At 32.5% G+C, this 72,089-nt stretch overlaps 5 protein-coding genes across 5 annotated transcripts; 3 read left to right on the top strand and 2 right to left on the bottom strand.

Annotated features, from left to right (window-relative positions):
• Window positions 1-14,389: 14,389 nt before the first annotated feature.
• Window positions 14,390-15,712, bottom strand: LOC133183788 (F-box only protein 48-like). Its single transcript, XM_061318695.1, has 2 exons — window positions 15,243-15,712; window positions 14,390-14,845 (listed from the first exon to the last, which is right to left on the bottom strand). Exons 1-2 carry the CDS (start codon window positions 15,498-15,500, stop codon window positions 14,681-14,683), a joined length of 423 nt encoding a protein of 140 aa, XP_061174679.1. The 5' UTR covers window positions 15,501-15,712; the 3' UTR covers window positions 14,390-14,680.
• Window positions 15,713-15,756: 44 nt separating this feature from the next.
• Window positions 15,757-19,747, top strand: LOC133183787 (phosphatidylinositol-glycan biosynthesis class F protein-like). Its single transcript, XM_061318694.1, has 5 exons — window positions 15,757-16,029; window positions 17,173-17,264; window positions 17,454-17,570; window positions 18,988-19,096; window positions 19,353-19,747. Exons 1-5 carry the CDS (start codon window positions 15,775-15,777, stop codon window positions 19,467-19,469), a joined length of 690 nt encoding a protein of 229 aa, XP_061174678.1. The 5' UTR covers window positions 15,757-15,774; the 3' UTR covers window positions 19,470-19,747.
• A 739-nt stretch (window positions 19,748-20,486) lies between these two features.
• On the top strand, window positions 20,487-37,642 carry LOC133182661 (kinesin-like protein KIF16B). The gene is made up of 34 exons (XM_061317515.1): window positions 20,487-20,580; window positions 20,717-20,786; window positions 21,484-21,606; window positions 21,850-21,966; window positions 22,180-22,265; window positions 22,583-22,698; window positions 22,847-22,916; window positions 23,055-23,127; window positions 23,563-23,630; window positions 23,880-23,980; window positions 24,201-24,317; window positions 24,417-24,514; window positions 24,671-24,745; window positions 25,133-25,246; window positions 25,603-25,722; window positions 26,344-26,395; window positions 26,867-27,004; window positions 27,137-27,222; window positions 27,412-27,503; window positions 28,460-28,513; window positions 28,636-28,768; window positions 28,924-28,959; window positions 29,087-29,179; window positions 29,500-29,661; window positions 29,882-30,687; window positions 30,919-30,991; window positions 31,496-31,641; window positions 32,312-32,506; window positions 32,915-32,969; window positions 33,172-33,231; window positions 33,447-33,563; window positions 33,729-33,818; window positions 34,080-34,163; window positions 37,194-37,642. Exons 1-34 carry the CDS (start codon window positions 20,534-20,536, stop codon window positions 37,347-37,349), a joined length of 4,023 nt encoding a protein of 1,340 aa, XP_061173499.1. The 5' UTR covers window positions 20,487-20,533; the 3' UTR covers window positions 37,350-37,642.
• Window positions 37,643-39,736: 2,094 nt separating this feature from the next.
• Window positions 39,737-46,855, bottom strand: LOC133182658 (translin-associated protein X-like). Its single transcript, XM_061317513.1, has 4 exons — window positions 46,765-46,855; window positions 44,456-44,615; window positions 42,034-42,167; window positions 39,737-40,567 (listed from the first exon to the last, which is right to left on the bottom strand). The coding sequence occupies exons 1-4, from the start codon at window positions 46,805-46,807 to the stop codon at window positions 40,080-40,082; spliced, it is 825 nt and encodes a 274-aa protein (XP_061173497.1). The 5' UTR covers window positions 46,808-46,855; the 3' UTR covers window positions 39,737-40,079.
• A 4,093-nt stretch (window positions 46,856-50,948) lies between these two features.
• LOC133182793 (endoribonuclease Dicer-like) lies at window positions 50,949-66,919 on the top strand. The gene is made up of 17 exons (XM_061317636.1): window positions 50,949-51,065; window positions 55,359-55,454; window positions 55,627-55,789; window positions 56,066-57,507; window positions 58,049-58,150; window positions 58,372-58,523; window positions 58,777-58,918; window positions 59,064-59,139; window positions 59,249-59,397; window positions 59,611-59,787; window positions 60,023-60,236; window positions 60,774-62,821; window positions 62,918-63,120; window positions 63,337-63,595; window positions 63,937-64,090; window positions 64,259-64,334; window positions 64,779-66,919. The coding sequence occupies exons 1-17, from the start codon at window positions 50,949-50,951 to the stop codon at window positions 64,939-64,941; spliced, it is 5,733 nt and encodes a 1,910-aa protein (XP_061173620.1). The 3' UTR covers window positions 64,942-66,919.
• The last annotated feature ends 5,170 nt before the right edge of the window (window positions 66,920-72,089 follow it).

The following is a 72,089-nucleotide window of genomic DNA, read 5'->3' as shown; positions in this document are numbered from 1 at the left end:
ATATTCTATCTTTCTTCTCTCTTTCCCTTATTTCTTTTTTTTTATCTATAGGAATAGAAAAGAATTCTTTTTTCCTTCTGTCTTTCTTTTTTTAAAGCTAATTTTAGGTTTCTTTATGTTGTTTTTTTTTAAATGTTAGATAGTCTATCCTTCTTCTGTCTTTCTCTTTTTTGTAAAGTTCACCTAAGTATTTTTTCCTTCTGTCTTTCCTTTTTTTGAAAAGTAAATTCAAGTACTGTCTTTTTTTAATTAATTGTTTTATTTTTGATTTCAAGGGTGATTTGTTAGAGTACTGATCAGTCTCATTCCTCCCTCTATAAAAATGAGAGGAACAAGATGAAAGGAGATATATCCAAGACTATATCTCAGTTTATGCATCTTATTTTTTTTAACATTCAAATTGATTTTAACATCTCTTAGAACTTAAAGAGAAGTTACCCTCATAGAAATATATAGGTCTTATTTTTTTATATATATATAAGTAACATTATTTATCTGTCATTCAAATTGATTTTAACATCAAGATGTTTGAATTTCTTAGAACTTAAAGAGAAGTTACCCTCATAGAAATATATAGGTCTTATTTTTTTTTAAGTTACATTATTTATCAGTTTTATCTCTTTCTCTCTTTTTTTTAAATCTTTTTTTTTTTGGTTCAAGTGAATTGAAGCATTAACTTTTCTTCTTTCTTTATTGATTTTTAAGTGTAGTTTTGAAGTCTACTTTTTTTAAGTGAGTTGCTTTATTCCTTTAAGGATGTTTAGTAAAGAGGACTGATCAGTCCCATTCCTCTCTTTTTACACAGAGGAATAAGATGGCAGGAGATATCTCCCAAGCTATAGCTTGTATCTATATATGGCATTTATATTTTCATATTGATTTATAACTATAAACACTGAAAAGTTTGAATTCCTTGTGAATGAATAGAAAGTCACCCTCATATAATTTTTTTTTAGGAAAAACTCTTCACATGAATTGTATTTTCTTAGGGTATGTCTTTTAGTATAGTCATATAATGGATAATTTCTGTGCCTCCAATTGTTTGCTATGTAATATGAAGATAACGAACAGTAATCAAGCTGATAGGTCCATTAAAAACAATAGCAATTTGAAGCAGTGCAAACATGGACCTCTTAAAACACCAGAAGTGGTATCAGGTGCCAAGGAGTAGTAAGCATCCCTGGTCGACCAGTCACACCCAATGTGTGCTCCTTATCATGAACTTTTCTGCATTTTCAGCAATATTTAAACAGCAATATTTTTTGCTATTTGAAATTTTTGAAATTTTTCCAAAACAGCAAAATTATGCAAACATTGAATGAACACAGAAATTATCCATTATACTTTTTTTTCAAATGTTAGATATTCTATCTTTCTTCTCTCTTTCCCTTATTTCTTTTTTTTATCTATAGGAATAGAAAAGAATTCTTTTTTCCTTCTGTCTTTCTTTTTTTAAAGCTAATTTTAGGTTTCTTTATGTTGTTTTTTTTTAAATGTTAGATAGTCTATCCTTCTTCTGTCTTTCTCTTTTTTGTAAAGTTCACCTAAGTATTTTTTCCTTCTGTCTTTCCTTTTTTTGAAAAGTAAATTCAAGTACTGTCTTTTTTTAATTAATTGTTTTATTTTTGATTTCAAGGGTGATTTGTTAGAGTACTGATCAGTCTCATTCCTCCCTGTATAAAAATGAGAGGAACAAGATGAAAGGAGATATATCCAAGACTATATCTCAGTTTATGCATCTTATTTTTATTAACATTCCAATTGATTTTAACATCTCTTAGAACTTAAAGAGAAGTTACCCTCATACAAATATATAGGTCTTATTTTTTTTATATATATATATAAGTAACATTATTTATCTGTCATTCAAATTGATTTTAACATCAAGATGTTTGAATTTCTTAGAACTTAAAGAGAAGTTACCCTCATAGAAATATATAGGTCTTATTTTTTTAAGTTACATTATTTATCAGTTTTATCTCTTTCTCTCTTTTTTTTAAATCTTTTTTTTTTGGTTCAAGTGAATTGAAGCATTAACTTTTCTTCTTTCTTTATTGATTTTTAAGTGTAGTTTTGAAGTCTACTTTTTTTAAGTGAGTTGCTTTATTCCTTTAAGGATGTTTAGTAAAGAGGACTGATCAGTCCCATTCCTCTCTTTTTACACAGAGGAATAAGATGGCAGGAGATATCTCCCAAGCTATAGCTTGTATCTATATATGGCATTTATATTTTCATATTGATTTATAGCTATAAACACTGAAAAGTTTGAATTCCTTGTGAATGAATAGAAAGTCACCCTCATATAATTTTTTTTTAGGAAAAACACTTCACATGAATTGTATTTTCTTAGGGTATGTTTTTAAGTATAGCCATATAATGGAAAATTTCTGTGCCTCCAATTGTTTGCTATGAAATATGAAGATAATGAACAGTAATCAAGCTCAAAGGTCCATTAAAAACAATACCAATTTGAAGCAGTGCAAACATGGACCTCTTAAAACACCAGAAGTGGTATCAGGTGCCAAGGAGTAGCAAGCATCCCTGGTTGACCAGTCACACCCAATGTGTGCTCCTTATCATGAACGTTTCTGCATTTTCAACAATATTTAAACAGCAATATTTTTTGCTATTTGAAATTTTTGAAATTTTTCCAAAACAGCAAAATTATGCAAACATTGAATGAACACAGAAATTATCCATTATACTTTTTTTTCAAATGTTAGATAATCTATCTTTCTTCTCTCTTTCCTTTATTTCTTTTTTTTATCTGTAGGAATAGGAAAGAATTCTTTTTTCCTTCTGTCTTTCTTTTTTTAAAGCTAATTTTAGGTTTCTTTATGTTGTTTTTTTAAAATGTTAGATAGTCTATCCTTCTTCTGTCTTTCTCTTTTTTGTAAAGTTCACATAATTATTTTTCCTTCTGTCTTACCTCTTTTTTTGAAAAGTAAATTCAAGTACTGTCTTTTTTTAATTAATTGTTTTATTTTTGATTTCAAGGGTGATTTGTTAGAGTACTGATCAGTCTCATTCCTCTCTGTATAAAAATGAGAGGAACAAGATGAAAGGAGATATATCCAAGACTATATCTCAGTGTATGCATCTTATTTTTTTTTAACATTCAAATTGAATTTAACATCTCTTAGAACTTAAAGAGAAGTTACCCTCATAGAAATATATAGGTCTTATTTTTTTATATATATAAGTTACATTATTTATCTGTCATTCAAATTGATTTTGACATCAAGATGTTTGAATTTCTTAGAACTTAAAGAGAAGTTACCCTCATAGAAATATATAGGTCTTATTTTTTTTAAGTTACATTATTTATTAGTTTTATCTCTTTCTCTCTTTTTTTTAAATCTTTTTTTTTTTGGTTCAAGTGAATTGAAGCATTAACTTTTCTTCTTTCTTTATTGATTTTTAAGTGTAGTTTTGAAGTCTACTTTTTTTAAGTGAGTTGCTTTATTCCTTTAAGGATGTTTAGTAAAGAGGACTGATCAGTCCCATTCCTCTCTTTTTACACAGAGGAATAAGATGGCAGGAGATATCTCCCAAGCTATAGCTTGTATCTATATATGGCATTTATATTTTCATATTGATTTATAACTATAAACACTGAAAAGTTTGAATTCCTTGTGAATGAATAGAAAGTCACCCTCATATAATTTTTTTTTAGGAAAAACTCTTCACATGAATTGTATTTTCTTAGGGTATGTTTTTTTAGTATAGTCATATAATGGATAATTTCTGTGCCTCCAATTGTTTGCTATGTAATATGAAGAAAACGAACAGTAATCAAGCTGATAGGTCCATTAAAAACAATAGCAATTTGAAGCAGTGCAAACATGGACCTCTTAAAACACCAGAAGTGGTATCAGGTGCCAAGGAGTAGTAAGCATCCCTGGTCGACCAGTCACACCCAATGTGTGCTCCTTATCATGAACTTTTCTGCATTTTCAACAATATTTAAACAGCAATATTTTTTGCTATTTGAAATTTTTGAAATTTTTCCAAAACAGCAAAATTATGCAAACATTGAATGAACACAGAAATTATCCATTATACTTTTTTTTCAAATGTTAGATATTCTATCTTTCTTCTCTCTTTCCCTTATTTCTTTTTTTTATCTATAGGAATAGGAAAGAATTCTTTTTTCCTTCTGTCTTTCTTTTTTTAAAGCTAATTTTAGGTTTCTTTATGTTGTTTTTTTTAAATGTTAGATAGTCTATCCTTCTTCTGTCTTTCTCTTTTTTGTAAAGTTCACCTAAGTATTTTTTCCTTCTGTCTTTCCTTTTTTTGAAAAGTAAATTCAAGTACTGTCTTTTTTTAATTAATTGTTTTATTTTTGATTTCAAGGGTGATTTGTTAGAGTACTGATCAGTCTCATTCCTCCCTGTATAAAAATGAGAGGAACAAGATGAAAGGAGATATATCCAAGACTATATCTCAGTGTATGCATCTTATTTTTTTTAACATTCAAATTGATTTTAACATCTCTTAGAACTTAAAGAGAAGTTACCCTCATACAAATATATAGGTCTTATTTTTTTTTTATATATATAAGTAACATTATTTATCTGTCATTCAAATTGATTTTAACATCAAGATGTTTGAATTTCTTAGAACTTAAAGAGAAGTTACCCTCATAGAAATATATAGGTCTTATTTTTTTTAAGTTACATTATTTATCAGTTTTATCTCTTTCTCTCTTTTTTTTAAATCTTTCTTTTTTTTTGGTTCAAGTGAATTGAAGCATTAACTTTTCTTCTTTCTTTATTGATTTTTAAGTGTAGTTTTGAAGTCTACTTTTTTTAAGTGAGTTGCTTTATTCCTTTAAGGATGTTTAGTAAAGAGGACTGATCAGTCCCATTCCTCTCTTTTTACACAGAGGAATAAGATGGCAGGAGATATCTCCCAAGCTATAGCTTGTATCTATATATGGCATTTATATTTTCATATTGATTTATAACTATAAACACTGAAAAGTTTGAATTCCTTGTGAATGAATAGAAAGTCACCCTCATATAATTTTTTTTTAGGAAAAACTCTTCACATGAATTGTATTTTCTTAGGGTATGTTTTTTTAGTATAGTCATATAATGGATAATTTCTGTGCCTCCAATTGTTTGCTATGTAATATGAAGATAACGAACAGTAATCAAGCTGATAGGTCCATTAAAAACAATAGCAATTTGAAGCAGTGCAAACATGGACCTCTTAAAACACCAGAAGTGGTATCAGGTGCCAAGGAGTAGTAAGCATCCCTGGTCGACCAGTCACACCCAATGTGTGCTCCTTATCATGAACTTTTCTGCATTTTCAACAATATTTAAACAGCAATATTTTTTGCTATTTGAAATTTTTGAAATTTTTCCAAAACAGCAAAATTATGCAAACATTGAATGAACACAGAAATTATCCATTATACTTTTTTTTCAAATGTTAGATATTCTATCTTTCTTCTCTCTTTCCCTTATTTCTTTTTTTTATCTATAGGAATAGGAAAGAATTCTTTTTTCCTTCTGTCTTTCTTTTTTTAAAGCTAATTTTAGGTTTCTTTATGTTGTTTTTTTTAAATGTTAGATAGTCTATCCTTCTTCTGTCTTTCTCTTTTTTGTAAAGTTCACCTAAGTATTTTTTCCTTCTGTCTTTCCTTTTTTTGAAAAGTAAATTCAAGTACTGTCTTTTTTTAATTAATTGTTTTATTTTTGATTTCAAGGGTGATTTGTTAGAGTACTGATCAGTCTCATTCCTCCCTCTATAAAAATGAGAGGAACAAGATGAAAGGAGATATATCCAAGACTATATCTCAGTGTATGCATCTTATTTTTTTTAACATTCAAATTGATTTTAACATCTCTTAGAACTTAAAGAGAAGTTACCCTCATACAAATATATAGGTCTTATTTTTTTTTTATATATATAAGTAACATTATTTATCTGTCATTCAAATTGATTTTAACATCAAGATGTTTGAATTTCTTAGAACTTAAAGAGAAGTTACCCTCATAGAAATATATAGGTCTTATTTTTTTTAAGTTACATTATTTATCAGTTTTATCTCTTTCTCTCTTTTTTTTAAATCTTTCTTTTTTTTTGGTTCAAGTGAATTGAAGCATTAACTTTTCTTCTTTCTTTATTGATTTTTAAGTGTAGTTTTGAAGTCTACTTTTTTTAAGTGAGTTGCTTTATTCCTTTAAGGATGTTTAGTAAAGAGGACTGATCAGTCCCATTCCTCTCTTTTTACACAGAGGAATAAGATGGCAGGAGATATCTCCCAAGCTATAGCTTGTATCTATATATGGCATTTATATTTTCATATTGATTTATAACTATAAACACTGAAAAGTTTGAATTCCTTGTGAATGAATAGAAAGTCACCCTCATATAATTTTTTTTTAGGAAAAACACTTCACATGAATTGTATTTTCTTAGGGTATGTTTTTTTAGTATAGTCATATAATGGATAATTTCTGTGCCTCCAATTGTTTGCTATGTAATATGAAGAAAACGAACAGTAATCAAGCTGATAGGTCCATTAAAAACAATAGCAATTTGAAGCAGTGCAAACATGGACCTCTTAAAACACCAGAAGTGGTATCAGGTGCCAAGGAGTAGTAAGCATCCCTGGTCGACCAGTCACACCCAATGTGTGCTCCTTATCATGAACTTTTCTGCATTTTCAGCAATATTTAAACAGCAATATTTTTTGCTATTTGAAATTTTTGAAATTTTTCCAAAACAGCAAAATTATGCAAACATTGAATGAACACAGAAATTATCCATTATACTTTTTTTTTTCAAATGTTAGATATTCTATCTTTCTTCTCTCTTTCCCTTATTTCTTTTTTTTATCTATAGGAATAGGAAAGAATTCTTTTTTCCTTCTGTCTTTCTTTTTTTAAAGCTAATTTTAGGTTTCTTTATGTTGTTTTTTTTAAATGTTAGATAGTCTATCCTTCTTCTGTCTTTCTCTTTTTTGTAAAGTTCACCTAAGTATTTTTTCCTTCTGTCTTTCCTTTTTTTGAAAAGTAAATTCAAGTACTGTCTTTTTTTAATTAATTGTTTTATTTTTGATTTCAAGGGTGATTTGTTAGAGTACTGATCAGTCTCATTCCTCCCTGTATAAAAATGAGAGGAACAAGATGAAAGGAGATATATCCAAGACTATATCTCAGTGTATGCATCTTATTTTTTTTAACATTCAAATTGATTTTAACATCTCTTAGAACTTAAAGAGAAGTTACCCTCATACAAATATATAGGTCTTATTTTTTTTTTATATATATAAGTAACATTATTTATCTGTCATTCAAATTGATTTTAACATCAAGATGTTTGAATTTCTTAGAACTTAAAGAGAAGTTACCCTCATAGAAATATATAGGTCTTATTTTTTTTAAGTTACATTATTTATCAGTTTTATCTCTTTCTCTCTTTTTTTTAAATCTTTCTTTTTTTTTGGTTCAAGTGAATTGAAGCATTAACTTTTCTTCTTTCTTTATTGATTTTTAAGTGTAGTTTTGAAGTCTACTTTTTTTAAGTGAGTTGCTTTATTCCTTTAAGGATGTTTAGTAAAGAGGACTGATCAGTCCCATTCCTCTCTTTTTACACAGAGGAATAAGATGGCAGGAGATATCTCCCAAGCTATAGCTTGTATCTATATATGGCATTTATATTTTCATATTGATTTATAACTATAAACACTGAAAAGTTTGAATTCCTTGTGAATGAATAGAAAGTCACCCTCATATAATTTTTTTTTAGGGAAAACACTTCACATGAATTGTATTTTCTTAGGGTATGTTTTTTTAGTATAGTCATATAATGGATAATTTCTGTGCCTCCAATTGTTTGCTATGTAATATGAAGAAAACGAACAGTAATCAAGCTGATAGGTCCATTAAAAACAATAGCAATTTGAAGCAGTGCAAACATGGACCTCTTAAAACACCAGAAGTGGTATCAGGTGCCAAGGAGTAGTAAGCATCCCTGGTCGACCAGTCACACCCAATGTGTGCTCCTTATCATGAACTTTTCTGCATTTTCAACAATATTTAAACAGCAATATTTTTTGCTATTTGAAATTTTTGAAATTTTTCCAAAACAGCAAAATTATGCAAACATTGAATGAACACAGAAATTATCCATTATACTTTTTTTTCAAATGTTAGATATTCTATCTTTCTTCTCTCTTTCCTTTATTTCTTTTTTTTATCTGTAGGAATAGGAAAGAATTCTTTTTTCCTTCTGTCTTTCTTTTTTTAAAGCTAATTTTAGGTTTCTTTATGTTGTTTTTTTTAAATGTCAGATAGTCTATCCTTCTTCTGTCTTTCTCTTTTTTTGTAAAGTTCACATAATTATTTTTCCTTCTGTCTTTCCTTTTTTTTTGAAAAGTAAATTCAAGTACTGTCTTTTTTTAATTAATTGTTTTATTTTTGATTTCAAGGGTGATTTGTTAGAGTACTGATCAGTCTCATTCCTCCCTGTATAAAAATGAGAGGAACAAGATGAAAGGAGATATCTCCAAGACTATATCTCAGTGTATGCATCTTTAATTTTTTAACATTCAAATTGAATTTAACATCTCTTAGAACTTAAAGAGAAGTTATCCTCATAGAAATATATAGGTCTTATTTTTTTATATATATAAGTTACATTATTTATCTGTCATTCAAATTGATTTTGACATCAAGATGTTTGAATTTCTTAGAACTTAAAGAGAAGTTACCCTCATACAAATATATAGGTGTTATTTTTTTTTTTATATATATAAGTTACATTATTTATCTGTCATTCAAATTGATTTTGACATCAAGATGTTTGAATTTGTTAGAACTTAAAGAGAAGTTACTCTCATACAAATATATAGGTCTTATTTTTTTTTTAAGTTACATTATTTATCAGTTTTATCTCTTTCTCTCTTTTTTTAAATCTTTTTTTTTTTTTTGGTTCAAGTGAATTGAAGCATTAACTTTTCTTCTTTCTTTATTGATTTTTAAGTGTAGTTTTGAAGTCTACTTTTTTTAAGTGAGTTGCTTTATTTCTTTAAGGAAGTTTAGTAAAGAGGACTGATCAGTCCCATTCCTCTCTTTTTACACAGAGGAATAAGATGGCAGGAGATATCTCCCAAGTTATAGCCTCTATCTATATGGAATTTATAATTTCATATTGATTTATATATATAAGCTATAAACACTGAAAAGTTGAATTCCTTATGAAAGAAAAGAAAGTTGCCCTCATATTAAATCAGAGGTACAAGATGGCAGGAGATGTCTTTCGTATGATAACCTCTTTCCATGCCTTTTTTTCATTTTCAAATTGATTTAAACAGAGAAATGTTTGACATCTTTATAATTAAGAAGAAAGTCACCCTCATACAATATTATAGGTCTCCTTGTTTTAAGTGTAAGATTTTCTATCTTTCTTCCCTCTCTTATTTTTAATTCATTTATTTATTTGTAAAATAGAAGCATTTTCCTCTTTTTTTCTTTCTTTTAAAATTTTTTTTCTTCATTTTATTCATCCTCTTTTATATATTTTTTTCTTTCTATTAATTTAGGTGTTAAATAAAAAGGACTGATCACCATCTCATTCCTCTCTGTTAATATTCAGAGGAACTAGATAGTAGGAGATATCTACCAGACTATGTTATTTTCATAATAATATTGATTTAAAGGTATAAACAATGAAAGTTTGACTTTTTTTCTGAATGATAAGGAGGCAGCCTTCCTCTCTAACTCTCCTTTTTCTGAACTTGTAAAGAGGTAAATCATTCCATCAATCAGTTGCTTATTCTCTTAGAATTATACTTAAGAAATACAAGTATATAATTGTACAAATATACATAAAATACCTCCCTCGATATGCTTATGTATTTGTATACATATTTTAAAATACAAGTAAAAACTTTTTCATATGATGAGTAATAATCTAGATGATAAAATTGAATCTTCATAAATTTTACAGGTATTATTCCTCAGCGAATAAGAAATTGTGTTAGCAATTTAACGTTAATGATTTTAAGATGATATCACAATCTTCGACCATTATAATTAAAATGATTAACAAAAGACTTGTTTCATGTTATCCATTATATTTTAATTTGCCATTTTTGTCAATTTCAAATATAGACAAGTTATATACTGTATTCCTCATTAATGTAAAGTATTGAAGATATTATGTTTTACATTAAAGGAGTAAAACATTTAAATATATATCATAATTATCCTGAAGATTTTTCTTGCTTTCCTTATTTTGTAGTTTAAAATATGTGCATTTTTTCAATGTATGCATGTACTTGTTGAAAATATATGATCATTATATGAGTTACTTTTTATAGGAAGAAACAGGCAAATATGTGCATAAAACATATGATTATAATACTTTAGGTCTTGTTATTTGAATGGGGGTAGAAGCACTCTTAGCGTGCATGTACGTGCATTTTAAAATACTCATATTTTTTAAAAAGCATATTAATCACTGGAAAAATATGATCATTATATATGCCTCACTCTGTGAGTAGGCAGAGTTTTTAAAGCAATTGAGGGATTTTTAAATGTAGAATTGGTGGAAAAATTATCCTGTACTATCTCTTTGTTTTCTTTCTTGAGAAACATGTCAATACAATTTTCATTCTTTTTCTTTTTGATAAATTTAATGCATTAATTTACATTTGAACTTTGGTATCTTGAACATCGATTTCTCAAAGAAGCAAATATGCGAGTTAATTGGAAGCCCCCACCACTTTTTTCTATGCATTTTAATCTCAATACCTTGAATTCTTGGATCATTTTGAGTTTTTTTTTTTCTCTGAGAGATAATTATATTTTACTGTAATCACTATATGTATCTCCTTCTTCTAATTATTTGACTAGTATTGTTATTGAAAATCAGGTGCATGCCAATACAAACATTTTTCTGAAACTGAAAAACTCGGAAGTATTTGGGTTTGGAAAATATGTAAGCAAATATGTCATCTTATTCTGTATTCTGTCTTTTTATCTTTTAAATTAACTTAACAGGGCTTAATACGATGTTCAAGATACTGTACATGTACTACCTTTTATGCAACTTATTCTAATTTTTTTTAAGTTTAAAAGTCTTGGATACTCTGAAAACATTGTAAACTACATATAGTTATTTTAATCTTACGTAATTTGTGCAACTAAATACACTTTGTAGTAGAAATAGGTTTTCTAGAGTTTATTATTTTTTTTCTCTAGTTTTCCTTTCTAAAAAGTATGAAAAGTGATGTAATTGTAATGTCTAATTTGTAGTAGAGATAGGTTTTCCAGTTTCCTTTTTTCTCTAGATTTTCCTTTCTGAAAAGCATAAGTGAAATGTCTACTTTGCAGTAGAAAATAGATTTTTTAAGAGTTTTTTTTTTTTCTAGTTTTTTTTTCCTGAAAATTATGAAAAGTGATGTAATCATAAAATGTCCACTTTGCAGTAGTAAATAGGTTTTCTAGAGTTTTTTTTTTCTCTAGTTTTTCTTTCCTGCAGAGTATAAAAAGTGATGTAATCGTAAAATGCCTACTTTGTAGTAGAAATTGATTTTCTTGAATTTCCTTTTTTTCTCTAGTTTTTTTTTTTTTTTTTTTTTTGGAAAGCATAAGATGTGATGTTCAAGGTCGTCTAGCTTTGCAGAAGAAACAGGTTTTCTAGACTCTCTTTTTCTTTTCTCTAGTTTTTCTTTTCTTAAAAAGACAAGATGTGATGTTAATGTCCACTTTATAGTAGAGTAGATTTTCTAGAGTTTCTTTTTTTCTCTAGTTTTTGTGAAAAGTATGAAATTGATGTAACTGTGGAATGTCCACTTTGTAGTAGAAATGAACTTTCTAGTGTTTTTCTCTAGTTTTTACTCTCTGGAAGCATAAGAAGTGATATTGAATGTCCACTTCACAGTTGAAATAGGTTTTCTAGAGTTCCTTTTTTTTCTCTTAGTTTTTCCTTTCCAAAAAATATAAAAGTGATGTTAAATGTCCACTTTGAAGTAAAGACGTAGGTCTTCTAGAGTTTTTTTTTCTGAATTTTTGCTTTCTGAAAAGAATGATGTAAAATGTCCACTTTCTAGTAAAGATGTAGGTTTTCTACAGTTTCCTTATTTTTTTCTGGTTTTTCCTTTCTGAAAAACATGAAAAGTGATATAAAATGTCTATTTTTGTAGTGAGGACATAGGTTTTCTACTTTTTTCCCCCTAGTTTTTCATTTTTGAAAAAAAAACATGAAAAGTGATATAATTGTAAAATATCTACTTTGTAGTAGAGACATAAGTTTTCTAGTTTTTCTTTCTTTTTTTCTTGCTTTTCTCTTTTAAAAAAACATGAACGATTTTGCATTTGTAATTCTTTTTCATTATGATACAATAACATGAAGATGCGACTATGTCTATCTTGGTCTGATACAATTGATTTTAATCTTTTATATGAAACTATGTATTTTCATTTTTTGTGTTAAAAGTACTGGATGTTTTTAATGATATGGTTTGTACATTCTAACATTGATGCATCTTATGCACCTGAATACACTGTGTAGTAGACATGGGTTTCCTAGAGGTTCTCTTTTTTTTCCTCTCATTTTTCCTTTCTGATAACCATGAAAAGTGATAATATTGATTGTGAAATGTTTTTTTTCATTATGATACATGATGATTAGTTCTCAGTTAAAATTTATGATACATATCAAAATAAACTTTGTCATGCAAAAACTTGAGTTTTTATTATGTGAGTTAACACTGTCTTAAGGTAACTAATGTTAAAGGAGATAACGAACAGTATTCAAGCTCAAAAGTCCATTAAACAGTACAAATTTTGCAGAGCAAACACGGACCTCTGAAACATCAGAGGTGGGATTAGGTGTCATGGAGGACTTTTGAGCTTGAATATTGTTTATCTCCATACATTTAATGCAGCTTGAAATTAATTTATAATTTAGTCCTTCAATTCATCCACTTTGAATTTTTGCCATTTTCTTTAATTATTTATGTGTAATTGTAAAGGAAATTCTACTATTTCTCAGTTATGTATTTTTTTTCTTAATCTTTAATTGATATATCAACCGCAAATTTCACAAATGGACTAAACTGCACAAACTATGTTATTCAGATATGAATTATAGACCCATACTGAAAATCAAAACAAATATGACACCAGAAATATTTATTATGTAAAGGCAGATTATTGGGTCTAAGCTCTTGCAAAAAGGGTGATTACAATAAAAGTAGAATAAAGCACTAATATAAAGAGTGCACAAATATGGAGCAACAAATTAACAAACTCCAATAATTGAGAAGATACCTTGAATTATTTGAAGATATCACTAATTCTATAACTGCACCTTGATGCAGTTGATAGGCATATAAAAATCAATCGTTCTCTCAAAAAATTAATTGCGATGCACGTCTTAATTAATTTTTTGAGAGTAATAATTGATTTGATGATTTTCATATAGTACTGTTGCAATGTTCGGCAATAAGCGACCAGAATTTTATTGGTTTGCAGGGACATAATTTTAAGCATAACTCGTATATTCACAGGATTTAATGAATCAATACTTCGAAGTTTGTGAGGGCAATTTAAGGGTGACCCAAGAAATCCAGGAACAATGATGATTCCATAGTAAATCAGTAAATCTCAGACTGTACATGTGTACTTTAAGGAAGATTGTGATTACAATCATGACATTACTTCTTGATAGGTTAGCAACTGAATTCATGATTCATTATTAAAGAGCAGATAACTCAGTCTGGTATTAACCAGTCTTCATCAGGATGTCCTTTTGACTCCTTTTTCCCCAGCTGTGCAATGATTCAGAATTCAAGATTTCTAAACAGTTGAAGATAACACCAATTCATTTGATATCTTTTCGTTGATTAACTGTGATAACTAAAATATTGGATCATGATCACATTTTTCTATGTTTTCTTAATTAATATGTGCTGATGATTCTATTATTTTTTTGGGGGGGGGGGTCTTTGCTCTGAAACACATTGTAACAGTATAAAAATAAGCATGAAAAGGGACGTCTAATAGAGGCTTTCTAGTTCATTGATGAGTCGTTTCAGTTATTCAATTAAAAAAAATATATTAACAACAATAAATACATCCATAGGACAGTAATGCAGCATGAAAATTTGTATGAAGTTTGATGAAAATATCTTGAATAGTTCCTTTAAAACCAAGTTTTATATACAATAAATAGTAAATTCAAAGGTCATTTGGAAGGTCAAGGTTAAAAGATTTGGAGACAGTTGATTAATTCTCACCAATTATGTTTCAGTGCTGCCACTGCATAAGCTTAGATAAAAATGCATGAAAAAGGATTGTAATAGGGGCTTTCTAAATAGTTTACACATAATTTGTTATTCAAATAAAAAAGAAATATCAACTAAATGTTTGAAAGGATTTATCTAGCTTAAACAATCCAAACAAAGATAAAATAACACATATAAAATTTCCATTATCTCTAGATAAAAAGAAATGGCCTTATTGCTGCAGTACATGTATATATCAAAAACCATGTTGATATGATCTAAATGTCCCAGCACTATTCAAAGTCATAATTCACTTTAAAATCAGAACTTATTAGAAACAAATGCTCTAAAACCACAACAGATATTCATTCTTTAAAAGTAATCTATATTATAAAATCATTTTTATATGCCAATGAGAAATAGTTGTTATGATCTTTCCAATTCTAGCTGGAAAATATCAGCCCATGAATCCACGTCCATGTTGCTGAACATCCCTTGAGGCAGATCATCATAGGATGCGGGGTTGCTGAAGTATCCAAGCTGCCACATCCTCTTAACTCCATTCCTCCCATAATTCATTTTAAAGGTTTCCTGTAATGGAATGCATGTTAAAGATAAATCAAGATAGAGAATAAAAAAAACAATTTAAAAATGTATCAAAGGTACATTTGTTAGTAATCTCCTGTAGACATACATTTTGCATGTGGCATTAATTTACACTTTGTACACAGTCACAAAATTTTTCATGGTATTTGTCACACTTAAAATGCATTTAATTAAGAAAACAATGGCAATCCAAGAAATCTGCACAATTTTCTACCCACAGATATTGCGATTCAGAGTATTGATGACCCTGTGGAAAAAAAGTATATATACAGTATTTGAAGCTATAAGTATGTGTTATAAATATTTAATACTCTGGAACATCATTGCCTGAATGGTAAAAATGTCCATAAGGCAATCATTTGAGTACAGTGCATGATCATACCTTCCAGCTATGGCCCTTTGCTTTGTCATCTATAACTCTTAGTTGTAACTCTTGAAGTGTATTGCATTTGGTCTTCCATATGAATTCTGTATCCATGATTACAGAATTCCACTGCTTGCAGACTAGACATGCAGAGAAAATATCTTTCATTGGTAAATAAGAGAAAACTAATGCCTGTAATTCATGCGGTAGGTTAAGAAAATTTGCTGAGTTTTTCTCTGCACGCGTACTCATTACAACTGTTTTCTGTAGTGACATTTCCTTATTGAAGCTCCCGTTTCATGTCATGGGCGCCTATCTGTCAATAGGGGCGTGTCCAATATTAAGACAACGTTGTTCACACCGTCACCACAAATATCATGTATTCAAAGTCGAGGATAGTTGCTTTCAACTTAAAATCACAAAGATCGCTGTTAATTTAAAAACAGATGCTGTCTTTCTCATGTCCTAACATGATGCAGTACAGAGGAAATGACACTATGTTTATAAACATTAAAGCTCTTCTATTGGGGAGGTAGAAATATTGTACAGTATGTCTGCGCCCATGAACACACGTCTCCCGTCTAAAGACGTTTATTATTTTACGATACGATCAAATATATATCAGGTCGTATTACTTTCATTGCTTATTTTTCTTCCATGGAATACAAAGACTGTTTTAGATATTGTATCATACACTTTGCTGTCATCTGAAATTCTGATTGGTGTCATTTTGTGCTCTAACTTTTTGATAGGATTGTATATTTCACAAAAAAGTAACTTTGTCAAGAAGTCAGTGTCGTATAGAGTAAGTATATTGGATATTTATGTAATAAGTTTATTTGTTTCTGTACTGTTATTTTTGTTATTCGATTTAATCGTCTTTAATATTCAATACAAAAGATAAGGGAATTCTTCTTATTTGAGATTTTTTCTGAGCCAAAGAAAATGAACAAATTCAGAAATTACACAGTAAATGTTTAGCAGCCAGGAGGTCAGAGAGCACATTTAGTAGAGCACTTTTCTAGAATTCTGGGAGGTCCTGAGTTTGAATCTTAATCCATTGTGCACAGTTCAGTGACTCTTGGTTAAAATGATAAACTAGCAAATTCAGGGAATTGTGATCCCCCGCTTTCAGAGTCTTAGACCTGTGCCATATTGTAACTGTATTGTCTGTACATCATGCTAGAAGTTATATATTTTGAAGAAATATGTTCTTGTGGAAAAGTTTCGGGTCTAAAATAAAGTTTTAGAAAGTCAAACTTGGAGGTCTAGGTCATGAGCTCAAGAATCATTGTACATTTGGAAAGGTCTTATCACAGGTAATCCACATTTGAAAAAAATATGAAAGCCTTGTCTCTTAAGTTCTGATGCAAATATTACAGCTTAAGTTAAAATTTTTTATCAGTAGATCAAACTTCAAGATCAGGAGGTCAAGGTCAAGCCCCAACTTCTCAATGAAAAGTAATAACATTTTTGAAAAGTTGGTCAAAGGTCAAGGTCATGAGGTCAAAAAATATATTTTGTTCAGAAAAGACCTGTTATGGGTAATGCACATATGAAATATGAAAGCTATATTTTCTCTCATTCAGAAGATATTACCAAGTAAAATTTTTGAAATGTAGGTAAAGCATATAGGTCAAGGTCATGAGGTCAAAAATCATAGTATGTTATAAAAGGTCTAGTCATGGGTAATGAACATGTGAAATATGAAAACCCTCTCTTCTTTCATTCAGAAGTTATAACCATGGTTAAAAATTTTTTTATGAATGAAAGACAGATCACAGACAGATGAATAAGATTTAATGTCTCCATGCTTTGCAAAAGTAGGGAACAAAAATGAACTTTTATAGCAAAGAGTCACATGCACTGAATGCTTGTTTGTTATTAAATTTTTTTACTATCGTATGTACACCCATTACTCATGAGTAAATGATCATTGTTATTTCAGGTTCGTGCAGCTTTAAAAGGAGCATGCTTTTATGTGCTAGCAGCTTGCTTCTTCCATGTGATAGCTGTTCTCTATGGAGCACCATTTTTTGAGTAAGGCTCTGAGTATTTACTTTAAACTTTTCAGCCTATAAAATCTTCAGTTTTACATTTTGGTGACTCTGAAAATTACGAAGCATAAGTACTACATCTGCTTTATGAATTTCCATTTATGGCATAATTTAAAAAAAAAAGACTTTATTTATTATTTTGTGTAACTTGTGCACACATTTTTTTTTTCAGGTCCATTTCCCAGACCTTTCACTTTGGAGCTCTGCTAGCTAGCATGGCAGTCTTCCCAGGCCTTTGTTTACTGGGGCTTAATGTGTCCAGCTGGATTAAAGTCTTCTCACTAAATAGGCAAGGAAAGATTGATTGCATAAATACTTTTCAATTTTTGTATTATTACACTACACAGTATCACACAGAATGGAAGTGCCTACAAAAAATATGGATTTTTAATGACACATCTAATTAATTTTTATGCCCCTAGATCGAAAGATCCCATGGGTATAATGTTTTTGTCCTGTCTGTTTGTCTGTCTGTCTGTTGTCAAATTTAACCTTGCCCATAACTTTTGATTGGTTGGAGCTATGACTTTCAATTTTCACATGTGTATTCCTTGTGACAAGACCTTTCTTTGGGTACCATCATATTTGACCTTTTGACCTTGACCTTGGAGTTTGACCCACTTTTGCAAAATTTTATGAGACTTTAACCTTGGCCATAACTCCTGATCAATTGGAGATTGGGGTTTCAAACTTCACATGTGTATTCTTTGTGACAAGGCCTTCCTTTGGATACCAAAAACTTTGACCTTTTGACCTTGACCTTGGAGTTTGACCTACTTTTGAAAAAATTTAACCTTGGCCATAACTTTTGTACAGTTGGTGCTTGGGGTTTCAAACTTCACATGTGTATTCCTTGTGACAAAACCTTCCTCTGGATATCACCTTCTTTGACCCTTTCACCTTGACCTAGGAGTTTGACATACTTTTGAAAAACTTTAACCTTGGCCATAACTTTTGAACAGTTGGAGCTAGGGCTTTCATACTTCACATATGTAATCCTTGTGACAAGACCTTCCTTTGGATACCAACCATTTTGACCTTGACCTTGACATTTTACTTACTTTTAAAAAACTTTAACCTTCACCATAACTTTTGAACAGTTGCAGCTAGGGCTTTCAAATTTCACAGGTATATTCCTCGAGACAAGACCTTTCTTTGGGTACCAACATTTTTTATCTTTTGGCCTGGATTTTGACTTGCATTTGAGAAACTTTAACCTTTGCCATAAGATGCCATACGGGGGCATCAGTGTTTCACAAACACATCTTGTTTAACTTATATTACTAGTAACTGAAGTAAAATAAGGTGCTGCAATTTTAAATTGCAATTTTTGTCACCTTTAAATTTGAACAAGGTCATGAAAATACTTATGGCAAAAAAAAAAATAAACCATGTAAACCTTTTTAATCATGTACAACAAAATCACTGAGTTTTCCTGATTGATTACTTTATTTTTCAGTGTAAATGCTACAAAGTTAATGACATGAGTTAGTGGAAACAACATTTGTAATGAACCATGATACTTTATGTTATTTATAAAAGATCAAGGGGGAGGGGGTTTAATTTTAAGAGCTCACACATACCTGTCATTTATCACTAGTTTTCTTTTAAACATTGTTAAGTCTCATGCAAAAAGTTGATTTAAATTTTGTGGTGAAGTTTTAGTATTTAAACATTCAACCGTTGCACTCTTCCTGTCTTTCCAGTGCAGACCTAGGACCAGAGTCGGTTGTACAAATCACAGCTGTGTCTTCTATTATTGGAGCTTGGCTTGGAGCATTTCCTATACCTCTAGACTGGGACAGAGATTGGCAGGTACATTTAATTATAAGATATGTCTTATATACAAAGAATTTACATTGTATATTGCAAAAGCTTTAATTTTTAATGATTGCCACTGTCCATCTTAGTCCCAAAGTTTAATTTTAATAATGTTAGTAAGAGTGATATACTAATGTCATCATTAATATCAGACAAAAGTTTGGAAATAATACAAAACTACAAAATAGTTACAAGTACCACCATAAATGACAGGTGTAGGGTTGAACCCTTTCATCTTCATATTTTACAGGAGTGGCCAATAACATGCATGGTGGGAACCTTGCTTGGTTACATGACAGGATTAATAATTGCTGCTCTTCACCTGTGTATTCGTTATAACCAGTTAAGGAAGCACAAAGTCACATGACACTATAAGGACAACCAATGGCTCTGTATCGTATTGACTAATGATATGCATTAATGTCACGTCAAAGAAAGGAAGTATTTTCAATGTTTTGGGAAATGGTCTCTATCTGCCAAATCAAAATGCATGTTTATATATATTGAACAAAGATTTTCTTTAACATACTACTGTAAAGTACCGGTATGCATAATTGGGATATGGTACATGTACATATCTATCCTTTTGAGTTCATTGTTTATATTTATATTTCATATTTTTGTATGTTCCTTTTTTTGAGCTAGTCTATTGAATAAAATTTTTCAGATTGTTACAGTTTTTTTTAATATACTTTTAGTAGTGTCATTGAAATCTTTTGTTTTGTTTTGTTTTTGTTTTCAAATAAAATAGCCCCGAGGTTTAAAATATTTTAATTATTATTGACTGTATAGACAAGGAGTTCCATCACTGAAAGGGCATTATTTTTTTTAATTCCTTGAAAAACTGCCTATTATTTTTGTTTTTGACTCTAACTTACATACGAAAGTTTATAATATAGTTTATTGTGATTCCATATGGTTTTGCTAGTTGTGTCATGTCTCCTAAAACGTTTAAGGACCCTCAATACACTGATGAAAAATGTTTTTTGGACTTTGAGAAAATTGTATGACTTAGAATTATTTAGCTCAATTTTAACATAGGGTGAGTATTTTTTTTACATGGGAAAAATCTTCAAAGACAACAAAGTACTGATGAAGAAAATCACGCTTGCTTACTCAAATACAAAAAATACATGCAAATAAAGTTTTCAATTACTTTACTCTATCTTGGACAAATATAATGTTTAAAATACTTGAATTAATTACAAATTACATAATCCAGAGCATATTTCAACTTATTCTATTTTGTGTCAAGTAGTGGATCAGAGGTTAGAGAGAATTTATGTCGGGATCGAAATACGACGAAAAGGGAAGTAACCTTAAAATCAATAATGATTTCATCCACCAAACTGCAAACACAGAAATCGGTCGAAAATGTTGTGGAAATGTAAAATATATTGATGACAAACATGTTGAAAGGAAATTAACAAGATGACATCAGTAAAAGTTGCTGTTAGAGTTCGCCCAATAAACCAAAGGTAAGGAAATTATTGTTCCTGATGTATGCTACATTTTCCCCCAAGATTAACTCTGTGAGGATTATGTTGTAAACTCTGAAAAAAATGGATGAATTGCAAGTTTTATAAGCTAAATTCATTTTCACTCTTGTTAAAGGGAACATGATCTCGACAGCAAATTCATCATCCAAATGGATGGGAGGAAAACCACCATCACTAATCTTAAGGTAAACACATCATTTTTTAAATGACAACATGCAACATCAAAGAACGGTTTGATTATCAAACATTAAATTAATAAATCGTCATCGTTATTTTAAATGGATTAAATTCACAGAAAAACATTGCAGAAAAGGGGTTAAACTTTAATCAGTGTTAATTGAAAACTAACTGATGACCACCTTCACTAATACAAAAGACTTTTAATATTTTTGAAACTGTAACATTGAATTGATAAAGTTTAATTTGAGTCAAACTAAAATACTTGTTTTTTATTGTGAAGATAAAGTAATGTCAGTAAGCATAGTAAGACCATCTAAAAAATGTTAAGGTAATCATCTTAATCTCTCAGAGATATTCAATGGACGCAAGGAAGTTAAATGTGTTAAGGGAACTATTTTTCCTTATTTGTTACCTCATTATAAGGAATTTTTGCTGTTAACTGTGTTAATCCATATACCACAGCCATGACAGCAAAACTTTTCTATTTAAGTTTTATCGTTCACTTCTTGTTGGTTTCATTTTCCGTGTTTATTTATATCATGTTAGAAGGTAAGAATTATGAATCTAGCATAGAGGATTACAAATGGCAGATACCTAATTCCTATATTTATGCTGTGTTTATATATCACATTGTATAGATCTGAATATCTCTTGTATTCTATAGCTGAATAAGTTTACAATTCCATTTTTTATATCCTCCAGATCCCAGAACACTTACAGGAGGGTGACTCTGGTAGAGAGCTCATGAGACACAAGGAATTTACTTTTGACTTTTCCTTTTGGTCCGTCCTTCGAACCGATCCACATTTTGCTTCACAGGAACAGGTAATATTTATACTACACATGAAGCCATCCATGAAACTATTCTGTGTTCAAAATGATTCCAAGCAGCACATGACTTAAAGCCATTACCATATCCCAAAAAGAACCATATACACTTATATTAATACCAAAACTTGTCAGTGTTTTTTTTCCCCTAGAATGACTGAAATTTTAAAGCAGTATATTTTGCTTTCATTTAATTTACCTGCCTTAAGTGAAGTAACTTTTATAAATTCTAACAAACAGGTGTTCAAATGCCTTGGCGTTGATGTTGTAACCTCTGCTTATGATGGTTACAATGCTTGCGTGTTTGCCTATGGACAGACTGGCTCTGGAAAAAGCTATACAATGATGGGAAATCCCGTAAGTTTTAAAAGATTCAACCTGAGATGCAGGAGTGGACATATTTTTTTTTACAATATGTAATGAAGTCAACTTTAAAATTTGTAATTTTATCATACTTCCATTTCATGATGAGGTGTATAAACTTTGTAAAGTTGTTGTATATGTGCAAAAATTACCTTAAAAAGTTCTAGTGTATATACAAGATGTATATTATAAATCTGTGTATTGCAGGGAGACCAGGGATTAATTCCTAGGATTTGTGAGAATCTGTTTTCAAAAATGACAGATGAAGATACGAATTACAGAACAGAGGTCAGGTAGGTGCTAACATGTGCTGTTAGAAAGGTGCTAACATGTATTGTCAAGTAGACACTATACATATCACGCTGATGAAAAGGTCACTTGGATACAAGGTTATAGGTTTAGGTTTATTATTTTGCAATAACTTGAAATGAATTAATATTTACAACATGAATGAGTCATCACTGTTTACATGTACTGAATTCTGTAGAAGGTTGATGTGATCATGGCAAAACTTGCAGTAAATTTCATTCATATTCACCTGTATATATATTGTTGAAGAAGTCTTTTTTGTAAATAGTTGACCAGATGTTTTCGTTGTTATATACACTAGTTACCTTGAAATCTACAATGAGAAAGTGAGAGACCTGTTAAAGCAGCAGTCCCCAAATAAAGCAATGCACAACCTTAGAGTACGAGAGCACCCAATAGAAGGACCATATGTTCAAGGTCAGGGTTGACACATAATTGGTGTACTATAGAACACATAAATGTAAAGCTGATTTCAACTTAATTAAAATTGACTGATTTCCTATTAATCTTTGTCACACTGAACATAAAAATCATATAAATTTCAAAAATTGTCCTGTACATGTAGATTTGTCCAAGCATGTGGTCAGTGACTTCTCTGATATAAAGGACTTAATGGACAGGGGAAATTCTATAAGGTTTGTATTCAGATATATCAAAGTTATTGTCAGGAAAAGTAATAAAATATGTAGTTAATTTTTAAAAACAATCGGTGTTCAATTTTTTAGTGTACCATTAAAGAAATTGATTTTTTCTTTCATTATCATTTTTGACAGGACAACAGCCTCTACCAACATGAATGATGTTAGCAGTCGATCACATGCTATCTTTACCATCGTCTTCACTCAGGTGAATTGTTAAGTGGTTATGAAGTCAGAAAAAAAGCAGATATAAAGTAACAATAATTATTTCTTTGCTGTAGAAAATTTGTATATTTGCATGCTAATTGCACTATCTAATATATAAGAACAATTGAGATTTTTCCTTGTATTAATCATCTTTAGGTTGCTGTAGATTCCCATTGATATGGAAGACATTTATTATTCACTTACTGTTCACGATTCTGAAAAGAATCATCTCTAGGTGTCTTCACAAAACATTTTCTCAATTTGATACATGAACATTCTATTGAAATAAGGACGTATTAGTCTTGAATATTAACATATTAGGAATCTACAGTATATACCGGTAGGACCTGTTTACCTTAACATTCTGTATACTGGTACATGTATTAGTATTTTCTCACCACTGAACTTTATGAGCATGCCTTCTGTTGGTCTGTAGGCCAAGTTTAGTGATGACATGCCCTGCGAGATGAGCAGTAAGATACACTTGGTGGATCTGGCTGGCAGGTGTGTGTTTGGAGTGTCTTGTCTTCATTCCCTCCTTTTTCACATGACTCTTCTTGCACAAATCTTAAATAGTTTTCACTTTCCAAAACCAGCAAATTTGTAAAAATTTCATTATGAATGCAGGGTAATAAAGATTAAAATTCCATAAATGATAAATTTCCTGATGTGGTATGGGATTTACAGTTGAATTTTTACTTTGTTCACTATGATGATTAAATGAGGAATAAGTCATTGTTGACACATTTTCAGTGAGAGAGCAGATGCATCAGGGGCGACAGGCCAGAGACTGAAGGAAGGAGCGAGCATCAACAAGTCTCTAGTAACGCTGGGATCTGTTATCTCAGTATTAGGTAGCGTTTTTAGAGACTCTATTCTTTTCTATCAGACTCTTTGTAGATTTCTCTTCTGGAGTAAGCATGAAACTATTAAATCATGTATTAGAGGTTAAGGATTTCTCTTAAAGAGTAACTTATTTCTTCACACAGGAAGTTGCATGTATATAAAAAAAAATGGGTATATACACTGTGCATATACATTTTGAGTAATTAGTGGATGTTACAATTGTTTCAGCTGACATCTCAACACACAAGCATGAGAAGAAAACCTTCATCCCTTACAGGGACTCTGTTCTTACATGGCTCTTAAAGGACAGTTTGGGAGGTAACTCCAGAACTATCATGATCGCAAGTAAGTACATGTTGTAGATTACATCTTTAGGGAAGCTATGGAGATTGAATGGCATTTTTGAAGATGTACCTTATACTAAAATGGCAGTATGTGTTCCAGCAATATCACCAGCAGATGTCAATTATGCCGAGACTTTAAGCACATTAAGATACGCCAACAGAGCAAAGAACATTATTAACAGACCCACAGTGAATGAAGTGAGGGAAAATAAAGTCTTTGTTGAATCCAATTTTTTTGTCTCATTTCATTCATTTCAAACATTTTTTGAAATGGAATTAAACACAGATTTTATTATTGATATTATTTTGCAATTCAGACTGTTTTGTAGCTTGTATTCATTCACTATTTTGTAGGATCCCAATGTTCGTCTTATCAGGGAGCTGAGGGAAGAGATAGCCAGACTGAAGGCTATGATGGGCGGAAATATTGTACGTACTGTAGAGTTTACATTTGTATTTTCTCTTTAATTTATGTTTCCAATATACTGCAATACTTAAAATCTTTCAAGTTTTGTACACTATGCAGAAAACACTTTAAGAGTGTTTTCTGAAATACAATTAGTACAGATACAATTGACAATTTTATTATGAAAAGTGAGTGGAAACAGTAAAAATCTTCTAGAGTTTCTTTCAAATAAGAAAATATGGAAACACTGACATGATGAGATATGCATCAATGTTTCTAAATCGTCAGTTTTTCCTGTGATATGATTTGAGACAAGCATCTGTACAAAATACTAAAATATTTGAAATGTTGCGTTTTGAAACAGAGTCATTCAGTTTTGAAAATCCATGAATAATTTATTGTTGCTACAGGATAGCATTTCCACTCCTAAAGTGCAAGAAAAATTACATGAGAATGAGGCTCGGGTCAAAGTCTTAACAGAGGAATGGGCAGGAAAATGGAATGAAGCAGCCAAAATACTCAAGGTCAGGACCTAATTTTAATCCAGGAGTTTCTGCAATTAACAGTTTATCCAAATGATAATTGTTAGAAACACACTAGAGTATCGTCTCTTTCTTACTATAGATGAAAGAATTCATTGTGTACACATATGTTGAGATGTATATGTAACAATTAATCATGTTAATTGGTAGTAAATATACTCTTGTAACAGATGTTTAGTTTAGCTGTAGTAAATTGACTCACTTAGTTTCAATTTTATTTACATGTATATCCTACTTATACACTGATACTTTTTATCTTGATTGATAACATTACATTCCATGCAACATTTTTCATGATGAGAAACCAAATATATGAAGGAGTTGGTTTATTTCTACAGGATCAGAATGTAGCAGTTAGAAGAGAGGGGATGGGTGTAGTCCTGGACTCTAAATTGCCTCACCTGATTGGAATAGATGATGATATACTTAGCACAGGGATCATGTTGTACCATCTGAAAGTAGGTCAGATTGAAATGTACAAACTTATATCATTGTCATTAAGTAAGGACCTGAAAGTGTAAAATTTCTGTAATTTTAAATACATGTATCTTTTAAAACTGTTTATATACAATGGATAAAGAATTTAAGATTTGGAGAATTTCAGTTTATTTGAATCTATGTCATAGATACAATATGTTTGAATGATTTGTAGGACAAAAATTCAATTTTGTAAGTAATTTTTCCAGGAAAATTTACACTGTTATGTTTTTTAGCAATTCATTTTTTAAAAGATTTAAATTTAAAGGATTTTTTTTTTCAAATTTCATTTTTATTTCTGAATCTAAAAGAAGTTCAAGTATTCAAGTTTTTAATTTCATTTTTCTTGCATGGAAAGTACATGTACATGTATAATTCATATGACTGATTTATTTTGATGTTTTATTTATTGTATTTTTGAGTAAGTTATATTTTATATACCATGTAGTTCCCTCACTATAGGTTTGCAACTTTCAGGACCTATGATAGAATGTTTTGCCTTTTTCAAAAAAAAAAATTGTACAAATATACTGTACATGTCTAAATGGATTGAAAAACTATTGAACAATTTACATACATGTAGTTCCATACTTTGATTGCAGGAGGGTAGAACTTCAGTAGGAAGAGGGGACGCTGAGGATTCCCAAGATATAGGTGAGAAAAACTGGTCAAAATATACCCATCTGATTCCTAAGCTCAATTTGGTCATTTTCACAAGGGACAATGATGATGCTTTCAACAAAAAACTTAAACATTAATCTAATGTGCAGTTGAACTTCAATATCTCAAACACCAATATCTCGAATACCATGGATATGCCAAAATGATTTGGAAGTCCCAACTACTTTTTCTTTTATATATTTTAACCTTGAATCCTCAGATATCTCAAAGTAATTTTCCTCAGTCACATTGAGTTCGAGATAATGAAGTTTGACTGTACATATATACATTTCTTTGTTTCTATTCATCCTGAAGAACTGACACATTTTCATTTTGATGTTGTTTTTTTTAATATCCATATTCACAGTTACAATGATTTCTGTAAAGTGAGTATCTTAACAATGTTTCAGTGATAGTATCAATGATTTCTGTACAGTGATTACATGTATGTTAACAATGTTTCAGTGATAGCTGGGGTGGATGTGGAGAGATATCACTGCTGGATTGAGAACACTGATGGGGAGGTAACTCTCTATCCTGTGGATGATGCTCTCTGTGCTGTTAATGGGAATGTGATTAATGAACCCACAAAATTAACACAAGGTAGGCAGAAAATTATGTGTTTATGTTTTCTTGATTTTATGCCTACTACAATTCCTACAATTCCTCTGAATGATTAGAGATTGCATGATCAAAATTAAATTTATACTAAATGTAGACTGCCTTTATTAACAGGTGCTGTGATTTTACTGGGAAAAACAAACATGTTCCGATACAACAACCCTGCAGAGGCTGAAAAACTCAAATCAGAGCTGAAAAATGTAAGTTATTAAATCTTAGATATTTAAACAGGAGATCACTGATTCTCTCCATGAGGAATAAATATTTATATTTTAATTGAATAAATTTTATATTTTAAAGAATTTTGAATGGAAATTTTTATAAAAAATAAACATGTTTTACATATGCATGATGATGTACGTGTATTTATAATATAAATTATGTTTCAGTGTGGTTTAAGCCTTTCCAGGACTTCTCTGTTGAGTAAATCTATGTCTGATTTATACAGATCCACAGAAAACCTATCTCTCATGTCTGTTGGGTAAGTGGTTTCATGTAACATATCTGATCATAATCCTTCCCAAAAAATAAAACTTTACTCTGACTTTTCATAAGGTCCCTGCACTGAGATGTTGATGCCCTTAAACAATTACTATGTCAGTTTGTCTGCCTGTCTATTGATCCTTCAACACTTTTTATTTGACACAAAGGTCTTATGGTCACTATATCAAGAACAAGGTCAAAGGCAAGATGATAGATAAACCATTACCAGTACATGTATTGTACTTGTATTAATGTTATACAAGTAGTCATATTTTTTATGCTTCAGACTGTGTATTTACTCTATAGTTGGAGGGAGATAGAAGACAAACATAGATTTGTAAGGTTAATGGTTGTGATTATTGATATGAACTTTGTAATTCAGTAACTTTGATTACATATTACACTCCTTAACTTACAAGCATTGTACATGTACTACATAAAATGGTTAGAAGACATCCATTGATTTTGGGGTCTCTTGATCAAAGATCAAGGTTAAAACAAAACTATTGATTTGGCTGTTACATACATACACCATATTAAAGTGATGCAGAAACACATACATACACCATATAAAGGTGATGCAGAAACTCTGGTTTTCTGACCTAAAAAAATAAATTTTCATTATATAGATAAATAATGGTGAGAGAAAAACACATGAAGATTTTCATAAAAAATTGATAAAACATGAAATCAACATTTATATTTCCATAAACATTTTTCCTTGCATATATCTTGAGATATAGATAAATAATCATGTCAACTAAAAGAGAGCACACAGTTAAGAGGCTTCTAGAATTTGAGGTTGTTTTGTTAAAGGTCAAGATCAGTAGTTGAAGATTATTGATAAAAGCACACCATAGCTCCCTGTGTAATTCTCACTTCTCCTACATGTCACATTAATTTAATGAGATACTTACTACTAAACAATTATTTGTTGATTTGTTTTATGAACAGATTTGAACTTGAACAAGCCCGTAATGAAGATCTGCAGAAAATAGAGGAGAAAAGGTTAGATATGTATTATGTAGCTTGCCCCTCAAAATTGAGTATCATAGCTAATGTTATGGAATGCAATCTAAACATTGAAAATGTTGTATCTGCTCCTGATATTTTGTTGATGTATAATACAGGTTACAGATTAATTTACTGGAGAAAAAGTACAGTAAGGCTGAGGAAGAACGCCAGTCCAAACAATCGCAGCTAGAGAGAGATCTGGAAGAGAAGCAGTATGAGTTACAGCGACTAGAAATCAGCCTTCAGAAGGTACAATTACAAAGTTATTAATAGCGCTGTTGTAACAAGTGCATTGATTCTTTTATTTCATGACCATGTTCTTGATATACATTTACTAGTACATGTGAATATATGTATACACTAGGTGGACTTATTCATGTTTCTTGCATTTTTCTATTTTGCAGAAAAAGCAACAACTACTGGATAGTCAAAAACACAAAGTTAGTATTTTGAAAAGGAGGATTCTACAAAGTTATGTTGAAATAAAATAAATTTATGCTGTTTATTATTTAAAAAAAAATCTTTTTGTAATGTATGAAGTTACAATATGTAATCAAAATTCTTTAGACTGTCCATATTGATGAAATGCTGAAGGAATTGGATGAGAAGGAGAAAAAGCTGAGAGAAGAAGCTCAGGAATCTATTAAAAAGCTTAAAAAGGTATAATTAGCCATAAGATCATTGGTGTGTACATTTGAAATATTTGCTACCATCAATTAATTTTACTGTAAACCAACTTCTATTCGCGTGTGAGAAATATCCGCGAGTTTCGCAAATAATAATCACTGTGAACGATTTATTTTGCTTTGTATTTGTAGAGAATGTTTCCTCAATCGCTTTAATTAAGTGTTGCGGATTGATTTCAAACTGACGAATCATGAATAAAAGATGACGTGAATAATAGGTGGTTTACAGTATGTTAAAATTCATGCTTAATTTAAAACTGTTGGAAAGATTTAACCTGAAGATTTTTTTTATAGGAGATAAAGGTGTTACAGGAGTCGGGCAGACAAAAGACAGCTTCTCAACAAGAACAGATAGATCAGCTGGTGTGTGAAGAGTCTGCTGTAGAAGAGGAATTCCAGACAGCCTCCCAGGATTTACAGACACAAATCACAGCACAACAAAACTCGTTGTCAAAGGTAAGTCAAATCTACTTAGATTAGTTATCCTTCTAGTTTATTTGGAAATTTTGTTATCCATTTTGTTGTTGAGAATCATGTTAAGTACCTCAGGAGTGAAATCCAGATGGACAAGTTTTCACCTTTTTTTGCTCTATGAAGCCTAGGAAAGGAAAAACAAACAAACAAAACTGATTTTGTGTTAGTAAGTGAAATGATTTTTTTTTGGTCCCTCTTCTAGAGTGAAAAACTGGCAGAAGAAAATCAGGCTGAATTATCCAGAGTACAAGAGGAATTTAACTCAAAGAGGGATACAATGTTAGAGCAAAATGGTGAATTGAAAAACCTTTATCAAAAGGAGCATGAATCATATTTGGAAGCAAATAAACAATTCAGGAAAGAAGAAGAAGAGATGAAATCTAGGTGGCAGCGCCCTCTGGAAGATATAGCAGGATCCAATCAAACAATAGAGGAGGCGTGGCATGATCTCAGGGAGCATGAGGAGGAGTTGAGGAAGAAATTGAATCAGTGCCAAGATAATGAGGAACGAGACCAATTGTTGGTTGAACAAGATGAACTGGAGAAAGCTAGGGAACTGCTTAAGGAGGAGGAAGAAATAACCTCACACAAAGAAAAGTTGCTTTTGGACCAAATTGAAAGAGAAATGGAGAAATTTGAGGAGAATAAAGACCAGGTGCTGGGTGAATTAGCCTTGAAAAGGGATAATATAGTTGTGTCAAAGGATGAAAATCTGTGCCATTTACACTCAGCTTTGAAAGAAAGAGAAAAAATTAAACACAAATTAAAAAGGGAGATTTCACATTCAGAACATGAGGTCGAGAAACTGAAAACTAGCTTAAAAAGCTTATGTGAGGATAAGGATATCAGAGGAGATGAAATTAAGCAAAGAAAAAGGTCGCTGCAGGAGAATATGGCTTCAGGCCAAAAAAGTCAAGAACTAGCTGTGATGGATCTTAAAGCAAAGGTTGTTAAGGTGGAGGAAAATCTCCAGGAAGAACTCTGTCATCTCAAGTCTGAGAGGGAGAGGTATTCCTTAGTTCTGTTTATGATTTATTTCCACAGAATTATATTTTTGAAAAATTGTCATTCAAAAAGAGTACAACTAATTTAAAAGGTTGAAATGCTTGATTTTCAAGTGTGCATGCATGTGTCTAAGGTATGGTGATCTTTTAATGCCCTTTTCTGAGAAATTAAAATTACCATTTAATCATCTTATTATGAGGAAATTTGAAGATGTATCTTGAATTGTTGTCTTAGATTACTTAAACAAAAATCTTCTGAAGTAAACATAACTGATACTGAAGATCCAACTCTACAGTGTCAACTCAAAGTAAGTAAATATTTGATTATTTATGTGTGTATTATATATTTTGTTCATAAGAATTTTATTTAATTATAATTTTGTGACATTGTCTAACAGTCTTAACGGGAAAGTAAAGTTCTCATCAATAATATATGAACCTTGAAGCATACTGTACAGAGCCGTGAATAATTGCACAGAAATTGCCTTTAAATAAGAACATTTATAACTGTGCAATAAATAGTATTGGGGTCATATGAACAAAATGTTGAGCATTAACCATTTGGAACAAGGTTTAAATATAACTGACCAATGTTTTGTGATATTTTTTTTGTTATAACAGATATTTGTACAATATTGAGTATCAGCAGATAAGATCCATATTAAGAAAAATTAGCTTGTACATGTTTCTCTATTTAATGTTTGGTTAAGACCCATATTCATTGCAAAAAGTTACAGAAAAAATCCACTTTTGAAAATGATAAGACATTGATATAAAATCATATACATGTACCTTGTGGTTGTTTTATATAGGAGGTGGAAGATCTGAAAGCTAAGCTGGAACTGACAGAACAAGAGCTGGAAGAGAGATGGAAGATGTTTGATGAGCAGAGAAATGCTGAGCTTGATAAGATAGAGTTTGAACGACTCAAACTTCAGGAACTAGAGCATCAAGAAAGGTTGGTGGGAAGTCCAAACATCCTTTTTTTGGAATTTTTACAAAATATAGTTTTATAAGGACTGCCTTTTTTGAAAAGTTTTTATATTTGGAGACAATACTGTACTGTGGATGGTGCTGCACACATTCTAAGGGATCATTTGCTCAGTTCAGTTTATGTTAAGCATTTTTTTCTCAATATTTTCTGACATTTTCTCATGATTTCCAGAATAAGATGGCATGAATATGTGTAAGTGTGGTTTAATCACCAGCCATAAGTTTGCTTTCGTTTTCAAATTTTAACAGGGACCACAATTTATTTTGATGCATGTCATCATTGACTAAGTGGTTAAAGAAATACCACTGCATATACATTGTACTTCATTGACGAATTGGGGGATAAAAAGAGTCCAATTCTTTTAGTAGAATTGTTATGCATTATTATAATTACCATCCTAGCATGTTACTGAACCAATGAATCTCGTATTAAAGTCTGGAAGTTCAGTAGTTAATGAAGTTGGGAGTTTTTGTTTTCAATTTTTTTTTGGGTGATGGTGCAAAATATATTTTTAAGTTATGAAATATTTGAAAATTAATCTTGAAGTCTTAATTGGTTTAATGAATAAATTGTTGCACAGAATAAGCTGTAAAAATCAGAAGAAGTCTTATTGCATTTAATAATTTATTTTTAGAATCAATGCTTTGGTGGAGCAGGAAGTTAAAAGACGGCTGTTTGAAGAGAAAAAACAGAGAGAAAACTTACGGAAACAGGAGCGAGAAAAGGAGAGACAAGAAAGAGACTTAGAAATCCAGAAATTGAAGGAACAGCACAGCAGAGAAATCAAACAGCTTAAGGCTAAGTTTGAGGCTGACCAAGAAATGTCAAGGTTAGTCTCATGTACATTGTAAAACAAGTAGTTTTAGCTATAGGCACTCCCCAGTTTAACTGGAAAATTAAAAAAAATATATCTACTATTGTGGGATTGTCATAATTTGTGGAAGTCAGTTTGTGGATAATATATTTTTTATTTACCAATTAAGCAGTCAAGTACCTATTTTTTCACATGGTTTATAACATCTTTTGACATTTAAACCTTAAGAGCAGAATTTTTTCAGTAACAAAAATTAATTGCTGTTTTTCTTGATCTGTGGACTTTGACATTCTCTGAAGTAATGTGCAAAAGTCATGTTTTCTTGTGACCTGCTGTCTAGCAGAGGTACATTGAAATGTAACATGCTAATGGCTCTTGGTTTAATTAAGCAGTGATGTATTGTCAGTCTTCTTAATCTTTCAGACATTCCTCCATGACCTCTCTGCATACTCGCTCTAATCCTTATGGTTCTGGAATGGTGAGGCTTTACAGTACCTAACATTGTGACATACTATACAGTAGTACATATGCATTTGTGAATAAATTTGAGTTTTATTAAAAAGAAATTGAAGGATCCCTATTAAACTATCAGATTAATTTTGTACTGGTAGAAATACTTAAACATGTATGAAGTGTTATTTGCTTTTCGTGGATTTCTAAACATTTTCTAATTTTTATAGTCTCCTTCCAATGGATCCTCTACAGACCAACTCTCCAGGGCCAGGAGTTCCAGCTCTGTGGTATGTAGTCGACAGAGTACATATACATGTATGTAAATAAGTATCAAGTATCCATAGGAAAACAACAACACCCCCCCCCCCCCCCCCAAAAAAAATTAAAAAATTGAAAATACAAAATTGGGGTACTTTAATGAACATGTACCAGGGTAAAAGTATTTAAGGTGTACAGTGTTTTTTTTTTGATGATTATCAGTAGAACTCTTTGTATGTTTTAGACTGGGACAGGATCTTACTCTGGCAGCTTTTTAGAATCATTTCGGATCAGAATTAGCATTCCAACCTACCGTCTACATGGATATGGATCAGATACTCATTATGAGTATGAAGTAAAGGTAAAATCTTTGCAATTACCTGTGTTTTAATTAGACATGCTCATACAAGTGTGATAATAAACTCAAGTGCTGATGTAGTTTTGAATTCCTTGTGGTGTCTCTGTTTACTCTCCACCTGTTCTTACAACCAGACAAATTATTTATTTATTTTCCTTGTTCATGTAGATTGCAGTAGATGAGGATGTTTGGAGTATATATAGGAGATACAGTAGATTTCGACAACTCCATCAGGATATGAAAAAGAAATTTCCCGAGGTATGAAAATACTTTTCAAAATACCAGGTACTCATATCTTATGAGTATTTCATTTCAGTATCTTTTACATGCAAAAGGCTGGAAGTATATTCTTTTAATTTCCTAAATTCTTTTAAAAATTTATCAGGACTTGTGCTGTATTAGTCTCTTTTGAATGAATATTATAAAACTTCATATATGTACCTGTATTTATGGATTTCAAACACATAGATGAAAACTTATACATTGTATTCTATATGCGTGATTGGTAAAATGTTGTAGGTTTCACAATTGGCCTTTCCACCAAGAAAGATACTGTTTAGTCGATCTGATAAAGTTGTAGCAGAGAGGAGAAAACTGCTAGAGGTACATCTTAGTTCTCAATACTATAATATCTGTATTCATTTGAAGTTCATATGTGAAAGGTTATCATATTCCATGCAACTGATACCTTTTACTAACCTATCTACATACAATTTCTGCTTTGGCAACTGATACCTTTTATCAACTGATCTAACATACAATTTCTGCTTTGGCAAAGACTGATCATGGTGGCCTAGTGGTTTTAGTGCTAGCTTCTTGATAGAGAGGTCAGGTTTTTAGGTCTCCTGAGTCACCCAGGTGACCTATTGCTATCTGTTTTCGTCCGTTGTCGTGTGTCGTTCGTCGGTCGTAAACTTTTGAATATTTTCAGCTTTTTCTCTGGAACCAGAGAACCAATTTCAACCAATTTTGGCATATAGCATCTATGGGTTAAGGGAAACAAAAATTATGAAATTCGTGGCCCCTGCCCCCCTGGGGCCTGAGGGGTGGGGCCAAAACCATCAAAATTAATGCAATCTTTAAAAATCTTCTTCTTTACTCCTGGACATCAAGCAGTCAAACTGTTGGCATGATTGTAATAAGCATTGAGCCCTCTACTTAAATTGTGAAATTCATGGCCCCAGGGTCAGGGGTTCTAGGGCGGGGCTCTGTTGACTATATAGTGAAAAAGCATTATTCCTGAAAAAATCTTCTCCTCTGCTCCTGGGTATTCAGGAAACAAACTAATGCATAGTTTTGATGAGCAAATGTGTCTCTTCCAAAATTTTGAATTTCATGGCCCCTGGGTCAGGGGTTCTGTAGTTAGGGTGGGGCTCTAGCCGCTCTATTGATTATGTAGTGAAAATGCATTAATTCTTTGAAAATCTTCTTCTCTGCTCTTGGGTATTAAACAAACTAACTGAGTACAAAGTTATGATAAGCAAGGATGCCTCTTCCTAAATTATGAATTTCATGGCCCCTGGGTCAGGGGTTCTGGTGTTAGGGCGGGGCTCTATTGATTATATAGAGAAAATGCATTAATACTTTGAAAATCTTCTTCTCTGCTCCTGGTTATTAAACAAACTAACTGAGTACATAGTTATGATGAGCAAGGATGCCTCTTCCAAAATTGTGAATTTCATTGCTCCTGGATCAGGGGTTCTGGTGTTAGGGTGGGGCTCTATTGATTACTGTGGAATCATTTTAATTCAAGGGGGTCAATGTTCGTGGACAAGCAAAATTTTACTTGTTCGAGGGGACGTAATTTCGTGGGTTACTCATTTATACGGTAGATTCAATTAATATATATGTTTACATAATAAACGTTCCTGGGGATGTAAATTCGTGGGTAAGGGTAACCCACGAAATCCACGAACATTGGTCCCCCACGAACAATGATGATTCCACAGTATATAGTGAAAATGCATAATACTTTGAAAATCTTCTCTGCTCATGGGTATTAAACAAACTAACTGAGTTCATAGTTATGATGAGTAAGGAGGATGCCTCTTCCAAAATTATGAATTTCATGGCCCCTGGGTCAGGGGTTCTGGTATTAGGGTAGGGCTCTATTGATTATATAGTGAAAATGCATTAATACTCTGACAATCTTCTTCTCTGCTCCTGGGCATTAAACAAGCTGAGTACATAGTTCTGATGAGTAAGGATGCCTCTTCCAAAATTAGGAATGTCATGGCCCCTGGGTCAGGGGTTCTGGTGTTAGGGTGGGGCTCTATTGATTATATAATGAAAATCATTAATACTTTGAAAATCTTCTTCTCTGCCCCTGGAGATTATTTAATAAACTAAGTGCATGATTATGATAGGCAAGGATGCCTCTTCCAAAATTATGAAATATATTGCCCCAGGGTCAGGGGTTCTGATGGAAAGGAGTTCTGTTCTGATGGTAGGAGCTCTATTGATTATATAGTGAAAAAAGCATTATATCTTTGAAAATGTTCTTTTCTCTTCTGCTTATAAAGCAAAGAAACTAAGTGTATAGCTATGATGAGCAAGAGTGATTCATTCAGAATTTTGAGTTTCATTGCCCCTGTGTGAGATGTTCTGGTGTAAGGGTGGAGCTCTATTGATAATATAATGAAAATGTATTAATTCTATTAATTAGTCCTTATTTATTTTAATCAATTAATTAATTACTCCTTAGTGTTGAGTAGATAAACAAATTGCATAGTTATGATGAATAAGGGTGCTTCTAACAGAAATTTTAAAACTTGTGGTCCCATCCCAGTGTCAGGGGTTCTGGCATTACCGGGGGGGGGGGGGGGGGGGGGGGCTATTGATAATATAGTGGAAATGTGTTAATTCTTTGAAGTGCATAGTTATGATGCTGAGAGTAACTCTTCCAAATTTGTAAATTTCTTGACCCTGGGTCATGGGTTCTGGTGTTAGGGTAGGGCTGTGTTGAATCTGTAGTGAATATTATACATGTGAAATTCTTCTCTGCTTCTGGGAATATCAGAGGCAAACTGAGTAAAAGTTTTTATAAGCAAGGGTATTTTTACCAGATTTTGATTTGGTCAAGGAATCAGGTCCTGGGCAGGGCTCTATTAATTTTTATTCTACTGAGAGAAGTTATTCCCCTTTTCCATTCACCTTTGATAATTAATCACTGTATTTGAAAGGTTAATAGAATAAGAGAATTATGCTAGAATTTTTATTTTATAATACAAAAGTACTTTCTTAGTTTTAATGATCAGATAGACCTGTAAATAATAGATAAATAAAAATGAGACAAAAATATCTTATTAAATGTTCTTCAAAGATCAAGACAGGTCAATGTGAGAGGTTATATTATGGCGTTAAAGATGGTACAGAAGCACTAATAGTTTGTTAATAGTCTACATTGTGAAAGTGCTGAGTGGGGGACAGATTAGAACTTAATTTATGAGTTGTTCCTGAATATTAGACCAATTATTTTGTTGATCCTGATCTTCCTACTTCTCTTGCTTTTGGGCAGCAAAGCTTCATCTATCAGTTGATTTTATACTCTATGATCCTCTCAATTGTTGTATTATACTCAGGTGACCGTTAAGGCCCCCGGGCCTCTTGTTTATTAATCTGTTGTTTTTTCAGCTATACTTGAGGGGCCTAATCTCTATTTTCCTGAAGACTCCAAGCTGTCCACTTCACTCTTCTCTGTGTAAACAACCTACCAAGCAGGACCTGTGTGAATATGAACCCTTCTTTAAGCGAGGCTTGTTTGAGACTGGCAAACACAGTACAACATGAGCATCACAGAAAAATTCCAAAAGTACAAGAAGGGATGTAGGCTACAAACAATTGATCAGAAGTCTTGAAATCTCCACTGGAAAAGTGAAATCTAAAATGTTGCATGGTACAAATGTAGTTTTGTATAACCAGGTATGTAATAAGCATTGCAATCGATTTAGTTTACACTATATTTTTTGTACCCATGCAAAGTTATGGTATCAAAACAAATGTTTCAATTTATGCAAGTATATTGTACATATTTTAATACAGTGTACTTGTATTTTATATGTACCTTTCAAGTGTATTTTGCTATTTCTAATATGTCTATTAAATCTTAGTGCTTAGTACTTGCAATTGCTGTAATTTAACATTTCAGAATTTAATTTTTATTTAACATTTAAGATTGCCTTTTGTACTATGTTATCATAAATCTTACAGAAATTTGACATTGCTAATTAAGCAAAGTGTTTTTAGTCCTGTTAGTAATATATATGTGGTACATGTAAATGGGAGTAATATTGTATTCTATGCACATCTTTAAAGCACAAGGAAAAAATGCATATCATTTTCTTAGACATTGTCAGTAATTCCTGATCTCAGCACAGCTATTGTTGTTACTATTTTAAATGTACAAGGTTTATCATACATGCATTCATGTCTAGTATCATTACAATCAATTTGGAAAGAGAAACCAATAAACTCCATTTTAAGGTACATTGACCCTCTGATAAGAGAGGTAACTCTCATTGCAATAAGTGGATATCACTCCTTTAGAAAAATTGTCAAAAGAATATTTGTCAAACTATTCTGAAAATGCGAGTACATGTATTTTAGCTGTGAATTAAATTGATAGCTTAAAGTTAATTTCATATGAGTGAACAGAAAAACAATACCTTAATGAACTTAAACACAATATACACTGGTTGTTGTACTGAAAACTAGATGATGAATGTATTAATATGATACATAATATGGCTATCTGAAAAGATTGTACCATATGACATGTTCATTGAAACTGTGTTCAAATGTAGAATACTCACCATACTTAGATACACTGTATATGTATTCATTTTATGCATTCCATAAAGCTCATGATTTATATATTGTTAAATATTCTTGATGGCATGTTAGACATGTATATACATGTATATTTAAATGGGATATTAACAGGGTAGATGTAATAATAAGACAATGTTTTAATCTGCCTTCATTGATGGATTTACCTGATATGGTTTGTGTACAAGAATTGAGTATTTCATTTATTAGTGTACATATTAGAGTATATATTTATTTTATTAGTGTATATATTTAGTTTATTTATGAATTCCAGATTTGTGGTGCTTTAGCTTTAAACCTCTTTTCAGGGCAGTGGATTTTTTTTCTGCAGTGTATTTTACTATTTTCTAGTATTATTTTTTAACTGACTTGAAATAATACACTTTAGGTCAAACAAATTCCAAATTGACTTTGATAAGCATTATATAGTAGTTATCAAAGCATTACATAGTAGCATTTAATACATAGAAATCAAAGCATTACATAGTAGCATCAAAGTATTACATGTACGTACAAAAGAGAATGGTTGGTTGTACACTTTACAGAGGACAATATGTAATATCATTTAGAAAGAACAGAATTTTTAATATACAGTACATGGCATTTTCTAGCTTAAATGAGCTGAAAGCTCAAGTGAGCTTTTTTGATCACATTTTGTCTGGCATCTGTCTGTCTGTAAACTTTTCACATTTTCAACTTCTTCTCAAGAACCGCAAGGCCAATTTCAATTTGTTCAAATTATTACCTCCAGTGGTATGGTGCCACCATGGTGGGGCCACATGGACAATGAAAGTTTTATAAATATATAAAGAAAAAAAAATTCAGAATAGCAAAGACATGACTAGTCATATTGATATTGAAGAATTCTCAGGTAGTGTAGATTCAAGTTTGTTCAAATCATGACCCCCAGGGGTAAAGTAAGGATGATCAGATTTTTACATAGGACTATATAGGGGAAAAATCAGCTGATGAGGAACAGCGGGGCCGTAGTGTCTCAGGTGAGCATTCTGGGCCATGGGCTTCTTGTTTTTGGCAGTTTGTTGTATTCAGGGTGTAGCATTATAAGAATTTTTTTTTTAGTTTTTCTCTGTTGGTTATGTTTATTGAAATGATTTACACATTTGGCTTTTCTTCTCATCACATCACTAATGTTTCCTACTTGGTATATTTTGGCAGAATTCCATGTACATTGTACAGGTATGGTTGGATTTCTGAAGTTTTCTAAAACTTAAACAATGTTTTTATTTAGATATTGCATCAATTCCTGTTCAAGGTTGAATATGTTAAGGTAATAATTGTTATATATATCATTCTGGATACAGAATGAAATAATTAAAAAAAAATCAAAATAAAAGTGCTTTCTTATTTATTTCTCTCTGTGATAACAAATTGATCAATTTTATGCAGAAAGATAACATAGTTCAAATAATATGTACATCTTTCGTACATATACCCAGTAGTACCTGAACCTTGAAATATCTGAACAAGAACTGGACCTGTTGCAAGAAATAAGGGAAACTAAATACTCTTCACTGTACTATGTACATGAGTTTTCTTTGGCCATTAATGCCTTGGCCCATACAGTCTTTCAACAGTATTATTTTTTTTTATCAAGTGAAAATGCAACCAAGAGAAGAAGTGAGTTCCCTGGTAGACTCAGTTCATAAACTCCCGGTCCTGTTTAAAAGTTCTTCAATCATCAATATCTCGCTCATCTAAGTAAGACATTTCTCCTACTGGTGCTGATCTGAACACATCCTTCAGCATCTCTTTAGGAATCTCTGAACCCCGGATCTGTAGAGTATAGCATGCTGCCTCCACCTTCCTTAAACTCTGTCTTAAGGTGCTGACCTTACGGTTCATTTCTCTGGATACCTGGCCCACAGATTCAAATCCTCCCAACATGTTACGTAAATAAGCAGAAACATTGTTGGGTGTGTCCAAGTCACCAGAACCCACACTATTGATAGCAAATCTCATAAGTTCCCCTGTAAGATCAGCCAGACCCAGAATGTACTCAGAGGGAGGAACATGAACACTGATTGTCTTCTCCTGAGAATTCTCTGTGTCACTAGAGGGCACTATAAAATTTAAGTCTGCCTGTACTTGGTCCAAACTGACAAGTGTCTTGCTTTTGAGGTAGTGATAAAAGGCTACAGCTTCGATGTACTCTTGCAGACCTGTTGAAAATGGTAGAGAATTATTCATTTACAGCAAAATGAACGAAAGACATGCAAATATAGCTGTCTGCATAACACATAGGTAATCAGAAATTACAAAGCTCACCTCAACGAATGTTGTCTTTACGTAAGGTAAAGTCCCACACTAAATGAAAAATTTAGTTGTGTGCATCCCTAAATGTAACTTTTATGCAATTTTGGTCTGATAAGGTTTGCAGTTACTTGGGAATAGACTTACCTAAAAACTTAAAACTAGTCACTCATCCAGAAAATGTAAGTCAAATCCAGCATCTGTAGCAAGTTTGAGAGTGTTCATCCCATGATGCATCATCCATGCCAGTTTGGTTCAGATAGGCCTTACATTTCTTGGTAATGAACCTGCTCCAAAAACTTTAACCTGGTCAATCATCCAGAAAATGTAGGTCAGATCCAGCATCAGAAGAAAAGCCTGGTAGTTTGCATCCTTAGATGTATCATCCATGCAAGTTTGGTCAACATAGGCTCAAGTTACTTGGAAATGAGATCTGCTCCAAAAAATTTAATATGGTCACTCATCTGGAAAATGTAAGTCAGATCCAGAATCCAAAGCAAGTCCAGTAGAATGCACTCTTAGATGTATCATCCATGCAAGTTTGGTCAATATAGGGCTTATAATTACTTTAAAATGAGATCTTTTCCAAAAACTTTAACCTGGTCACTCATCCAGAAAATGTAGGTCAGATCCATCACCCAAAGCAAGTCCGGTATTGTGCATCCTTAGATGTATCATCCATGCTATCTTGGTCAACATAGGGCTTACAGTTACTTTGAAATGAGATCTGCTCCAAAAACTTTAACCTGGTCACTCACCCTGTAAATGTAGCTCAGATCCAGTATCCAAAGCAAGACTATCTTTAGATATATCATCCATGCAAGTTTGGTCATTCTTTAGCTGAAATCTGAAACCTTGACTGGTACAATAAAACATACTAGAAGCATCCTCCATGCATATCTGATTAATATAGGGCATAGAAGTACCGTATATACTCACCTATAAGTCAGTCAGCCTATAAGTCGGTTGCATTTTTTAAGCTTATATCAGAGGGATTGACCTTCTAAAATACCAATCATTTTATGACTCGCCTATAAGTCGGAAACAGAGTTTTGGACCAAAGTTTAACTCCCAAAAAACCGACTTATAGGCGAGTATATACGGTACTTGAATAGAAATCTGCTCCAAAAACTTTAACCTGGGATGCTGATACCAATGCCGACGATATTACATAAGCTCCCCCCCAACTTTGTTGAGGTGAGCTAAAAATCAACTGGACTTTGTGATACAGGAAGCCATAATCTCAATGGTACTGATCTACAATATGCACAAACTGTCTACAGCTAATAAGCAGATTAAGCTGAAATTAAATTTGTGTTTACTGTTTCATGTTTCACTAAAATGTAAACTTCCCAAAGAAACAAGAAAAGCATACCTGCAGAATAAGCTCTCAAAAACTGGTATGGATCCTCTCCATGAAGCTCTTTTGCCATCGGTAAAAACTTCTGTTGTTGGATGTCTCGAATCTTTTTCCATGCCTGCTCCAGTTTCTCATTATTTTTATCTGACCTATTTGATAATGGTGCAAATCAGTGTCCATGAATGTTAGTGCATGGATTTTTGTTGTGCTTCTTTTGAAAATGTTTTGCACATTCTAAGAATATCCTCGCACCATATATATATATATATATATATATATATATATATATATATATATATATATATATATATATATATATATATATATATATATATTAGGGATGGCAATCGAATACAGAATTGCTAATCGGTTAACCGCAAGACGTTCCGACCGATTAGTCGGTTAATCGTATCAAAATACACTGTACACATTTTTGGACATCTTTTTTCACGTATCTCTATTCATATACACAAGAAGACTAAAAAATGTTAGAAGTTAGAAATATTCTGTTTATCTTGATCAGGAACCTACATGTACATATATTTTATTTCAATTTCATTATACAAGAAACTTGAAACATGCGTGTCTGTAAAATCAGACATTGATAATTTTCCAGAGCAGATGTCTCACAAGTTCATTCTGCAGTGTCACCTTAATCAAAACTAGTACTATGTCTGAACTTTCACTTAATTTACAATGTTTGTCTAATGATATAATTTAATAGATAGCGGGAAAATATAGACATACATGTACTAATTCACAGTGCTCAACAGTGATTTATTTAATATCATTAAAGAATTACAGGACGTGATGTTTTTAAAAACAGTAATTAACACTTCACAAACAGACCAATTAACCCGCTATCTCAATCCGGAGAGCAATAATTATCCCCCCCCCCCCCAAATAAGCTTAAACAGATAGGTGAAAACGCTAAATTAACATCTTTTATGCAGAGGTTTCTTTTTTAGAAATAAATTTTAAGACAATCGAGTTTATTTATTACATATATTTTATTTTTTCCGATTAACCGATTACAGATTTTCTAACCGATTACCATCGTTCCGACCGAGTAATCGGTTAACCGGTTACAAATTGCCATCCCTAATATATATATATATATTCATAATAAGTTTGTGACCATTGCACAGTGATCTTGTTTTGCATAGCTTATTGGAAGCTTCTAAAACTTAAAATCTCCATTGCGTCATTTAAGAAAATGATATAATTTATGTTATTGTAGTTTTTTCAGCTTTTTATTTGAATCATCCATTTAAAACTAGAACTGTCCAAAAGGGACAAATACCCCCCGCTGGGTTTTTCAGAGGTGCCAAATCACTAATATTTTATGGATCTAAGAGGTGTTCACAATTTTCTTATAAACATTTAGAGTGAAAAAATAATTGCTCATTATATTTTTTTAATGAATGAAACCAAGGAACAACCTAATAAAACATCAATACCAATACATTGTAATTACATTTTTTTTTTTTAATACATTGAAAAAATAAATTGCAGCTATCTGTCATCTTTTTGAGACATGGCACTCTGCAAATTGATTGTTGAAAAAAAAAATCAATTAATTACAAAATCAAATTAATCTTGATAACTTTATATCAAATTCATTTTAAAAATCAAAGGCTGGTCATCCAGTAACTATGCACTATGACAGACAATAAATTACAATTAAGAGAATTAAAGAACAGAGATCTTTAAATTCCCAGGAGATATAGATAAGACCTGCTTGATCAGAGATGCCCTAACGACTTCCCACACTGAACTCATTAATTTATCTCTAACTGGATGCATGTCCACTCATTACTCCCAAGGGACAAATGGATTTACACTATCTGCTGTGTGATATAAAAATTGTTTTTAATACTTGATGATTTTTTGTTGTTGTTTTAATGAATAGTTTTAAGCTGTAGTTCACATTTTTGTACAGATGTTCCAGATTCTATGTCTCAAACCTTAGAAATAAATCCAAAATGACTAAGTCAATAAAAAATGAAAAAAAAACCCTGTAAAATGCAGAAAAATTATCAAACAATGTTGAAAATATCAGGTGCACATCTTCATATGGTAAATAATGAGTGTACAAATTTTCATACAATTCTATGAAATAGACTTTGAGAAAAGGTCAGGACAAAACCACATACCAGTAATAAATATGAAAAAACACCTGTAAAATGCAGAAAAATTATTCAATCATGATGAAAATACCAGGTGCACGCCTTCATATGGTGAATAATAAGTGTAGAAATTTTCAGACAAATCTATGCAATAGTTTCCGAGAAATGCTCTGGACAAAATCTCCTCTACAGACAGACGGACAGCTAGACGGACGGACAGACGGACATGGTGATTCCAATATACCCCCCCTAAACTTCGTTTGCGGGGGGTATAAAAAATAAGCATTAAAGAAGTCAGAATATATTACCCTGAGTTTCTTTGCATTAGAAAAATGACTCTTTTGCTTTCAATTGTGACATCTCGACTTAGTTTTACCAGGCGTTCATGTTTATCATGACGGAAGTCCAGCTCCTTTTGATATTCTTGGAACTGCTGAATTATGTAATTATTTTCATCAACATCCTCCCCTGAAAAGATTAATCTTACATAAAACATTGTTATATTCAAAACAACCTTGCTGTAATGCAAATTATTGATAAGTTCAAAAAATTATCAAAGCAAGAGTACAGTTATCCAGAACAAAGAAAATGATTTAAAACATTATTAATAGTAACTGAGTACAAAGTTACATGTAAGAGAAAATTTGGTAGGCCTTTAAATTCTGATCATCATCCCAAAAGCTTTTTACCAATTTCGCTTTTTAGAACAGTCCTTTTCAAGTTTGTTGACCAAATCTCTCTCTCTTAAGGTTTTAAACATATATGCTCTACCAACTGAGCTATTTGGCCACCAGCAATCGAACCCAACTGACCACCACATTTTTCCCTCCTTAAAGGTATTCCCCCTGGAAGACACCAACACAGGCTTTTCCCTGGCATGTCTTTCACCTGTCACTTCTGGGGGGTTGCACAACACGAAATGCAATGGGAGAGGAGAAAAATGTGACTGACCAGACCGGGATCTGAACCTTGGGCCCCTAAATCTCCAGTCAGGTGGTCTATCAACTGAGCTATCTAGCCACTGGTGATAGTACCTGTCTGACAGCAACATTCCTCCCTCCTTAAAGGTCTTTGCCCTGAAGACATCAACCCAGCTAGTCTCTTCCCTGGCAGATCTTTCGCCTGTCACTTCCAGGGCATGGCACCAAATGTAACAGGAGAGGAGAGATATGCGAAAGACCAGAACAGGATTTGAACCTGGGCCCCTTGAATCTCTTTACCAACTGAGCTATCTGGCCACTGGTAACTACCATTAATACACATGCACTCACTCACACACACATCACGATATAAATTATTGCTTGCGTAACTATCATTATGCATGCACTCACTCACCCACACACACACAAGTGCATTGTTTTTGAACATATTTTATTGACAATGTGTCAAAGGGATTGGACACAAGTTCTAAAAACTTAGATAGTCCTCTCCCACAAGTGCGTTACTACATCCGCTCCAACTTTGTTGCAAGGGGATAAAAATCAGACCATATTTAATGTGTGAGTTAACTGTGAGTTTATGTCCAATTTTAATAACCAACTGTGAAAAAAAAAATCATATTTCTTCACCATTGAATCTTGATTCTTAATCACCTCTAGTAGTGCTAATTTCAGATTCAGCATAGCTAGTCTTACTGCACATATTTCTTGTTTTTATATTACATTGCATCTTGTTCCACCATGGTGAAACAGCATTTAGAAAACATTACAATGTTTTAGAATATAATCCTCAAGAAAATTTGGTCTTAGAAATATTCGTGATATTGAATTTACATTGCATTATTTCATAGTACAAACCACCAGAAGTTGAAACAAGGACTTGTTCGCATCCAGATAGAACCTGGAATTTACTGGCCCCAGTCCAGCAGGCTATCAATTTTTTGGAGCCATGTACAGTGTTTTTTTCCCTCTTTAAGTTTGTGTGTTTTACCCTGATAAGAAGATAGGTTTTTGACTTTAAGGTGAACGCTAAACATAATAAAAACCTGGAATGGTCTACTGTAATTGTCACCAGACACAGATTATTCTAATTTATATAAGCCAGACAGAAGAGAATACATAATGCATCTTCCCACAGGTACTTGGGAATTGGTTTATAAATATGTATACCTACTGAATACTTATAAACCAAGACCCAAGTACATTAATCTCAGCGGGATCCATAGAGCCTAAAAATTTTGGTCTGGTGTCTCTACGTAGATCCGTAGAGACAACAGGCCCCAAGACCATAAACTGAGAACAGACTTAAGTCAAAATTTTAAACCAATATAACTTTTGAAATAATTTTGATAATGAAACAAAATTTTTATCATATATTTGAATTTAAATGTTATGTAAAATTGCAAATTTTTACGCAAATACATTAAATAAAACTCAAGATATTAAAAATCAAAATTTTGACTTAAGTCTATTCTCAGTTTATGGTCTTGGGGCCTGACCAAAAGTTTTAGTCTCTACGGACAAGTACATGTGCATCGTCCTCAAAACCAGCGAAGTCCTATCATAGGCTTAAAGGGCCTACGATCCTGCGTCATCACATCCACCTGCATTTCTGTAGAGTTACATACTTTGCAATCAATAAAACATTGAAGAGAAATTAATGTAAAAAGCAATTTTACCAGTTTTCCCAATTTTGGGTTTCTTTCTCAAACAGTCTTCCATCAAGAAAATTTTGATATGAATCACGAACCCGACCTACTTTCATTTTCAAAAGTAATAGATTCTTCTTTTCAATAGTGTCAAATGGTAATTATATATTCTATATGTATTCCTAAAAACACGTCCTGATTCCCTAGACAACAATTTTGAAAATGTTGAATTGAATTTTTTTCCATAATTGACTTAAAAAAACTTATATCCATTTTGATTTATGTCCAAAAAAATTAATTCATTAAATAAATTATAATAATAAAATAAAACTAGAAATCTGACCAGTCAGCAAGGGCCCCGCTGAGGGGTAGTAATATAAGGGTGCAGATTAGGGGATGAGAATTTCACTTGATTCCAAAAAATTTCAAAATAATAAAGAATAAGCAACTGCTAAATATCCAACAATCTGTAAATATAGTAATTATCCTTGTATTTACATAAGGCAGTAAAAAACATCATAGTATTACCTATAACTCAATTAAATGTATATTTAAAAATGAATGAAGCATGTGCTTTCTAAAATGCCAGCCTTCAGTGAATGCAAATATCACCCAGGCTTGACCTTAACTTCAAAACAAATATCAGTTGCAGACAAAGGTGTTAATTAATCTTAAAGTGACAGAGAGATAACCCTCTAAAATATTCTGCAAACCAGCAAGATAATCAAACCCACGGGATTAATTATACTGCTCTCTCAACCTTTTCTTCTAAGTTTACAATAAGAACTTTTTCAGCAATGATAGAATGAGGTTATTATCTGAATACCCTTTAAAATAATTAGTATTCTTGAATTTATACATAAGGCAGAAAAAAAAAGAAAAAAGAAAATAATAATAAAAACGATATCTTTATCTATGTCTTGTTTTTAGAATTCAATAAAATCATAACTCATTGTGTATTTTAACAAAATAAAGTATGAACATTATTTAAATCCACATTTCAGAGAATGTAAACATCATTCAGAATTGACCTTAAATTCAAAACAAACTTCATTTGCAGACAGAGGTGTTAATTAATCTAAATGTGGCAGATAAAGATAAATGCTTTGGATTTTCTTCAAGAGGAAGGTTAATTAATCCCAAGATACTCATTGCAGCCTTTCATAGTTTGCAATAGGAACATTCTCAGCAGTTATCTTTCTTTGCCCATTCTCTCTTATATAAAGTTAAGGAATATACCCCACCACCCCACTCCAAACCGGATGACATAGAGAACCAAACTTAGCATCAAAATATGTCTTACTGCCTATTCAACCAACATACCAAATTTGAACTTAATTGGTCAACCCTAAAAAAAGTTATTAGAAAAAAACAGAAAATTTGTGGACGGAAGAATGACAGACGGACAGCTAGACAGACAGACGGACAGACAGACAGACAGACAGAGTGATTACTATAGGGCACCCGCAAATCCTTGTGGGGCCCTAATAAAATAATAATAATAACTCGCCTCATGACCATAAACTGAAAATAGACTTAATTCAAAAATTCAAATTAATTTAACTTTTAAAATGCTCTAGATAATCAAACAAATTAAATTTTATCAAGTATTTGAAATTTATAAAAACCTGTAATTTTTAAAACATAGTGAGAATCAAAATTAATTTTGACTCAATATGTTCTCAGTTTAACACCTGGCTCCGGGGCCATAAAACTTAGATAAGCTCACATTTGATCTCAGTCTCACTTTTCTACTATGAATTCCTTTGGTAAAATTAAGTGCAAACTAGGAGATCAAAAGTGGTGTTTGGGGACAGGACTCATCTATTCAAGTGTGTGATGCTACAGTCATCATAATTGAAAGCTCAAAGCCAACTGGAATGCATTTAATTACTAAATTGGTAATTTACTGTAACGAAACTGAATGTCGAATTATGCCAAAACGGGTAAGTATCAGGTGAGATACTGATACAGAAATTGGTGCTTGAGATTAAAAATGCAAGTATTAATCAAGTCTAGTATAGGCCCAGATGATCCAGGCTAATTGCAGGTGCCTTTCAGTAAACGTCATGGAAATCAGATGTAAAATTCATGTCGTATGGACTATAAGAATGTTCAACCTTCATTCTCTGATACCTAAAAGAATCTCACAAAGAGGCGATGCAAACATTTGAATGAAGTTTTATTTATTTATTTTTTTTAAAGAATTTTCATTATAAGTCAAAGTTGTTCCTTATACGTCATAGCATGTATGATACCGGTTAAGCGCCATCTTAAACTGAAATAACTGCTTCAGAAGATATCTTTAGTTAATTTAAGATATCATTCGATCAATCCATTATTGCACACAATAGTTGAATTGATGCGCACATTCAGAATTTTGCGATTTCAGTTGAATCCAATTATTGCTCACATTTAAGGAATTGATGCGCATAAGAATCCAAATGAAGACAGCATTTACTTCAATTACTGTAGAAATTGAATTCTTGCTCTCTTCAATTCAATTACTGTGTGCATCAATTAAATTGTTGATATAAATTTTTCATTTGCGCATATCAATTCAGCATATTAATCATGATATCAACGATAGTAAAAAGGAATATATTTCGCGTGTGTACTCCTTGTGACAAGACCTTTCTTTGGGTACCAACATAATTTTACCTGTTAACCTTGACCTTGGAGTTTTACCCACTTTTGCAAAATTTTACCAAACTTTAACCTTGGCTATAACTTTTGAATGGTTGGTGCTAGGGCTCTCAAATTTCACAAGTGTATTCCTGACTTTGGAGTTTGACCTACTTTTGAAAAACTTTAACCTTGGCCACAACTTTTGAATAATTGGTGCTAGGCCTTTCATATTTCACATTTTGATCTCTTGACCTTCAAGTTTGAACTACTTTTGCCAAAATTTACCAAACATTAACCCTGGCCATAACTTTTGACCAGTCCTTTTTCTGGGGGGTACCAACATTTTTTATCTTGACCTTTGAGTTTGACCTACTTTTTAAAAACTTTAACTTTGGCCATAACTTTTGAATGGTGGGTGCTAGGACTTTTATATATCCCATGTGCATTCCATGTGACATGACCCTTCCTTGGGTACCAATATTTTTGATCTCATGACCTTGACCTTTGACCTACATTTGGAAAAAAACTTTAACCTTGCCTATAACTTTTGAAGGGTTGCTGCTAGGGCTTTCATATTTTACTTATGGTTGGTACTAGGGCTATTATATTTCACATGTGGCATTCCCTGTGACAAGACCTTGGGTATCAATATTTTTGAACTCTTGATCTTGACCTTGGATTCTGGCCTTGAGCTGCCATATGGGGGAATCAGTGTTTCACAAACACATCTTGTCAAATTATAGTTTGTCATTGGCTTGTATCTCCCTGACAGCTTGCATTCTTTTTTTTCTAAATTATAAATGTGATATTCTATATTGAACCCCATTTCTTGAAGTTCAAAGTCACATGAATATTACACTCGAGGTTCTTCTATATGTATTTTTTTCATTAACATGTACATTTTCATTAACAATTTAAAAATATGAAAATAATGTAAACATAAGTCAGCTACATATAGTATACATGCATTTACATGGTATATGAATAACTGGATTGCAAAATGACAACAGCAGTTACAGCTGTGACCAGTCTGGATTACACATATAAACAAGTATGCCTGAATAATGCAAAGACTTCCCAATGACAGTAAAACCTGCTTTTACAAAAGTGCCAGAGTTGGACAATTTTGCTTCCTTATAAACATAAATCATGATATCCATCATAAATTTACAACATGATTGAAAACCATGAGAAAGGAAATTTACTTTGTTGTAAGGTCAAAATTATTAAAAGCATGTTTGTTATAAGCATGTTTTACTGTATTAATGTGATCAAGATTATCCATGTATATTAAAAAAAAAATCACATAATGATAGAAAAGAGCTCTGGTGAACCAAGCTGAAATTAAAGGTGAAGTCTTGGTACCATTTAAAAATCTCTTTGTGATTTGTCAACATACCGGTATATTGTAAGAAAAACCTGATAAGCTTAGGTACTTTGCACTAGCTGACACAAAATCAGGAAAATTTCATTTTTTCCCAAACAGTATTTTAGACTTTAAAACTCTTGGAACATGCCTAATAGTTAGTGACACTCTAGTGGTTCTCCGTATTTCTGTCACTGATTTATCTATCTCACATTTGTCAATGTTAGCAACTGATTCAGTAATTCTGTCTGTGGTACGTTCACTAATTCCATGTAAATACGTCTTATACATATCATCACACACAAACACGAGACTTCTTGGTTCCAGCAAAATGGAGGTTAGAAATCGGTCCTCAAATGAAGTTTCAGGCTAAAAAATACCAGAAAAAGAGCTTATTACAAAACCGGTATAAATTTGAGACATATTATCCAACTGTGCTTTACACATAGCACAAGTACCATACTAAACTGCATTTTACTCTTTTTTTTGTTTTTGATTTGACCCTTCAAAAGGAAAATAAACATTTGTGACAGGGGTTTATGATGTAATAAAAACACCTGCAGGTTCAATCATGTATTTATTCTATATTCAATCATCATAAAAGTATTTGCAGTCCTATTTGTGGAATAGAGCTGACTCCTTCTTTTGATGTCAGAGTATTAATAAATAAATGTTGACTATGTACAGTTTCTTTCAAACAGTCAGTCTATTTTCTTTGAATTATAAAATGGTCATAAAGTACATGTATATAGCCATGAACAGTCAGCTGAAAAGTGTCTTTGTCTCAGGTCAGGAATTTGGAGGTAAAATTTAAACCAATGAAATTGAAGTAGGATGAATACTACTCATGTACCCTTGATACAGGTGTACAAGTAGTACCATGGGTGGATCTAAAGTTTTATTTATTTGATTGTTTATTTTATTTCTGATCAATTAATTTATTTAGAGGCCTAGTTAACTTTATTTGATAAATTATTTTATTAATATTAATTCATTTATACATATTATCAGTATTAGTCAATGTTGATTATAACACATTCTTATAGAAGTTTTTAGTTTAAAATCATTTGTTTCATATTCATTAATGTATAATTAATTTGAATATGATAATAATTAAAACAGCATAAAACTATCACTATTACACATTTTTGAGCATTTCACATTTGTCAGTCTGTTAAAGTGGTAACATCAAAGATAAAAGAACAAAGATTGCAATTTAATTTTCTGTTTTCAGTTTCTGCACACGTAAATATTACATAAATTATTAAAAGATTATGCCAACGTTTTGTTTCAATTGTTTGTACTTTTACTTCAGCTTGACACAAGATTAGTTTTTTTTCAGCAAAAGATCAGAATATCCTAGAAAAATTTACAGAAAGATAAGGCAGTCAACATACCTCTTCATCACATGATTGGCTCTCTGATTTGATTGGATGATAGAACTCCAGCAATATATGAGACCCAAGACTTATTGTTGACACAACTGGGAAGAATAGAGAGCCATCCTCGTGTGGCTAGAAAGGCCAAAAATTGAAATTATTCTTTAACTTTATAAATAGATGCAAAAAAACTTATAACAACTTGAAGATTAAGACATGGAAAAATAAGTCAGATTAGGTAGTGTAAATTAAAGGATGCAAATGTAAATCATATCTTTTATAATTCAGAATCATTGCATATTACAGAATACAAATTAAGATATCACAAACTTTTTATTTTACATATATGCAACAAACTAAACTGTTTATACCATTATTCCTTGCCCAGGCAGATACTCATTAACTAGCACATGGTTTGGCAGTTTGTTGTCATATAATCCTATAGCAGCTACTTTTTCTGTGTAGATTTTTAACCACTGAAAGAATCATTATAATATTGCAATTCACCTGCTGCATAACATTTTTACTGGCTTCAATATACGTATTTTAAAAAATAATAAAGTTACAGCAAATATACTGTATCTGGAGTTTTATATGAAGAAGTAAATCAATAATAAACTTTACTTTAGGTATCTCTTCTGCCACCATGCCCTTGGGGTGAGGCAAACCACCTGTTAAAAAAAATCATAGCTCATTGACAAGATTTGCAAGATCTTGTTTCTGTAGAAAGTAAAACATTCTTCTACAGTAGCATAGTTTTTCTACCATTTTCGTTGGTTTTACCTCAATATTTCTTCCCAAAAATATAATTAAAAAAAAACTTTTTGTATGACAAAAAATGAGGACTTGCCCCAGTTCTGTAATCTTCTGTTGGAGAGTTGTGTCCACTTGGGTTTAGGTGCAGAGTTAACCTGCTGTAGAAGGTATTTTTCCTCCTCTTCAGTAATGAAGTTTGGAATATAATAGATAGTTGGTGGAGCCTAAAAATCAAAGTTACTGCATTTTATCTGTGGGGTAGGTATTCATTGACAAACATGCAAAATTCATTAGCGACAAGAATCAAGATAAAACAAAGTGTTTTTAATATGCATAAATTGCTTTGATATTGTCATATTGTGTATGATATCTTAAAAGATGCCCATGAGGCTCTTAAACACAGGTGTTGAACTTGATAGCTGAAAATCTGTTCCATATAGTGCACACTTAGTTTATATTTATTCATGTTATGAAACATTTTACAGCAATTTCTCTTTACTGAAAGCTTGTTGATTCTTTATATGAACACCAGTAAAAGAGTAAACAATTTTTCTTGTATAATCAGATATAGATCTAATATCTATGAAATGCGGTGAACATAGTCCGAAAAACCTGACGTTAAATTCCAGGCTTTTTTCACAATTTTGATATTTTACATGCCTGGCACGTAAAATATATAGAGGATATTCAATGTTTTGTAGTTGGATATGGAATTTATTTCACGAGTGAGACAGGATTTTTTTTTATATTTTCACGAGTGCGAAGCACAATTGAAAATATAAAAAAAAATCCTGTCTCACTCGTGAAATAAATTCCATATCCAACTACAACACATTGAATTTTCTGTTTATTACATTTTCTTTCCTTTTCCCTTTGCCTCTGTCTTTTCTTAACACAGTGTCATAGGCTGTGACGTCGACGTCATAGTTGAGACGTCATAGCATTGAAAACATTGTAACATGGATTTTAGCAACATATTTGGGAAGAAAATGGCAGTTTTAGTCTCTATCAAGATGGCTTAGTTACTATCTCTATCTTAATACAGGCCAGAAATTATTTTTTACTTATTTTGATATTCTTTCACACTGTGAGAGAATATCACTTTTATTCGATAGATAAATCGCAGTATTTCATTGTTGAAAATGTAATAAAAAAAAAATAGTAAAAAAGCCAGGAAAACGTCAGATATTTCGGACTATGGTGAACATTGTGATGCAGACGAAAAATGTTATTCATTATTGCCAGTAAGATTTGTTTACCCATTGCTTTCAGAAATGTCAGATTCAGTCTTACTGAAACTAAATCAAAGGTCAATGAAAGATGTTAAACCTGTTCAACTCTGCATTTCTCCAAATCGTTCATGTCAAATACACAAACTAAACCCAAGAAAGGGATCTTCACAATTTTTGCAGTGTTTATTATCGACGTTCTGATTGGTGAGAATGAAAAAAATGTCCAATGAAAATGGCTGTTTTATTAGACTCACTGGTTGAGAGAAACAATGATCAGCATGATGATGTGAAACTCAAATCCTTTAAATTAAAATCCTGTGTAACATCGTAGCTAGCTTCGCCAAGGTATATATGTGTAGATCGTTACATGTGAGATTGTGCGGTAGGGTGCACGAAGAAAAAGAACGTGCGATTTTATTTTTAACTGGAATTTTCTCATCAATACAGAGAACTGAAGCGAGTGGAATCATTAGGAATTGTCATGATGAGGTCATATATAAGTACTCAGGTTATTGTATGCATGGAAGATGCTCAGTTTTATCTGCACATGCATCTTATAATACATGTGCATATATATATATAGTGCATTATAATTGGTGTTGGTATATAGCTATGTATACCATCATCCCATTTTTGGCGCTGTATCTGATCTCAACACTTGTGCTCAATAAATTCTTATGAGATTGCTTGTTGGGAAATAAATATAGATATGTAGTGATATCAAAAGAAAAGTAGGAATATGTGCATTGCCCTTTCAATCGCATTGTAATGATGCATATACCACTGTTAATCTAGATATATTGAGCAATGTTGAGGGTACAGGAATACTTTTTGTGCTTGAAGAACACATTCAAGTAAACCATGGTAGCAAAATAAGAGAATTCTTTGACCAGGGTATTTATCCTCAACCCCAAGAATTCTAGAGTGGTGCTCTATTCACTGGACTCTGAATAAATTCAAAGGCTAGCTACTTTTATGGAGTCTCTTCACTTTACATCTTTCATATTCCCTGATCTCAAATTGAATTTGATTTTTAAACCTTTGTAATTGTTACTTTTTTTGGTACATGACTGAGGCATAAATAACATGAAAAGAACATGTCTCTGGACACTTTATTAGATAGCTGAAAAATGAAAATGGTATTAATTAGTTATTGCAGGGGATTGTGTGTAGTAATTGGTAAATAGTTTTTATGCCAAAAATCCTTACAAACTTGTACATGTATATGTAGGTTTTTGACAGTATGGATTTTGGGTCTTTCAGATGGTTAAAACAGAGACAGGGACTTCCAAAAGGTTACCAAGACACCTTAGACATGAGGACATTCCTTCCCACACATTTACCCCCAGGACATACCAGGTAGCGATAATGAATGAAAAAGAAAAGGAAATGCAAGACTTTCCAATAGTACATAGCAACACTTATAACACATTTTTTGTCTTCAGAAAACATAAATATATATATCCAATTACATATTTTTTTAAGAGTAGAAAACTGAATGTTCAGCGAAATTTTCTGTACTAATTTGTAGGTGGAACTCCTTGATGCAGCATTGCAGAGGAACACCATTGTTTGTCTTGGATCAAGTGCAGGGAACACATTTATATCTGTGATGCTTCTGAAAGAGTTTTCCGGTGAGCTTAGAAAAGAGCTACAAAATGAAGGGAAAAGAAGTGTAGTCTGTCTCAACTCTGGTAAGTTTCCAGATCTTGGAAAATATTACCCTCAATTAATGCTAAAACACAGTATATATACTCATTAATTATATTTTCATACTGTAAATATACTTATTTCCATGTCATAATTTCACAGAATCATCTGTAGGCAGAAAATTATGTAATTTGTTTTTTTGGATTTTGTAAATTAATCCCATCTGGAAAAAAGTAGGTATACAGTATCTGAGAATCTACAATGATGTTGTAATAGTTTAGCTGCATTTATAATTACTTGTGATACCACTTTTATTGCAGATGATGCTATGCAAGAAATGTCACAAGTCATCAAACATCATAGTGATCTTGGTGTAGTCCCATTACCAGAAATGTTTGAAGATGAATCAAAATTAAGAAAACTGCTTAATGAACATCAAATCCTGGTAACAAAGCCTGCAGTGTTCAATGATTTACTGCTGAAAAGTATCCTTCTACCAGCTCAACTAAGTCTAGTCATATTGGAAAACTGTCACCTTATTCTTCAGCAAGACCACCCCTACCAAAACATTATGAAAAAAATAAATGACTTTGTCCCCAGATTATCTTCACCTAGAATCCTGGGTTTGACTTCTTCATTTATTAGTCAAAAATGTCAAGATCCAGGAGAATTGGAAAGCATCATCAAGTCTTTAGAAGATGATCTTTGTGCCAGGGCAGAGACGGCCACTCTAGTTATAGCAGAGAGGTATGGGATCCGACCTAAGGAAAATCTGACATACTGTGATAACTACGAAGATGAGACTGGTACTCTGTTAATGTTGGATGACGTGTTAACTAATGCTCTGGACTTTTTGAAGGAGTGCAATATGGAAGATGAAGAGGATGATGACCGTGATCCTAAAGATATTCCCATCTTCGTCTTCACTGAATGTCTCAATATCCTTTACACATTAGGCCCATGGTGTGCATCATGCATTGCAAGCATGTTCATCAATCAGATAGAAAAGGTGGATAAGCATGAAACAGTTCCAATTCATAAGAAATTCCTAAGATATTGTTTAACACAGTTAAGGATAGTGAACACTTTGTTTGAACAAAACTTTACACCTAATTATGATGTAGAGGAGTTACTGCAGTATTCCACACCCAGAGTTTATGAATTGATTAATCATTTACGTAAATACAAGCCAGAGTATGATTTCATGATTGTGAGTAGTGGGGGTGACATGGATGGGTTTATGGGGAATGGGGATGAGGGGGGTCGAGATGGAGATAGTGATGATGATGAATCGGAAATGTCTGATGATTCGATGATCATGTCAGATGAGGAAACCTCTGACAGATCATACAAAGGGAACATTCTCCATATTGCTGTTAAAAGGGAATTAGATAATGAGAACCAGCAAAAACCTTTAGATCCTTTGAATTTGGACAATGAAAAATACCTGTGTGGCATTGTCTTTGTTGATCATCGCTATGTTGCCCTAGCCATCAATAAATTCTTAGAAGAAGTGTGTTCCTGGGATGAAAATCTGTGTTTTGTGAAGAGCCAGCATTTAACTGGACAAGGATTGAAAGACAAGAAGTCTAAGAAAGGGGGATGGAAGAAACAGGAGGAAGTTCTGAGGAAATTCAGGCTACAAGATCTTAATTTGTTAGTTTCCACAACTGTTTTGGAGGATGGAATTGATGTTCCCAAATGTAATCTTATCGTCAAGTTTGACCCTCCTCGAACTTACAAGTCATACAGTCAGTCAAAGGTGAGAGTACTAGTAAATCAGTAGTATTTGAATGCAGAGAATATGACAGTCAATAAATTTCTAGGACTGTTTAATATCTATATGTATTATGATATTTGAGCCCCAATACGATATGTATCACAATATTTTAAATTGGTTATAAAATTTTCAGTTTGTATTGAAATGAACAATATACATTTCTTTATAAATAAGAATAATTTATTCATAGAAGCTGTATATCTGTTGTAAAAACAAAATTATTTCAAACAAGTTGTCATAATCATTATGTGTTTCAAATTAATATTTATATATAGCATATTTATTTTATAAATTAAACCCCAAAAATGTTAAGTAAACAAAGAAAAAATAAGTCAGAATTTTTTTTTGTGTGATATTTTTATATTTCTACAAATGTATTGATATGCTATGGTCCTCACTCAGAATCTTTGTTATTGATATATCAATATATCATCCCAGCCCTATAGATTTCACTATTGTTTTTACGTATAGTCCATGTTACTCTATTTTAATTGATGCTGTAATACCATTTCCTTTGTTTAAGGGGCGAGCCAGGGCAAGAGATTCGGAGTATGTCATCCTGGTTGAGGAGAACAAAAGAGAGACCTTCATAAAGGAATATAATGTGTTCAAGGGAATAGAAAGTGTAAGCTGTCATATAACAGTGAACCTATATCTTAATTTCCAAAACTTCATGAAGTATACAAATAAATCACTATTTCTTGACATATCATGACAAGGTGTTAAGCACTTTGTATGCATATACATATACATGTATTTAAGATGTTTGTAATTGTCAAATAGGAAAATGAAATTTTCTGTGCATTTTCTTTATTGATAATGTTGATATTTTTTTCTATCTTTCAGGTGTTGGTAGGCAGGAGGAATGGGGATGAGGATTTAGATGATGAAGATCATCCTTGTGAGGAATTATCCTCATTTTTACCTCCATACATTCCAAACTCAGATAATCCTCAAATCTGTGTTACCATGGATACAGCTATTGCTTTTGTTAACAGGTTCTAATTCAATAAATTTTGAAGTTTTTGTGACAAAAAAGTTCTGTTTAGCATGTTTTAGAAATACTTTTTAGATTATCATTTGATTTTGCATACCAGTGTGTCATTGAAATCATTTTTCTGAATTAAATTATTCATTAAATTTAGGGCAGTTCTTATTGGATAGTCATGTACAGTACATAGAACAATGCTATTTGGGTTTTTTTCAGTATATACATTTCATTTTCATGTGATCTTTATATACATTATTTAGGTATTGTGCAAAGTTACCCAGTGATGCCTTCACCCACCTGACACCAAAGTGTACAATGCTGGAGACCCTCAGTGAGGATGGTACATTGTACACTGCCACCCTGAATCTCCCTATTAACTCCCCTTACAAACACTCTATCAAGGTATGAAATTATCTACAAAAGGAGATGTGGTTGCTTCATAATTACAGTGAATGTAAAACTTATCTTCATTAGCAAATGGGGTTTTTGTTCCCAAAGAAGTGAACTTGAGATGAATTTATTTGACATTTTATTCATTCTTATGTAGGGAGAACCAATGCCAACAAAGAATCTTGCCAAGAGAGCTGTAGCTCTAAAGCTGTGTGAATGTTTACATAAAGCAGGTAATATTTATTATATGTAAATCTGCAAATTCTTTAGGTGCTTTAAGATAGGCATAAAGTCATGCTATCAGGATGATACAGTATTAATTTTGTTAACTCTTTATCAAAGGGGAACTGGATGATCAACTGAATCCTGTGGGGAAGGAAGTCTTCAGCCTGGAGGAGGAGGAGGAGATGTCTGAGGTGGAAGATGGGGACGATTTCAGTGGAGAGGGAAGACCAGGTACCACCAAAAGAAAACAGTACTATTTCAAGAAGGTTTGTGATGGAGATTGAATCAATGATTACTGCATAATGGGAAATTTTGTTTTTATTTACATGTATATATGTTATTTTCACCCAAATATAGCAAGAAAAATAGTTGATATTAGAGTATTCTAGGAAGCAGTGCTTCATTGAACTTAATGGAACTGTGTCATACATATATAGTTAATTTTCAGAATTGCATACACTTTTTGATTTTACTTACAGTTAGCTTCCTCATTATTAAAAAGCCATCCCACAGCAGAGAAGTGCATTCTGTATAGTATAACACTGAATTTGAGCAAACCAATCTCAGATGAACAAAACACTCGAGGTCGAAAAATCTGTGCCCCTGAGGAGACTTTGAGAGGTTTTGGAATTCTTACATCCAATCAGATTCCTCAGGTAAGGTGTGACAATAAGTCACTACTGTGTTAGAACTGACAGTGTCTTTATGACTGTTAATATAAGCAAAATAAGTTTTCAGTGCGAAGTGAAATAAATACATGTACCATGTTGCACATGTAAGTCTATATACTGCAGGTTGAAAATAAATTTTGCAGATACAAACACTTTCTTATTACCATGTATTAGAAAATTTTGGAAACTGTCTTTTTAATGAAGATATTTTCTTTACAAGGTGCCAACATTCCCTGTGTATACTAGATCAGGGGAGGTAACTGCTTCCATTGACCTCCTCAGCAGTTATGTTCCTTTGTCTGAGGAGGAATTGGTAAGATTAAGGGAGTTCCACAGGTTCACATTCACCAATGTTCTTCGTCTGGAGAAGGATCCGATGGAGTTTTGTCCTGAGGAGAGTGAACTGGGATACCTCATTGTTCCACTTAATAAAGGTATTTTTATACCTCTGTTTTTCTGAAAAGTGAATTTAAATGTGCATCCTAAATGACAGAGATCATGATTAAAATCATTTTTCCCTAGAGTTAGACATCACATTTGTCAGTTATGAGTAATGGTATATTCCACAGTCTACTTTCTAAGGGTTATTTTTTTGAAGTGATTTTACAAATGTCCTAAAAAAATCCAATTGGAAAAATCACAAGATAAATTTGTCTATCTCTCTCTGTATGTGGCCCATTTTCTACCAGCTGAATTAACTCTTTTCCATTGAAATACAGTTGAACTTCGGTATTTTGAACACTGATAACTTGAATATCATGGATATGTGGAAGTGAATTTGAAGTCCCAACCATTTATTATTTAGGTATTTAATCCTTAATATCTCGAATACTTGGATATCTTGAATTTTTTCCTCAGTCCCATCGAGTTTGATATAACGAGGTTTGACTGCATTATAAAAATATTTCTCATTATTGGTGAAATAAATCTTTTGAATTTGATTTGAAAATGCATTTATGTCTGGCTTGCAGATGGCGAGGGCAAGGTAATCATTGACTGGGCCTTTGTCAAAGAAGTGGAAGAGTCCAAATCCCATGTCAGAAGGAATATTTATGACTCAAAGAGAGAACAATTTATTTTTTCTAAAGAGAACTATGAGGATGCCGTGGTGATGCCCTCTTATCGCAATGTGGACCAACCTCAACATTTTTATGTCGCTGAAATCAGGTCTGACCTTAATCCATCTTCCCCATTTCCCTCCCCAGAGTTATACAAGACATTTAGCGCCTACTACACAACCAAGTACGGTTTGACAATCACAAACTTGGATCAACCCTTGTTGGATGTGGATCATACCTCTGCCAGATTAAATCTGCTGACTCCTAGGTACATGAATCAGAAGGGAGTAGCCCTCCCTACAAGCAGTGCAGAAACTAAGAAAGCAAGGAGAGAGAATCTACAACAAAAACAAATTCTTGTCCCAGAACTCTGTGAAATCCATGTCTTCCCTGCATCACTTTGGAGGAAAGCAGTGTGTTTGCCTACTATTTTGTACAGATTGAACTACCTCCTTGTGGCAGATGAAATCCGCATGAAAATTGCAGAGGGCACTGGTATAGGATTGGTCAAGTTGGAAGAGGGTTTCAGGTTTCAACCATTAGATTTTGGATTTGATCCCAAGGAAGAAATGGAAGAGGGTGAAAGCAGCAATGTGTGCAGTGGAGCAATGAACAATGACACAGATGAAATGGAAGATGATAAAGTTATAGAAAAACCAATGAATGGTTGTGATTCACAAACTTCTAGTCATATTGATTGTGATAACACAGGGTTGTTCTCTGTAGAGAATGAGTGTGATACAAAGAAAGCAAGCTGTGATACAAAACAAAATATCAATGCAGCATTCCAAAACAAAAAGGCAGCTAATGATGACTGTGATATTCAGGGTAGTATGTCTGACAACTCAAAACATGGCAAAAATGGATTTTTGAAACATAATGATGAATGGGGCAAAACTTTGCAGGATCAAAGTTCTTGTAAATGTTGGGATAAAGTTCATATATCAGATAAAGCACTTAATGAGCTTACAACAGAATTGAATGAAATGAATATACATATCACAAATAGTCCATCAAAGAACAATCCCAACGAACCCATTTTGAGTGACTTTCCAGATGTTGGGGTATTCAGACTTTCAGAGAAGCAGGGCAAAGTTTCTCCCAAGACTGAAGATTCCAATGTGGATGTGAATTTTCCAGTTCTGTCTATTTCTTTAGATGAGGAAGTAGACTTGAGTACATTTGTGGGACCAAGTCCCTGTACCATATTGCAAGCTCTAACCATGTCTAATGCAAATGATTTTTTCAGCTTGGAAAGACTAGAGACAATTGGAGATTCCTTTCTGAAGTATGCTATTACTGTGTATTTGTACTGTACTTATCCGGGCATTCATGAAGGAAAACTGAGTTACTTGAGAAGTAAGCAAGTCAGTAATTGTAACCTGTACAGACTTGGTAAAAGAAAAGGATTTGCAGAATGCATGATTTCCACCAAGTTTGAACCTTATGAAAATTGGCTGCCTTCAGGCTATGTCATCAACGATGATAAGAGGAAAGGTCCAGTCCCAAAAGTCCTTCTGATCCGAAACAATCTTGGCCAGCTAGAAAAGGTCAAAGAGAGCAGCCTCATTGAATCTTACTGTCAGGAAAATGCCACCTTGAACTGGGTCCCCAAACTTGTAGATGTGACAGATGATCCAAATAGCAACACAGTGGGAGGAGGAATTAATCCTGAAGATGGCAGTAAACATCATTCAAATGAGGACCAGGAGGAGTTTGAGAATCAGCTTCGGGAGTTGGAGGCTTTACCTGAGAGAGTGAGGCAGGAGGAGAAGGACCAGGTGGTGATCCCCTACAATCTGCAGACTCTTCATAGCATCCCTGACAAGAGTATTGCTGACTGTGTAGAATCCCTTATTGGCTGCTATCTCACTTCCTGTGGTAAAAAAGCAGTGTTGAAGTTCATGCACTGGTTGGGATTGAAAGTTTTGCCTCAGAAGAAAAAGGGATCAAATGAAGAGGTGAGTAAGCTCATCATATCTATCAGAATGTGGAAGCAGAAGTTTAGACACAGTATGCAATACTTATAATGTGATCTGTAAAATTTTATTTGATAGGCTGAGTTGCTGAGTCTGCAGTGTCCAGAATCTCCATTACTAACTCATGTGCCTGGTTATGAGTCAATTCTGTGCCGCCTGCTAGAGGGATATGATGCCTTGGAGCAGAAGATAGGATATGAATTTAAGGATAAATCATATCTTCTGCAAGCCTTTACACATGCCTCTTATCATTACAACACAGTCACTGACTGCTATCAAAGGTTCATTTAATTTTTCATACAATTATAGTCCTTTTGTAAAAACCTATGCTTTATCTGTCAAAATATTAAAACATGTTTTTTTTTTCAGACTCTGTTAAAGTATTTGAAGTGAATGAATTGAAACCCATCAATTTCAGTATTGTTTTAAATGTTAATTAGTGATGGAAAACCTTTCAAGAAGTAAGACTGTCTAAATTAAAACTTTGTGTCCAACAGGTTGGAATTTCTTGGTGATGCCATTTTGGATTATGTCATCACTAGGCATTTATATGAAGACTCCTGTAAATATTCACCAGGCGTGCTCACTGACCTTAGGTCAGCGTTGGTCAACAACAACATATTTGCTGCCCTGGCTGTCAAGTGGGACTTTCATAAGTACTTCAAGGCCATATCTCCTCCTCTATTTGGAGTCATGGAGAAATTTGTGGCCAGACAGAAAGAACGTGAAGATGAAATTGATCTCAGTGATGATGAGGTTCGTTAAAAATTATCAATACAATTGATAATTTGAAAAATATAACTTTATTTGGGTATTTAAGATACCAAAATAGAAACTCAGATGGGGAGAAAAATATTTACTGATGTCTCACTTTAAGATATTCTTGGGATTGGACATTTTGCAGGTCAACTGTGTTATCCATTTTTAATTCATGGCTGTTGATGTATATTTGCAGTGTTCACTAAAAAAAATGCTAGCTTTCTCCCTCTCTAAATTACTGCTAACAATTGTTAAATGCAGATAATTTACCAATAGGTAGCAAAAAGTACTTTAAAAGATAATGTCCTTTCAATTAAACATCTTGTTAAAATTTTCAGGGGGAAGGAGAAGATGAGGAGCATGTGGAACTAGAGGTACCTAAAGCTCTAGGGGATATATTTGAGTCATTAGCTGGAGCTATCTACCTGGATAGTGGAATGTCCTTGGATACAGTGTGGAGAGTTTACTATCGCATCATGAAACCCCAGATAGGTACAACCTCACTAATTCACTTCTTATCATTTATGAAATATGGTTTATCTGTGAACTTTTTTTTCTTTATTGCTGCATGGATACAACCAATAATATAAAGTTTCCATAGTCTTGTAATACATATACAATATTTGAGTATAAACACAGGTATTTTTTTTTCTCTGAAAGACAAGTACCTGAAAAGCATTCCAAAGTCTCCTGTTCGTGAATTGTTGGAGATGGAACCAGAAACAGCTAAGTTTGAGTATGTTTTTCTAACAATGGAAATGATCAGAAATGGAAGTCAAATGTCAAATCATGTGCATTGATGTAATGCTGTTAGCTGAAGTAGCATTATAAGATAAAGACAATGAATTCTTTCAGTTTACGTCAAAAATGGTCATAATATGTGTTTTAGAGTACTGTAATTCATTTTTCATTAGCTTTGTTTATCATGTTTATGCATAATTCTGTAAGAGACTGCCATTTTGTAAAGTTCTCAGCAGTTATAACAGGAAATAACTCCAATTACTTATTGTGTAGAGGATGCTTAAATTATGTCAGAACATTGTACTATTAATTAAATATGCTGTAATCCAGCATTGTACATGTGCCTTGTGATTTAAAATGGAATCATAGTTTTACCAAATTACTCTTTAAATGAATGTGAAAGAAACACTAATAGATAAAAAAAATGTTTGTTTTTCAGAAAACCAGAGAGAACATTAGAGGGCAAGATAAGGGTGACCGTCAATGTGGTAACCAAAGGAGTGTTTACAGGAGTCGGTAGAAACTACAGGATTGCTAAAAGTGCCGCAGCTAAAAAAGCCCTGCGATCTATCCGGGCCATGCAGGCTGGTGGGCTTATCTAATAATAGAATTATTGGTGCTTGATAAACAGATAAAGGTCATGCAGGAATATGACCATATGTCAAAATTTCTTATAGTGCAGTATCATTCATAAAGGGAAATGTGCAATTGATATTCTCTATTGGATATATGCAATACACATGACTTAGTGCTCAAAATCTTTATATGCATGTATCAAATTTATACTGGTGAAAAAAATGATACCATCACTTAATAATTTTGCCAAAAATGTATCTGAGGGTTGTTTTAGGTCTGTTAATTACTCATAAATTTGAATAAATTATTTGCTATCCTGCAATAGATAACGGTAAAAGTTTATGGCAGTGCAGATGTGAAAATTTCCATTTCTAGTGTTCATTGGCTGGCATAATACTTAATGCAAGTTAATTGTGTGTAAACAAGTTTACATTGTAACTATCATATTGCTGCCCAACATAATATGATGTTCTTGTACAACTTATTTGTTCACTGCCTGTCTGTCATTTATATATTGTCTGATTTTCCAAAGTTTCAAGTCAGCTAATTATAATCTGATGAAATACCATATTATACAATTAGTTATATCTTCAGCACCTATTTTGCAAATACATGTAATGATCAAAGACTTATTATTTTAACTACAGATGTGAAATAATGATAGATACATGTAGATTTAGAAAATGTGTGGATTACAATCTGTTTAGGTTAGAAAATTCATTTTCAGTTCACTTACGACATAAATTTTTCATGTATTTTCAGCAATCAATTTTCATATATTTACATTCCTTGAGATTTTGTAAATGTACCTGACTTTGTTAATTAGGGCCCAACAAGGATTTGCAGGTGCCCTACAGTAATCTGTCTGTCTGTGTAGCATAAATTCTAGCTGTTTTCCCAAATGTTTTTGATTGGGGGGATATATGTATCTAAAAAATTTTTTTCACATTATTCCTCATTAAAAATATATATTAAGTTTCCTTTTTTTATTTTGTTTATTATCAAATTATCACAACCCTCCAAGCCTATCTTTAGATATATACAGTGTACCAGTGTACCTAGCATCTTGCAGCGGTCCCTTGATGACTGGTCAGTTTCTGGATGGCATAGTGAATAGAACTTTTCATAAGGTCATTTATTTAACTACACTTCTTAAATATATGACCAACATTGTTAATAACTAATGCATGTCATTAGGATGAATAAAGTTTTTTTTTTATATTTCAACTGTGAAATGCTGCAATTTATCCTTGAATGAAAATGATATTTCTACAGGTGTTATTTTTATAGAAGTGTTATTTTCAAAGCATGAAAATAACATTTGCAGCAAAAACTTTCAATTTTCCTTCCCTTTATAAAAAGTTTTAAATAAAATATACCTATATATAGCAGGAGTGAATAACCCATCCTTGCAATGACTAAAATGCCAAAGTTTCTTTAATTTGTTAAAATCCATGTTTAAATCTTTAATCTCACAACCACTTAGATATAACATAGTCTACCATCAAAGAGAGAGCTAATACATTGTAGGCAATAGGACCAAAAGGAAAACCAAAGTAAATAAACAGAAAGTTCAATGTTTTCTTATTGGATTTAGAATTTATTTCACTTATGAAACAGGATTTTTTTTTATACATGCATGCACTCACCTGGAAAAAATCTATATAAAACTGGAAATTGCAAAACTACAGGCAATTTAACAAAACATACAGTACATGGTTCTTTGTGAAGAGTTTAAACTGAATTGCTTTAGTTACTTTACCAAAACAAACATCCATGCTCATTAAAATAGTTCGTGTTGTGTAACAGCATGTATTATTTTGTAATTTTATTTCTTAAAATTTCCACTTGGTGCTGCATTTTTTGCTAAAACTGCATATCAAGCCTTTGCATGCTCAACCCTCATTCCCATCATTATGTGATGTTAATTTGTATACAGGGTTTTTTTTCTTTCAGTACATGTACTTTTAAACTATTTCTAGATTAAATAAAGAAGTCAAATTCTATGTGCTCTCTTTATTTTCTTAATTAATGCAACTACAAAAGTTTCTCTTTTGTATCAAAAATGTGATATAAAAACAGAACTTTTCTTTTAAGTACAGTATTGTGGAAGACTTTTAAAATACTTCACATTGATGTCTTGTCAGAATAAATATCTGGAGATCTATTCATGTTGCCCATCAAAATTCTTAATCCAGTTTTTGTAATCGAGGCAACTTATTCAGATTTTAGAATACTTTGGTCTTTTTGAACCTTAGGTCAAAGTTCATGATATGCAAAGAAAATATTCATTATGGAGTAAAGTATTCCTGATTTTATGACTCTCTCTGACACAGTTATATAACTGGTTATTTTAGCTCTGCTGATCAGAGACCAGAACTTGTACAGTAGTAAGTTGTTCATCATCTGTCTGTAAACAATTTTTCAAAATGCTATTTCTCCTACGAGTCTTGGCCTCATTATAACTTGCACAAGTGGACTATTTCAAAGATACTTACACAGGTAGACTATTTCTAAGATACATAACTTCTTTTATCTTTTAGCTTTTCGGAGCCAAAGGCTCAAATAGCTAATGCTATGGACATTTGTGTGGTGCCCTTGGTCAATTTTTGTCAAATTTGTTACAGGGTATCCTTGGCCCAAGGGCTTTCATTTATACTAAAAATAGGGATGTGACCCCTTAAACAAAGGGAGATAATTAAGGAAATAAAAACGTAAGTAGTGGTTTCTAAAAAATCTTCTCAAGAACCATTGGGCAGATTATCACCAAACTTATGCATAAGGACAAGGACATAGTTGATGAAAAATTGTTCCATACATCACCCTAGGGCAAAGGGCATGGTCTCAAGGTCACTTCAAAGTTGACCTAAAATTATGTTTTATTGTCAAAACTTTGATATTTTGCCCACTATAAGGAATAGGATCATCAAATCTTGTCAGTTGATGCATTTTAGGACCTCATATCATGTTGACTCAAGAGCAGGTATTGGTGACCTACTTTTTTAATTTAACAGTTATTCATTTTTAGCTCTTCTGAGCCAAAGCCTCAAAGAGCTACTATCATTCCAAGAACAGTGTGTCACTTTGCTTGATCAAGCGTGATAAAGTTTTACATGTTGATTACCATATTACTCATCGATTGGATGTTTGATTTCAATGAAAGCAATACTACTTTGCATATGAAATACAGAACCCAGCAATACTGACCAATTGTATTGAATGATTGTTCACGAGAATGCAGTAAACAATAATCACATGTGGACAGGCAAAGCAAGTTTTAATCCTTATAATGATGATATTGATCGCTATATAGTATAACGGTAGCAGAGTATAGCCTTACTTATTTCATGCTTTAATTTTCTCATTCGTACATGTATTAACTCCATTCGGTCAAATCACAACAAATATGACACATACTATTTTGAGGACAGAAAACGGGCTTTGACTGACCACGTGTTGCTGCTGACTGCCGCACTGGTAAACAGTCATTCAATATGATTGGCCAGTGTTATCGGGGTATTGTTGGATTCTTTGTTTCTTATGCAAAGTGGCATTGATTTCATTCAAATCAAACATCCAAATGATGAGTAATATGGTAATTAGTTTGTGAAACTTTAGCACGCTTGATCAAGCAAAGTGACACGCTGTTACTGGAATGATAGTAATACTATGGCCATTTGTACAGTGTGCGTAAACTTTTTAGAATATGGACCATAACTCAAGAACCCCTTGGCCAATTATTGTCAAATTTGTCATAGGGTATCCTTGGCCCAAGGGCTCCCATTTATACTAAAACTAGCATTGTGACCCTTAAGCAAGGGGAGATAATTAGGAAAATAGAAACAAAAGTACTGGTTGCTTAAAAATCTTCTCAAGAACCACTGGGCAGATTATCACCAAACTTAAACAAAAGGATGAGGATATGTTTTAGATTAGAAATTGTTCAAGGCATCACCCTGGGGCAAAGGGCGTGGTCTCAAGGTCACTTCAAAGTTGACCAAAAATTACATTTTATTAAAATGTTAATATTTTGCTTACTATAAGGACTAAGATCATCAAATCTTGTCAGTTGATGCATCTAAGGACCTCATATCATGTTGACTCAAAAGTAGGTCACGGTGACCTACTTTTTAAATTTTGAGGCCATTCTTTTTAAAAATGATTTAGAGGCATATTTTGAACAATTTAAGGCCTATGATCATCAAACTATGTCAGTTGATGTATCTTGGGTCCTCAGAGTATGTCAACTAAAAAATAGGTCACCTTGACCTACTTTTTGAATTTGATGGCTAATCTTTTTCAAAACATTAAATCTTGTAAGATGATGCATCTTGGGGCCATAAAACATGTTTATTAAAAAAGTAGGTCACAGTGACCTACTTTTTGAACTTTGCAGGCATTTGATTTCAAAGTGTTTTAGAGGCATGATTTGGACATTTTAAGGCCTATGATCCTAAAACTTTGTAAGTTGATGTATCTTGGGTCGTCGAAAAACATCAACTGAAAAGTAGGTCACCATGACCTACTTTTGAAATTTTATGGCTATATTTAAATATTTAGGGCACTATTTGGCTTAGAATCATCAAAATTTGTCAGTTGATGTATCTTGGGTCCTCAGAGTAGGTCGACTGAAAAGTAGGTAGCTGTGACCGTGACCTACTTTTCAATTTATGTGACTGTAATTAAATATTTCGGGTACTAATTGGCTTAGAATCATCAAACATTGTCAGTTGATGCATCTTGGGTCCTTGGAGTACGACAACTGAAAAGTAGGTCACCTTGACCTACTTTTGAAATTTTATGGCTGTATTTAATATTTTTCAGGTACTATTTGGCTCAAAATCATCAAAATTTGTCGGTTGATGTATCTTGGGTCTTGGGAGTAGTTCGACTGAAAAATAGGTCACCGTGACCTACTTTTTAGGTCACCTGAGTCACTCAGGTGACCTATTGCTATCTGTTTTTGTCCGTCGTCGTCCGTCGTGTGTTAACTTTTGAACATTTTCAACTTCTTCTCCAAAACCGCTTAACCAATTTCAACCAATTTTGGCATATAGCATATAAGGGTGAAGGGGAACAAAATTTGTAAATTTCATGGTCCCTGCCCCCCCTGGGGCCAGAGGGGTGGGGCTAAAACCACCAAAATTGATGCAATCTTTAAAAATCTTCTACTTTACTCCTGGACACCAAGCAGTCAAACTGTTGACATGATTGTAATAAGCATTGGACCCTCTACCAAAATTGTTAAATTCATGGCCCCAGGGTCAGGGGTTCTGGTGCTAGGGCGGGGCTATATAGATCATATAGTGAAAATGCATTATTTCTTTGAAAATCTTCTTCTCTTCTGCAGGGTATTATTTAAACAAACTAAGTGCATGGTTATGATAAGCAATGATGCTTTTTCCTAAATTGTTAAATTCATGGCCCCTGGGTCAGGGGTTCTGGTGTTAGGGCGGGGCTCTATTAATGATATAGTGAAAATGCATTAATTCTTTGAAAATCTTCTTCTCTGCTCCTGGGTAGTATTAAAACAAACTAAGTGCATGGTTATGATAATCAATGATACCTTTTCTAAAATTGTGAATTTCATGGCCCCTGGGTAAGGGGTTCTAGAGTTAGGGTGGGACTCTATTGATTATATGGTGAAAATGCATTAATTCTTTGAAAATCTTCTTCTCTGCTCCTGGGTGTTATTTAAACAAACTAAGTGCATGGTTATGATGCACAAGGATGCCTTTTCTGGATTTGTGAATGTCATGGCCCCTGGGTAAGGGGTTCTGGTGTTAGGGCGGGGCTCTATTGATTATATAGTGAAAATGCATTAATTCTTTGAAAATCTTCTTCTCTGCTCCTGGGTATTATTTAAACAAACTAAGTGCATGGTTATGATGCACAAGGATGCCTTTCTAAAATTGTGAATTTCATGGCCCCTGGGTCAGGGGTTCTGGTGTTAGGGTGGGGCTCTGTTGATTATATAGTGAAAAATGCATTAATTCTTTGAAAATCTTCTTCTCTGCTTCTGGGTATTATTTAAACAAACTAAATGCATGGTTATAATAATCAATGATGCCTTTTTTAAAATTGTGAATTTCATGGCCCCTGGGTCAGGGGCTCTGGTGTTAGGGCGGGGCTCTATTGCTTATGTAGTGAAAATGCATTAATTCTTTGAAAATCTTCTTCTCTGCTCCTGGGTATTATTTAAACAAACTAAGTGCATGGTTATGATGCACAAGGATGTCTTTTCCAAAATTGTTAATTCCATGGCCCCTGGGTCAGGGGTTCTGGTGCTAGGGTGGGGCTCTGTTGATTATATAGTGAAAATGCATTAATTCTTTGAAAATCTTCTTCTCTGCTCCTGGGTATTATTAAAACAAACGAAGTGCATGGTTATCCTTTTACAAAATTATGAAATTCCTGGCCCCTGGGTCAGGGGCTGTGGTGTTTGGATTGGGCTCTATTGATTATATAGTGAAAATGCATTAATTCTTTGAAAATCTTCTTCTCTGCTCCTAGGTATTATTTAAACAAACTAAGTGCATGATTATGATAAGCAATGATGCCTTTTCAAAAATTGTGAAATTCATGGCCCCTGGGGGGGGGGGGGGGGGGGCTCTATTGATAATATAGTGAAAAAGCATAATTTCTTTGATAAAATATTGAAAATGAAATATTTCTGTTAAATAATCCTGTCTGTCTCTTATTGTTGAGCAGATAAACAAAGTGCATAGTTATGATGAACAATTGTGCTTCTTACAATTTTTTTAAAACTTGTGGTCCCAGGTTTTGGTGTTTCGCGGGGGGGGGGGGGGGGGGGGGGGGGTTAGGGTTGTGTTGATTCTGTAGTGAAAATGCATTATTTCTTTGAAAATCTTCTCTGCTCCTTGGCAAATCGAAGGCAAACAGAATAAAAGTTTTAATAAGCAAGAATATTTTTACCAGATTTTTGAACATCAGCACCATTTGGTCAAGTTTTCTGGTCCCGGCCAGCGCTCTATTAATTTGTATTCTATTGAGAGAAGTTATTCCCCTTTGCCATTCACTTTTGATAATTAATCACTGTAAATAATGTACATGTATTTGAAAGTTAATAGACTAAGAGAATTTAATGCAAAAAATGTTATTGTATAATACAAAAAGTACTTTCATAGTTTTAATGATCAGGTAGACTTGTAAA

The sequence above is a fragment of the Saccostrea echinata genome, unplaced genomic scaffold (genome assembly GCF_033153115.1).
Source record: "Saccostrea echinata isolate AGI-Se365-2 ecotype Australia unplaced genomic scaffold, CSIRO_AGI_Sech_v1 ptg000009l, whole genome shotgun sequence".
NCBI classification, from domain to species: domain Eukaryota; kingdom Metazoa; phylum Mollusca; class Bivalvia; order Ostreida; family Ostreidae; genus Saccostrea; species Saccostrea echinata.
This window is presented reverse-complemented; position numbering and strand designations above follow the sequence as displayed.

Coding starts and splice junctions, on each gene's coding strand:
- LOC133183788 (XM_061318695.1), bottom strand. CDS start 15,500: ATGTCACTACAGAAAACAGTTGTAATGAGTACGCGTGCAGAGAAAAAC. Junction 14,846..15,242: donor CAAAGGGCCATAGCTGGAAG/GTATGATCATGC, acceptor ATTCCATTACAG/GAAACCTTTAAAATGAATTA.
- LOC133182793 (XM_061317636.1), top strand. CDS start 50,949: ATGTTAGCAACTGATTCAGTAATTCTGTCTGTGGTACGTTCACTAATT. Junction 55,790..56,065: donor TGTAGTCTGTCTCAACTCTG/GTAAGTTTCCAG, acceptor CTTTTATTGCAG/ATGATGCTATGCAAGAAATG. Junction 58,524..58,776: donor GCTATTGCTTTTGTTAACAG/GTTCTAATTCAA, acceptor TACATTATTTAG/GTATTGTGCAAAGTTACCCA.
- LOC133182658 (XM_061317513.1), bottom strand. CDS start 46,807: ATGGAAGACTGTTTGAGAAAGAAACCCAAAATTGGGAAAACTG. Junction 42,168..44,455: donor CTAATGCAAAGAAACTCAGG/GTAATATATTCT, acceptor ATTATCAAATAG/GTCAGATAAAAATAATGAGA. Junction 40,568..42,033: donor TTTGAGAGCTTATTCTGCAG/GTATGCTTTTCT, acceptor CATTTTCAACAG/GTCTGCAAGAGTACATCGAA.
- LOC133182661 (XM_061317515.1), top strand. CDS start 20,534: ATGACATCAGTAAAAGTTGCTGTTAGAGTTCGCCCAATAAACCAAAG. Junction 21,967..22,179: donor ATACAATGATGGGAAATCCC/GTAAGTTTTAAA, acceptor TGTGTATTGCAG/GGAGACCAGGGATTAATTCC. Junction 30,992..31,495: donor CTCTACAGTGTCAACTCAAA/GTAAGTAAATAT, acceptor TGTTTTATATAG/GAGGTGGAAGATCTGAAAGC.
- LOC133183787 (XM_061318694.1), top strand. CDS start 15,775: ATGTCTGCGCCCATGAACACACGTCTCCCGTCTAAAGACGTTTATTAT. Junction 16,030..17,172: donor AGAAGTCAGTGTCGTATAGA/GTAAGTATATTG, acceptor TTGTTATTTCAG/GTTCGTGCAGCTTTAAAAGG. Junction 19,097..19,352: donor ACTGGGACAGAGATTGGCAG/GTACATTTAATT, acceptor CATATTTTACAG/GAGTGGCCAATAACATGCAT.